The 72,089-nt window shown below is 41.8% G+C and overlaps 1 protein-coding gene across 1 annotated transcript; it reads right to left on the bottom strand.

The window, feature by feature from the left end:
- Nucleotides 1–21,185: 21,185 nt before the first annotated feature.
- Nucleotides 21,186–47,203, bottom strand: LOC311054878 (uncharacterized protein; the record flags this gene model as incomplete). The annotated part of the gene is made up of 6 exons (XM_084070874.1): nt 21,186–21,524; nt 22,540–22,761; nt 23,381–23,519; nt 44,326–44,424; nt 45,245–45,309; nt 47,101–47,203. 6 exons carry the CDS (start codon nt 47,201–47,203, stop codon nt 21,334–21,336), a joined length of 819 nt encoding a protein of 272 aa, XP_083927000.1. The 3' UTR covers nt 21,186–21,333.
- Nucleotides 47,204–72,089: the final 24,886 nt, after the last annotated feature.

Here is a 72,089-nt window from a genome sequence, read left to right as displayed (position 1 = left end):
AAAAACAAGTTATAACCACCAGGAAACCTGTAACTCTCAGCCAACAGCATAGCTCAACTGGTAGACCGTCTGTCCAATAACATGACTTGACTTGACTTGGTTCGATTCCCACTCGAGTCAAGTCTCCCCGGTAACTTGGGGCAACGGATAAATTGACTGATATCCTTAGTGATGCTTCCCTTTGCAGACTAACTTCTAGAAAAACAAGTTCATTCTAAAAAAAACAAAAACAAGTTATAACCACCAGGAAACCTGTAACTCTCAGCCAACAGCATAGCTCAACTGGTAGAGCGTCTGTCCAATAACATGACTTGACTTGACTTGACTGGGTTCGATTCCCACTCGAGTCAAGTCTCCCCGGTAACTTGGGGCAACGGATAAATTGACTGATATCCTTAGTGATGCTTCCCTTTGCAGACTAACTTCTAGAAAAACAAGTTCATTCTAAAAAAACCAAAAACAAGTTATAACCACCAGGAAACCTGTAACTCTCAGCCAACAGCATAGCTCAACTGGTAGAGCGTCTGTCCAATAACATGACTTGACTTGACTTGACTGGGTTCGATTCCCACTCGAGTCAAGTGTCCCCGGTAACTTGGGGCAACGGATAAATTGACTGATATCCTTAGTGATGCTTCCCTTTGCAGACTAACTTCTATAAAAACAAGTTAATTCTAAAAAAAAAAAAAAAAGTTATAACCACCAGGAAACCTGTAACTCTCATTCAACAGCATAGCTCAACTGGTAGAGCGTCTGTCCAATAACATGACTTGACTTGACTTGACTGGGATCGATTCCCACTCGAGTCAAGTTGACTGAGAGTTACAGGTTTCCTGGTGGTTATAACTTTTTTTTTTTTTTTTTGAATTAACTTGTTTTTCTAGAAGTTAGTCTGCAAAGGGAAGCATCACTAAGGATATCAGTCAATTTATCCGTTGCCCCAAGTTACCGGGGACACTTGATTCGAGTGGGAATCGAACCCAGTCAAGTCATGTTATTGGACAGACGCTCTACCAGTTGAGCTATGCTGTTGGCTGAGAGTTACAGGTTTCCTGGTGGTTATAACTTGTTTTGTTTTTTTTAGAATTAACTTGTTTTTCTAGAAGTTAGTCTGCAAAGGGAAGCATCACTAAGGATATCAGTCAATTTATCCGTTGCCCCAAGTTACCGGGGACACTTGACTCGAGTGGGAATCGAACCCAGTCAAGTCAAGTCAAGTCATGTTATTGGACAGACGCTCTACCAGTTGAGCTATGCTGTTGGCTGAGAGTTACAGGTTTCCTGGTGGTTATAACTTGTTGTTTTTTTTTAATTTTACTATAAGCCCTCTGCTTTATTGTCTGGAAACCACCGGGAGGAGACAGCCCTCCCGGTGCCCACTGCTCGCGCATCGATGGGTTATTTTTCAGTACCTGACACGAGGCTTGAACCAAGTACATTGTACAAGGTGCCCTGTGCCACTAGCCCTGTGACTAGTCCGCTGCGCCATTGGTACCGGCCAATCCTCACTGCTTTCCGGGCGGCTTTAGAGTAGTTCTTCTGGAACTCAGTCTTTAAAGGAAGGTTTCGGGGTAAAGTGTCAGTGGGGTTTGAACCCACAATCTCTGGAACATGTTAACAGTGTTGGCAGTGACTCAACCCACTGTGCTACCAGCTGCCTTGCTGTGATGAGGTCTTCATTCCTCCTTGCGGAACAACACACAACAATACAAAAACAAAAAAAAAAGATCTTTACAGCATATTATTTTGTCTATGGTTTGTTGTGCTGTTGCTTCTGAATGTTTAATGAACCCCAATGGAAACAAGCCTTTGGCTTTTCTGTCATTATCTAATTGGCCTTCAATCTTTAGCATGGCACAGTGGCCCACTGGATAAAGAGCCTGCCTGAGAAACAAAAGGTTAGGAGTTTGATTCTTAACCCTGACATTGTGTGAAAATAAATATATATTTACTTTTAAAGTTTTAAATATAAATCTTTTTCATGGGGGGCCCTGACACTACATCTTTTCACATTGAGGTCCACTGCCAAATACATGTTAATTTGGGGGGCCCTTGACAACAAAATGTTTTAGAACCACAGATCTAAGTAAAGCTGTAGCTGAATGGTTAGTGTGACTACCTGGTGAGCCGTAGGTTACATGTTCAAGGCTCGGCCACTGCAGTCGGCACAGTCCGTCAATTCCCTACAAGACCATAGCACTGATTAGATCAGAAAGTCAGAATATAGAGCTTCAACTTAAAGCCAACCAAAAATGATTATTTAACACCTTTCAAATAACCCATTATGCACAGAGTTGAGAATTATTCATCTGGATACAGTGTCTTCATATACATTCACATTGAAGTAATCTTTAAAGATACCTTTTTTTTTAGGTAAGTTAAAAAGTTAAAGCTCTACATTGTGATACATATTAACTTTCGTTTCGGTAGTGACACAATGGTGACATTTTTTTTACTCCACTACAAAGTACTACCAATCAATCTAAATTGCCTGAAACGTACTCCTAACAGGTTTTTGGGGGGACGATTTTGGCCTCTAAACTTAGTGATTTTTTTGGATTTAACTTTCGTTTCGGTAGTGACACAATGGTGAAAAAAAGATTACTCCACAACAAAGTACTACCAATCAACTCTAAATTGCCTGAAACGTACTCCTAACAGGTTTTTTGGGGGAAATTTTTGGCCTCCACACTTAGTGATTTTTTCCGATTTAACTTTCGTTTCGGTAGTGACACAAAAACGTTTTGGTAGTGACACAATGGTGAAGAAAAAAATGTACTCCACGACAAAGTTTTGGGGGGACGATTTTGGCCTCTACACTTAGTGATTTTTTCGGATTTAACTTTCGTTTCGATAGTGACACAAAAACGTTTCGGTAGTGACACAATGGTGATTTTTTTTTTTACTCCACTACAAAGTACTACCAATCAATCTAAATTGCCTGAAACGTACTCCTAACAGGTTTTTGGGGGGACGATTTTGGCCTCCACACTTAGTGATTTTTTCGGATTTAACTTTCGTTTCGGTAGACACAAAAACGTTTCGGTAGTGACAAACTGGTGAAAAAAAAATACTCCACTACAAAGTACTACCAATCAACTCTAAATTGCCTGAAACGTACTCCTAACAGGTTTTTGGGGGAACATTTTTTTTTTTGACACAATGGTGTCACTACCGAAACGAAAAAAAAAAATGACTAAGTCCAGAGCTCGATGAATGTTAGGGACCAAAAAAAAAGTCACTACCAATCAACTTTAAATTGCCTGAAACGTACTCCTAACAGGTTTTTGGGGGAACATTTTTTTTTTTGACACAATGGTGTCACTACCGAAACGAAAAAAAAATTACTAAGTCCAGAGCTCGATGAATGTTAGGGACCAAAAAAAAAGTCACTACCAATCAACTTTAAATTGCCTGAAACGTACTCCTAACAGGTTTTTGGGGGAACATTTTTTTTTTGACACAATGGTGTCACTACCGAAACGAAAAAAAAAATACTAAGTCCAGAGGTCGATGAATGTTAGGGACCAAAAAAAAAGTCACTACCAATCAACTTTAAATTGCCTGAAACGTACTCCTAACAGGTTTTTGGGGGAACAAATTTTTTTTTTGGCCTCCACACTTAGTGATTTTTTCGGATTTAACTTCGTTTCGGTAGTGACACAATGGTGTCACTACCGAAACGAAAAAAAATGACTAAGTCCAGAGCTCGATGAATGTTAGGGACCAAAAAAAAAGTCACTACCAATCAACTTTAAATTGCCTGAAACGTACTCCTAACAGGTTTTTGGGGGAACATTTTTTTTTTTGACACAATGGTGTCACTACCGAAACGAAAAAAAAAAATGACTAAGTCCAGAGCTCGATGAATGTTAGGGACCAAAAAAAAAGTCACTACCAATCAACTTTAAATTGCCTGAAACGTACTCCTAACAGGTTTTTGGGGGAACATTTTTTTTTTTGACACAATGGTGTCACTACCGAAACGAAAAAAAAATTACTAAGTCCAGAGCTCGATGAATGTTAGGGACCAAAAAAAAAGTCACTACCAATCAACTTTAAATTGCCTGAAACGTACTCCTAACAGGTTTTTGGGGGAACATTTTTTTTTTGACACAATGGTGTCACTACCGAAACGAAAAAAAAAATACTAAGTCCAGAGGTCGATGAATGTTAGGGACCAAAAAAAAAGTCACTACCAATCAACTTTAAATTGCCTGAAACGTACTCCTAACAGGTTTTTGGGGGAACAAATTTTTTTTTTGGCCTCCACACTTAGTGATTTTTTCGGATTTAACTTCGTTTCGGTAGTGACACAATGGTGTCACTACCGAAACGAAAAAAAATGACTAAGTCCAGAGCTCGATGAATGTTAGCGACCAAAAAAAAAGTCACTACCAATCAACTTTAAATTGCCTGAAACGTACTCCTAACAGGTTTTTGGGGGAACACATTTTTTTTGACACAATGGTGTCACTACCGAAACGAAAAAAAATGTACTAAGTCCAGAGGTCGATGAATGTTAGGGACCAAAAAAAAAGTCACTACCAATCAACTTTAAATTGCCTGAAACGTACTCCTAACAGGTTTTTGGGGGAACAAATTTTTTTTTTGGCCTCCACACTTAGTGATTTTTTCGGATTTAACTTCGTTTCGGTAGTGACACAATGGTGTCACTACCGAAACGAAAAAAAATGACTAAGTCCAGAGCTCGATGAATGTTAGGGACCAAAAAAAAAGTCACTACCAATCAACTTTAAATTGCCTGAAACGTACTCCTAACAGGTTTTTGGGGGAACAAATTTTTTTTTTGGCCTCCACACTTAGTGATTTTTTCGGATTTAACTTCGTTTCGGTAGTGACACAATGGTGTCACTACCGAAACGAAAAAAAAAGACTAAGTCCAGAGCTCGATGAATGTTAGGGACCAAAAAAAAAGTCACTACCAATCAACTTTAAATTGCCTGAAACGTACTCCTAACAGGTTTTTGGGGGAACACATTTTTTTTTGACACAATGGTGTCACTACCGAAACGAAAAAAAAAGTATTAAGTCCAGAGGTCGATGAATGTTAGGGACCAAAAAAAAAGTCACTACCAATCAACTTTAAATTGCCTGAAACGTACTCCTAACAGGTTTTTGGGGGAACAATTTTTTTTTTGGCCTCCACACTTAGTGATTTTTTCGGATTTAACTTCGTTTCGGTAGTGACACAATGGTGTCACTACCGAAACGAAAAAAAATGACTAAGTCCAGAGCTCGATGAATGTTAGGGACCAAAAAAAAGTCACTACCAATCAACTTTAAATTGCCTGAAACGTACTCCTAACAGGTTTTTGGGGGAACATTTTTTTTTTGACACAATGGTGTCACTACCGAAACGAAAAACAAAATGACTAAGTCCAGAGCTCGATGAATGTTAGGGACCAAAAAAAAAGTCACTACCAATGAACTTTAAATACCGCCACTACTTTCAGCTCATTTGCATTACAACATACCATTTGTTTATCGCAAATGAAATTGTAATCTCATAAAACTTTTAGTAACCAGGTTAAAGTTAAAAAGATGGCATTACTTGGGTGAGGTCTTTACTTAAATTTGTCAAATCTGTCCCAGCAGAGTGATTGAGGTCGCCCACATGCTGCCTCAGTGCCTGCAGTTCTGGAACTGAAACATTTCACAAATCATTAGCAGATCAAGGGTATTGAGCTCATACCATACCTATGACATGGACTGTCAGGTGCTGTCGCTCCACCCTGAGTTTGAAGTGCTGTCCGTCAAGTGTAGGCCACCTGGTTGTGCCTGAGCTCATAGGAGGGCAGGTGGGAGGCTATCAGCACCTGGGGGAGTGTCAAATAATTTGGGCATCAATTATTTTCAGTTGGTCATGAATTAATATAGCTGCTGCAGGATGCATTAAACCTTAATGCATCCTGCTAAGTCACCCCTTAATGATTAAGTGGTGACTTAACGGTTTCACATGGGGCATCTTTGTATGTGTGCTGTAGCCACATACCATTTTCATTCAGCTGAATGGCGTTGGTCGTCTTGCTGAGCTGGGTGAGCTCGGTCAGGATGGTCATCGACGAGGGTGGGATCTCGCCCACACAGCTGGTCCTAGACACGCAAGAGGACAACGTACACAGTCAAATCCCCACTGTTCATTCAATTTGTACACCAACTTGTGACCAGGAGATTATTTTTGGGAACTTGGGCGTGGGAGAATATGTAGTTGAGCTCGTTGGCCATGTCAGCTTTTTTTCTTCACGAAGTGCAAATACACACTTGAACAACACTCAACAGGTCTTCAAGTTGCCCCTTGGTTAGTCGTTTAAGTAGCCTAAGCTTCAAAATGATGATATGTGAAGGGTGGAGGATGACGGGCAGAAAAAGCGCTAGTATATCCTAGGATATACTCACTTCTGAACTGCACAATGCTCCGAGTGTACTCCTAACAGGTTTTTGGGGGGACGATTTTTTCCACACTTAGTGATTTTTTCGGATTTAACTTTCGTTTCGGTAGGGACAAACTTTCGTTTCGGTAGTGACCCAATGGTGAAAAAAGAAAATGTACTAAGTCCAGAGCTCGATGAATGTTAGGGACCAAAAGAAATGTCACTACAAAGTACTACCAATCAACTCTAAATTGCCTGAAACGTACTCCTAACAGGTTTTTGGGGGGACGATTTTGGCCTTCACACTTGGTGATTTTTTCGGATTTAACTTTCGTTTCGGTAGGGACAAACTTTCGTTTCGGTAGTGACCCAATGGTGAAAAAAGAAAATGTACTAAGTCCAGAGCTCAATGAATGTTAGGGACAAAAAAAAAAGTCACTACCAATCAACTTTAAAATGCCTGAAACGTACTCCTAACAGGTTTTTGGGGGAACATTTTTTTTTTGACACAATGGTGTCACTACCGAAACGAAAAAAAATGACTAAGTCCAGAGCTCGATGAATGTTAGGGACCAAAAAAAAAGTCACTACCAATCAACTTTAAATTGCCTGAAACGTACTCCTAACAGGTTTTTGGGGGAACATTTTTTTTTTTACACAATGGTGTCACTACCGAAACGAAAAACAAAATGACTAAGTCCAGAGCTCGATGAATGTTAGGGACCAAAAAAAAAGTCACTACCAATGAACTTTAAATACCGCCACTACTTTCAGCTCATTTGCATTACAACATACCATTTGTTTATCGCAAATGAAATTGTAATCTCATAAAACTTTTAGTAACCAGGTTAAAGTTAAAAAGATGGCATTACTTGGGTGAGGTCTTTACTTAAATTTGTCAAATCTGTCCCAGCAGAGTGATTGAGGTCGCCCACATGCTGCCTCAGTGCCTGCAGTTCTGGAACTGAAACATTTCACAAATCATTAGCAGATCAAGGGTATTGAGCTCATACCATACCTATGACATGGACTGTCAGGTGCTGTCGCTCCACCCTGAGTTTGAAGTGCTGTCCGTCAAGTGTAGGCCACCTGGTTGTGCCTGAGCTCATAGGAGGGCAGGTGGGAGGCTATCAGCACCTGGGGGAGTGTCAAATAATTTGGGCATCAATTATTTTCAGTTGGTCATGAATTAATATAGCTGCTGCAGGATGCATTAAACCTTAATGCATCCTGCTAAGTCACCCCTTAATGATTAAGCGGTGACTTAACACTGGCATGACTGAGGTTACATTATCCAACACACAGCCTGCAAAACGGTCATTTTGAACAAGAAATCAAGCTCTCCTATTCGTTACTGTCTCACCTCTGTGCTCCAGACTAGCTGACACCTTCTCACCCACACAGTGGGGGGTTCCATTGTCTTCTAAATAGCCATTAACATCTCAATTGCACTCTGCGCAGTCAGTGAGCCCACATAATGTTGTTGTTGTTGTAGGCAGACAGACACAAACATGATAAAATAGGCTAACTTGTAATGGTAACTGCAGATTCTGTATGTAAAATCTTTATTTAAAAAAAAGCGTATAAAACAGCGCGATCTGTAGCGTCACACATTAAACTCTTCAGTGAAACATGGAGCCTATATGAACCACTGAAGCCACTGTCTAATTACGTGACTCCAGGGTTAGGGTTAGGGTTAGATTACGTGATCTCCATTGTGCAAAACACATGGATATCTCTTGACAAACCAATATTATATTATATAATATTCACATTATTGTCTGAGCGTAAAGCTCTCATTCTACCAGCTGTTCACGCTGATGAGAAAGCGTCTCCTCTCCTGTCCCTCTCATCTCCTTGTCAGCGTAACAAGTGAACACATCGCTATATGTTCTACAAATGTGCTCATTCCTGCGCTAAATATCTGATCTACAAACATAAAACAATCGCTGCCTGACGAGCCTTATGCTTGTAGATCACATCTGTTGGCACAGCATTTTAAAACAGCGCGATCCAGTAGCAAACACTCTGTACACTGCAGTGAAAGGGTTGCCAAATTTTGCGAGAAAAATAAGCAGTCAGGTCTATGAAAATGTTACTGCATGCATTGTGCCCTAAGAAAACAGTGAGGCATCAAACCATTGCATTGTAAATGGGGTTTATATCCGAGGCAAATTTGCAACCCCAGTCCCTGGTTAGACCTTTCTATATAAATATTTACCTAATAAAAATTATCTACAAAAGGACATGCATGAAGCTCTAATCTAAACAAGTATGAAAATATATTTATATCTGCAAAGTAACTAGTAGCCTAACTAAAGTTTTCAAATAATTGTAGTGGAGTAAAAGTGCAAGATTTGCCTCTGAGTTGTAGTGGAGTAGAAAAGTATTACCATTATAATGTAATTATATATATCATTATAATAATAATAATAATAGAAAGACGCCCAAAGTCGCTTATAATAAGCAGACATGGCAACATAGAATAGTTGCGCAGCAGCAAGTCTGCTGTCTACGGGCCGCTCTGTGGGGGGTCTTGAGGTGTAAAGTGCTCTAGGGAGGGGGAGAGAGGGGGAGAGCGATCAATTTAGCCGAAATAAAACGGCTGGGATGGGATACATGGTATGTATTTCATATTTATAATGAGTTAAAAAAAAAAAAAAAACGGAGATGGTTTGAAACATATATTTAGGAAAAGTCATGAAAGGGGAACTTTCTCAGAGCTTCCTGAGAGAAGTTAAGCCACTTTCAATTCTCAAAATCGGTCCCATTGATTGCTTAGTCACGGAAGTGTTAACGGTTTCACATGGGGCATCTTTGTATGTGTGCTGTAGCCACATACCATTTTCATTCAGCTGAATGGCGTTGGTCGTCTTGCTGAGCTGGGTGAGCTCGGTCAGGATGGTCATCGACGAGGGTGGGATCTCGCCCACACAGCTGGTCCTAGACACGCAAGAGGACAACGTACACAGTCAAATCCCCAGTGTTCATTCAATTTGTACACCAACTTGTGACCAGGAGATTATTTTTGGGAACTTGGGCGTGGGAGAATATGTAGTTGAGCTCGTTGGCCATGTCAGCTTTTTTTCTTCACGAAGTGCAAATACACACTTGAACAACACTCAACAGGTCTTCAAGTTGCCCCTTGGTTAGTCGTTTAAGTAGCCTAAGCTTCAAAATGATGATATGTGAAAGGTGGAGGATGACGGGCAGAAAAAGCGCTAGTATATCCTAGGATATACTCACTTCTGAACTGCACAATGCTCCGAGTGTACTCCTAACAGGTTTTTGGGGGGACGATTTTTTCCACACTTAGTGATTTTTTCGGATTTAACTTTTGTTTCGGTAGGGACAAACTTTCGTTTCGGTAGTGACCCAATGGTGAAAAAAGAAAATGTACTAAGTCCAGAGCTCGATGAATGTTAGGGACCAAAAGAAATGTCACTACAAAGTACTACCAATCAACTCTAAATTAACTGAAACGTACTCCTAACAGGTTTTTGGGGGGACGATTTTGGCCTCCACACTTGGTGATTTTTTCGGATTTAACTTTCGTTTCGGTAGGGACAAACTTTCGTTTCGGTAGTGACCCAATGGTGAAAAAAGAAAATGTACTAAGTCCAGAGCTCGATGAATGTTATGGACCAAAAAAAAAGTCACTACCAATCAACTTTAAATTGCCTGAAACGTACTCCTAACAGGTTTTTGGGGGAACTTTTTTTTTTTGACACAATGGTGTCACTACCGAAACGAAAAAAAAATGACTAAGTCCAGAGCTCGATGAATGTTAGGGACAAAAAAAAAAGTCACTACCAATCAACTTTAAATTGCCTGAAACGTACTCCTAACAGGTTTTTGGGGGAACTTTTTTTTTTGACACAATGGTGTCACTACCGCCACTACTTTCAGCTCATTTGTATTACAACATACCATTTGTTTATCGCAAATTAAATTGTAATCTCATAAAACTTTTAGTAACCAGGTTAAAGTTAAAAAGATGGCATTACTTGGGTGAGGTCTTTACTTAAATTTGTCAAATCTGTCCCAGCAGAGTGATTGAGGTCGCCCACATGCTGCCTCAGTGCCCGCAGTTCTGGAACTGAAACATTTCACAAATCATTAGCAGATCAAGGGTATTGAGCTCATACCATACCTATGACATGGACTGTCAGGTGCTGTCGCTCCACCCTGAGTTTGGGGTGCTGTCCGTCAAGTGTAGGCCACCTGGTTGTGCCTGAGCTCATAGGAGGGCAGGTGGGAGGCTATCAGCACCTGGGGGAGTGTCAAATAATTTGGGCATCAATTATTTTCAGTTGGTCATGAATTAATATAGCTGCTGCAGGATGCATTAAACCTTAATGCATCCTGCTAAGTCACCCCTTAATGATTAAGTGGTGACTTAACGGTTTCACATGGGGCATCTTTGTATGTGTGCTGTAGCCACATACCATTTTCATTCAGCTGAATGGCGTTGGTCGTCTTGCTGAGCTGGGTGAGCTCGGTCAGGATGGTCATCGACGAGGGTGGGATCTCGCCCACACAGCTGGTCCTAGACACGCAAGAGGACAACGTACACAGTCAAATCCCCAGTGTTCATTCAATTTGTACACCAACTTGTGACCAGGAGATTATTTTTGGGAACTTGGGCGTGGGAGAATATGTAGTTGAGCTCGTTGGCCATGTCAGCTTTTTTTTCTTCACGAAGTGCAAATACACACTTGAACAACACTCAACAGGTCTTCAAGTTGCCCCTTGGTTAGTCGCCTAAGTAGCCTAAGCTTCAAAATGATGATATGTGAAGGGTGGAGGATGACGGGCAGAAAAAGCGCTAGTATATCCTAGGATATACTCACTTCTGAACTGCACAATGCTCCGAGTGTACTCCTAACAGGTTTTTGGGGGGACGATTTTTTCCACACTTAGTGATTTTTTCGGATTTAACTTTCGTTTCGGTAGGGACAAACTTTCGTTTCGGTAGTGACCCAATGGTGAAAAAAGAAAATGTACTAAGTCCAGAGCTCGATGAATGTTAGGGACCAAAATAAATGTCACTACAAAGTACTACCAATCAACTCTAAATTGCCTGAAACGTACTCCTAACAGGTTTTTGGGGGGACGATTTTGGCCTCCACACTTGGTGATTTTTTCGGATTTAACTTTCGTTTCGGTAGGGACAAACTTTCGTTTCGGTAGTGACCCAATGGTGAAAAAAGAAAATGTACTAAGTCCAGAGCTCGATGAATGTTAGGGAACCAAAAAAAAGGCACTACCAATCAACTTTAAATTGCCTGAAACGTACTCCTAACAGGTTTTTGGGGGAACATTTTTTTTTTTTTGACACAATGGTGTCACTACCGAAACAAAAAAAAAAAAAACTAAGTCCAGAGCTCGATGAATGTTAGGGACCAAAAAAAAAGTCACTACCAATCAACTTTAAATTGCCTGAAACGTACTCCTAACAGGTTTTTGGGGGAACACATTTTTTTTTGACACAATGGTGTCACTACCGAAACGAAAAAAAAAATACTAAGTCCAGAGCTCGATGAATGTTAGGGACCAAAAAAAAAGTCACTACCAATCAACTTTAAATTGCCTGAAACGTACTCCTAACAGGTTTTTGGGGGAACAATTTTTTTTTGACACAATGGTGTCAGTACCGAAACGAAAAAAAAATGACTAAGTCCAGAGCTCGATGAATGTTAGGGACCAAAAAAAAGGTCACTACCAATCAACTTTAAATTGCCTGAAACGTACTCCTAACAGGTTTTTGGGGGAACAATTTTCTTTTTGACACAATGGTGTCACTACCGCCACTACTTTCAGCTCATTTGCATTACAACATACCATTTGTTTATCGCAAATGCAATTGTAATCTCATAAAACTTTTAGTAACCAGGTTAAAGTTAAAAAGATGGCATTACTTGGGTGAGGTCTTTACTTAAATTCGTCAAATCTGTCCCAGCAGAGTGATTGAGGTCGCCCACATGCTGCCTCAGTGCCCGCAGTTCTGGAACTGAAACATTTCACAAATCATTAGCAGATCAAGGGTATTGAGCTCATACCATACCTATGACATGGACTGTCAGGTGCTGTCGCTCCACCCTGAGTTTGAAGTGCTGTCCGTCAAGTGTAGGCCACCTGGTTGTGCCTGAGCTCATAGGAGGGCAGGTGGGAGGCTATCAGCACCTGGGGGAGTGTCAAATAATTTGGGCATCAATTATTTTCAGTTGGTCATGAATTAATATAGCTGCTGCAGGATGCATTAAACCTTAATGCATCCTGCTAAGTCACCCCTTAATGATTGAGTGGTGACTTAACGGTTTCACATGGGGCATCTTTGTATGTGTGCTGTAGCCACATACCATTTTCATTCAGCTGAATGGCGTTGGTCGTCTTGCTGAGCTGGGTGAGCTCGGTCAGGATGGTCATCGACGAGGGTGGGATCTCGCCCACACAGCTGGTCCTAGACACGCAAGAGGACAACGTACACAGTCAAATCCCCAGTGTTCATTCAATTTGTACACCAACTTGTGACCAGGAGATTATTTTTGGGAACTTGGGCGTGGGAGAATATGTAGTTGAGCTCGTTGGCCATGTCAGCTTTTTTTTCTTCACGAAGTGCAAATACACACTTGAACAACACTCAACAGGTCTTCAAGTTGCCCCTTGGTTAGTCGCCTAAGTAGCCTAAGCTTCAAAATGATGATATGTGAAGGGTGGAGGATGACGGGCAGAAAAAGCGCTAGTATATCCTAGGATATACTCACTTCTGAACTGCACAATGCTCCGAGTGTACTCCTAACAGGTTTTTGGGGGGACGATTTTTTCCACACTTAGTGATTTTTTCGGATTTAACTTTCGTTTCGGTAGGGACAAACTTTCGTTTCGGTAGTGACCCAATGGTGAAAAAAGAAAATGTACTAAGTCCAGAGCTCGATGAATGTTAGGGACCAAAAAAAAATGTCACTACAAAGTACTACCAATCAACTCTAAATTGCCTGAAACATACTCCTAACAGGTTTTTGGGGGACGATTTTGGCCTCCACACTTGGTGATTTTTTCGGATTTAACTTTCGTTTCGGTAGGGACAAACTTTCGTTTCGGTAGTGACCCAATGGTGAAAAAAGAAAATGTACTAAGTCCAGAGCTCGATGAATGTTAGGGACCAAAAAAAAAGTCACTACCAATCAACTTTAAATTGCCTGAAACGTACTCCTAACAGGTTTTTGGGGGAACAATTTTTTTTTTGACACAATGGTGTCACTACCGAAAAAAAAAAAAAAACTAAGTCCAGAGCTCGATGAATGTTAGGGACCAAAAAAAAAGTCACTACCAATCAACTTTAAATTGCCTGAAACGTACTCCTAAAAGGTTTTTGGGGGAACAATTTTTTTTTTGACACAATGGTGTCACTACCGAAACGAAAAAAAAATGACTAAGTCCAGAGCTCGATGAATGTTAGGGACCAAAAAAAAAGTCACTACCAATCAACTTTAAATTGCCTGAAACGTACTCCTAACAGGTTTTTGGAGGACCAATTTTTTTTTTCTGGCCTCCACACTTAGTGATTTTTTCGGATTTAACTTCGTTTCGGTAGTGACACAATGGTGTCACTACCGAAACGAAAAAAAATGACTAAGTCCAGAGCTCGATGAATGTTAGGGACCAAAAAAAAAGTCACTACCAATCAACTTTAAATTGCCTGAAACGTACTCCTAACAGGTTTTTGGGGGAACAATTTTTTTTTTGACACAATGGTGTCACTACCGAAACGAAAAAAAAAATTACTAAGTCCAGAGCTCGATGAATGTTAGGGACCAAAAAAAAAGTCACTACCAATCAACTTTAAATTGCCTGAAACGTACTCCTAACAGGTTTTTGGGGGAACAATTTTTTTTTTACACAATGGTGTCACTACCTTCACTACTTTCAGCTCATTTGCATTACAACATACCATTTGTTTATCGCAAATGAAATTGTAATCTCATAAAACTTTTAGTAACCAGGTTAAAGTTAAAAAGATGGCATTACTTGGGTGAGGTCTTTACTTAAATTCGTCAAATCTGTCCCAGCAGAGTGATTGAGGTCGCCCACATGCTGCCTCAGTGCCCGCAGTTCTGGAACTGAAACATTTCACAAATCATTAGCAGATCAAGGGTATTGAGCTCATACCATACCTATGACATGGACTGTCAGGTGCTGTCGCTCCACCCTGAGTTTGAAGTGCTGTCCGTCAAGTGTAGGCCACCTGGTTGTGCCTGAGCTCATAGGAGGGCAGGTGGGAGGCTATCAGCACCTGGGGGAGTGTCAAATAATTTGGGCATCAATTATTTTCAGTTGGTCATGATGAATTAATATAGCTGCTGCAGGATGCATTAAACCTTAATGCATCCTGCTAAGTCACCCCTTAATGATTAAGTGGTGACTTAACGGTTTCACATGGGGCATCTTTGTATGTGTGCTGTAGCCACATACCATTTTCATTCAACTGAATGGCGTTGGTCGTCTTGCTGAGCTGGGTGAGCTCGGTCAGGATGGTCATCGACGAGGGTGGGATCTCGCCCACACAGCTGGTCCTAGACACGCAAGAGGACAACGTACACAGTCAAATCCCCAGTGTTCATTCAATTTGTACACCAACTTGTGACCAGGAGATTATTTTTGGGAACTTGGGCGTGGGAGAATATGTAGTTGAGCTCGTTGGCCATGTCAGCTTTTTTTTCTTCACGAAGTGCAAATACACACTTGAACAACACTCAACAGGTCTTCAAGTTGCCCCTTGGTTAGTCGCCTAAGTAGCCTAAGCTTCAAAATGATGATATGTGAAGGGTGGAGGATGACGGGCAGAAAAAGTGCTAGTATATCCTAGGATATACTCACTTCTGAACTGCACAATGCTCCGAGTGTACTCCTAACAGGTTTTTGGGGGGACGATTTTTTCCACACTTAGTGATTTTTTCGGATTTAACTTTCGTTTCGGTAGGGACAAACTTTCGTTTCGGTAGTGACCCAATGGTGAAAAAAGAAAATGTACTAAGTCCAGAGCTCGATGAATGTTAGGGACAAAAAAAAAAAGTCACTACAAAGTACTACCAATCAACTCTAAATTGCCTGAAACGTACTCCTAACAGGTTTTTGGGGGGACGATTTTGGCCTCCACACTTGGTGATTTTTTCGGATTTAACTTTCGTTTCGGTAGGGACAAACTTTCGTTTCGGTAGTGACCCAATGGTGAAAAAAGAAAATGTACTAAGTCCAGAGCTCGATGAATGTTAGGGACCAAAAAAAAAGTCACTACCAATCAACTTTAAATTGCCTGAAACGTACTCCTAACAGGTTTTTGGGGGAACATTTTTTTTTTGACACAATGGTGTCACTACCGAAACGAAAAAAAAATTACTAAGTCCAGAGCTCGATGAATGTTAGGGACCAAAAAAAAAGTCACTACCAATCAACTTTAAATTGCCTGAAACGTACAGTATCTGCTATTTGCAAACAAGTTGTAAATACTCAGAAGACATTTCACGTTTTCCTTATATTATGATGTCATGTTTTGTGAGTATAAGATTCAGCACCTATTTTCCCCAGCCTGATAATAGATATTAAATACCTTGTAATGTACTTGGGAATGTCTCACCATATAATACATGTGGAACCATTACGATACATGTCGACCTGGCTAGTAGCTGGGTTGAAGCCATACCATTTTGTATATTGTAAAATAGATACTCCCCAGCATATCAGGCACATCAATGTTACTGAATGGCGTCAATACCACAATGAAAAACTATTGTTTAGCCTACACTGTGACAGACTTGTCATCACCAGGCAGGAGTTTTGGTTAAGCTCTAATGTCTATGTAGATTGCTTCACAGTTTTACACACAGTAGAGGGATTGAAGTCCATTTTGTCCAGCAGGCAGAGATTATAGTCTGACAACACTTTCAATTACAAGCTTTGACTCTTGCATGGATCAAACCGTTAAGTGGATAAGTTGGTCAAATAAATTAAAACACCAGATTGTAGAAGGCAAAAATTATTGTCAGTTAAACAAACAACTTTTGTGTATTATGTTCAAATGTGTATGGGCTTAGGTATTAAGAGATGTTACATTCCAAAGTTTCACTTTTTGTTCAGCTTTAGTAGTGAAGAACCCTTCTGATTATTTATAGTAATTCCAAAAAAAAACACACATCTGTATTCATTGTAAATGTTAAATACATGTGACTAAATACATTACCAAACATATAGATTCACTTTTCAAACACATGGTAACAAGAATAATAAGTAGAGACAAAGCAGAGCAGATATAGTTTAAAGTATTTATTAACACAATTGTATTATTGGTACCTTTACTGTAAGCAACACCATCAATATATTTGGTATAATGTCCTATCAATTATTGTTATTATAGTTGTTGTTATTATGATTATATATGTAATAATAGTATGGTTATATTTTATGATTCTATATATAGGTTAATTATAGTTATTGGTGATAATTATACAATTATTATATATTATGGTAACTATTACAATGCCTGTAAACAGTTTATTATTGACAGATATATTGTTGATGCTATAATGATTATTATTACTACTATTACTGTTATTATCCAAAATTATATTCTAACTTTTAAGTAAATTCAATATTTTCCAGGGTGAAGCAAAAAACCCGCCTCCTATTTCAGCCAATTTAGGAGTGCACGGGGAAAAAAAATCTTGCACCGACCCATTTGTTAAAAAAGGGGATCAAGCAAGCTCCTGGTAAATATATTAATATATTATTAAACAACATGTAACATTCTGAAAAATAGGTCCAAATTGTAGGGCTGCAACTATATTGATTAAGTTAATTATCTCAAAGTGTATTTTGTAGATATCTAATTTTGTATTTATCAATGAATCAATGTGTAACATTTTCCATAATTATTTTGGGATTACATGTATTAGTTTAATTAAGAAATTAAGTCCTATTTTAATAAGTGTATATTGGCGGTTTGAATAAAATATTTTTTTTTTGTCAAAATGAATTAAAAAATAATTTAGTCCTAATAAGTGTTACAGTCTTACAGGCCTAAAAACAAATGGTGAGTTAAACATTTACAACATGCACATGTAAATATAAGGTAGTGGGTCATGAAAAGGCAGTATACAATCCAAAATAGTTTGTTATGCATTTGTTAGAATTGATTATTTCATGTGTGAGTTTGTTATTAAATTCAGGGATGGCCAATATTGTGTTATAGAAATTGGGTACTACCGGTTCACGAGCCACAACATAAATGGAATGCAATTATCTTTGAAATATGACAATTATTCACAAAGAACATTCCTGAAAAGTAGAAAAAGGTTAAAGGCAAAAAAAATGTCAGTGCTGGACGGCTTCTGAAAAACAGGGAAACAAGTGTTAGTGTTCTTTTCAAACAAATGCTTCACAATCAATAGTTAAGAAAAAAGACAAAACAATGCTACAATATGAATAAGACAAAACAATGCTATAATATGAATAAGGCAAAACAATGCTACAATATGAATAATACTGTGATTTATGCCTTGATTTCATGAATTTATTTTTGTTTTTGTGACATTCCTAAGACAATAATTTGATGACCGTGTGTATTTCCGGTAGGAGACACAAATAATCTACTTTGTGTCTCCTACCGGATACATTAGCTGGTAGGAGACGGGAATCAAATGACTGGTTTAGGAATGCGACAAAAACAAAAAATAATCCATGGATTCAAGGCTTCATAGGGTGTGCAATTGATAGAAAATAAGTAATTTTTTGGGTGAACTCCTCCTTTAAACACTGGCCCTGGAATGACCCAAAGACACGTAGGCACACAGAAGTGAGCATGTTTGTATGCCAGGTACTTATTAAAGCATACTTTCAAATGGAAACGAATATACTAAATAATACATTGCATCCACGACGTGAAAACACAGCAACTATACCAGTTAACTACACCACTGTACCAGTATGCAAACACAGTCTTACTTAAGTAGGGGTGCGACTGCTATTATACTGCTTCTGGGTGAATACAGTAACTGCCTTTAAAACTAAATTGTGATTTTGAGAGACCAATTTCATCCAATCAGGAGAGAGAACTCATACAGGACACATCCTATACAATCAAGTTGTTGATTATGGTTGGATGAAATTGCCAACACAACCTTAATTTTCTGTTTAAAAAGGACCTGCAGAGACAGGCTGTTCCCTGTTACTAAACAAACACAAAGCAATGATGGCTATCAGCATATAGCTTTCTATAAATTGGACAATAGCAAAGAAACAGTGCCAAGATCCATCTTGAAAACTGTCATATTGTGCTGAAATATTGGCCACATATGGATAACCACACCTCTAATCACCCCCCTATTATCACCTTTCAGTCAGCTGACTCGTCCACGCCTTTATCTCCTCCAGGCTGGATAACTGCAATGCACTACTCATCGGGATCCCTAACAAGAGCCTCCAAAGGCTCCAATACATCCAAAACAGCGCTGCTAGGGTCCTGATGAGAGTGCGAAAATATGACCATATCACACCCACCCTCCGCTCACTTCACTGGCTCCCCATCTCCTTCAGGACCCAATACAAGATTTCCCTTCTCACCCATCAGTGCATTTACGGCAACGCCCCCCCCCCCCCCCCCCCCACCTCAAAGAACTCCTCACCCCAAAACCTGCCACCCGAAGCCTCCGCTCCAACAACACCAACCTTCTTGTTGTCCCTGACACCAACCTCCGCACCATGGGCGACCGGGCCTTCTGCCACACAGCCCCATGTCTGTGGAATGCCCTCCCAGACCACCTGAGAGCGCCACAGTACACTGATGCTTTTAAAAATGGACTAAAAACCTACCTTTTAAAAAAAGCATTTTTCTAATTTTTCATGGACTTTGTTTGTTTTTCGTATTGAGTTTTAATTTCTAAAAGTTGGCCCTTTAGTTTAGCCTGGTTGGGTCTATTGTAATCGTTTTGTTGCCTATGCTGTTTTTATGCTCTGCTTTTAATCTGTAGCACTCTGACATCCGTGAGAATGTAAAGTGCGTTATAAATAAAATGTATTATTATTATTATTATTAGCTGACAACTATAGAAAATGTAAGCAACATATACTTGTCACCTGAATACCAGTGGTTCTCAAACTATTGTAGTGTCAAAGAGCTTCCATTTTTTAGCCTATGCATTAAACCACAGACCCCCACAACCTAGTATTTGACCCCAAGACAATGTCAATAAGCCAACATCAGATAGTTACACACCTTGCAGTAGGTCTGGGATGGTGTGTCTGTCACCTGGGTCCGCAGCAGGAGCTGTAAAAAAAAGAAATACAATATTTTAGACACAAAGCTATGAAAGTACATGCATATCAATAGACAATAGCAGATCTACAAGCTGACAAGTGTCCAACAAGCTGACAAGTGAGCTTGTAAGCCTACAAGCTCACAACATGTTGCATTGTGAGCTTGTAGATCTGCCATTTTCAAATAGCCAAAGTTTAAATGGGACTTAAACAATAACCAAAATCTACAAAGTAACTAAAGTTTTCTAACAATTGTAGTGGATTAAAAGTACAATATTTGCCTCTGAGCTGTAGTGGATAGAAGTACAAGTACAGTATTTTTCTATGCAAACTGATAGAGTAAAAATCACAGTTTTTGCTGGCAGGAGTGGCACACTATTACACTGTTCATATGGCAGTCAAAGAGTTAAGCTACAGAGTATATATATTGGCAATGCCTCCTTAAAAACGGACAATGGACTGACCACAAGAAAATGTCCATATGCTAACATTAGATAGTTAGATCTAAAAGGTTTTGATTTGCACATGTGTCACGTTATGTTAAACAAACCTTGCAGTAGTGCAGTCTGGGACGGTCCCCTCAGTCCACAGCTGTGTTGGCCAAGATATCAGATCCAGTGTACAGCCACGCCACAGCTGAAAACTTCAAGCAAAAATACTGTATTTTAGACACAAATATATATTTGTCACTATATAAATATAGTGACAATAGCAGATCTACAAGCTCACAAGTTATCTACAAGCTGACAAGTGAGCTTGTCGATCGGCTATTTAAAATAAGGCAACAAGTTTACAGTGAGCTTGTAGATCTGCTATTTTTCAAACATTAAACTCACAGTGAGCTTGTAGATATGGAGAGAAGGAGAGAAGGGGAGAGGAGAGGAGGGGAGGTTAGAAGAGGGGAGAGGAGGGGTGAGTCGGGCAGGCGTTAGTGTTAACCCCTGGGTGACTTACAAGGGATTGCACGTTTGTCAATCACAATGAAGTACTTGTGAATCACACTCTTCTGGATACCCACAGCAAGCAGATAGGGTTGAAGGCTCTCTGTGATGCTGTCCAGATGCCCCTGGACACTGGTCCCAGTCTGTGAAAAGAGAACTTTATTAGTCTTGCTATTAAAATTAGTCACCGTTTGCAAACAGTTTAGAGCCGGATCGCAATGGGATGTTTTGGTCACGATTAGGTAGCCTCCAGAATCACTTTTATTGCCACAATATGCAAGATGAACCATAAGGACATTTTCTGCTGTATAATTTATATTCTGCAAAATGTAAAGGACCCCCCAAAATGATATGAATTTGGCCGCGGACCCCCGTCTCAAAATATTTTGTTCCATGGACCCCCAGAAGCAAAGATTTGAGTTATTGTTCGCTTTAAAAGAATATATATTTTCAAAAAACAGCAGATCTACAAGCTCATAGCGCGGCACTCGGTGCCGCGCTATGAGCTTGTATATCTGCTATTTTTGAATAGTCAAAGTGTAAAATAATGCTTTTTAGCTCAAATGAAAAAGTGACACAGACGCTTCCTCAGGTCTTAGTGGGTTAATGCAAGGCAGTTGAAGAGCCACATACATACATACATACAGCCACATATACAATGGCCTCACGACACTGGGTTTCTGTGGTTAGCTGGTTTTCCTCACAGACGGGAGCTCTGTCGCCAGCATTTGGACCACCTGTAACAGTGTAGAAACCACATATACTGCTGTAGCGGCTACCGCGGCCACCGCCTGCTTCTGTTGCTGCTGCTGTTGCTGCTGGTAATATGTGGAGGCAGCAGAGTACACGGCAGCCTCGTAGCCCGAGTAAGACGTACCTATGGAGCAGGAATGGGGCAGTGATGAAGAAATGCATTTCAATCAAATATATTTTTTAAAGATAGCAATAGGCTCTATTCACAGCAGCCATATTATGAAGACATTCACAGGTGTTATCAATGATACTAATGAAAGCTCTGTTCCATTCTGGTCAAACAGAGTCAGGGTGCTGATATTGTGCATGTTGGCTCACTGGAAACACTCTGTTACACCAGTGGGTCTACAGTTGGGGTCCAGGGACCCTCATGGGCTTCCAAATTGCCCCTTGCAGGTGTGTAACTCTGAGAGTGTACAAATGTATGTAAATTTGTACACTCTCAGAGTTATGGGGGTCGTGGGAAACCACTGTGCTACACTAAATGGAACAGAGCCTTCATTAGTATCATTGGTAACACCTATGAAAGAAGTGATAATATGGCTGCTGTGCATAGAGCATATTCTAAGTCTACAAGCCACAGCATCTCAGAAAGAAATCAAATGTGTCAGTGTTTAACACTGGGAACTTTTGGCTTCCTCCTCCATTCTAAAATGTGCAGTCTAGCTAAACTGTGTTTTGAGTGACAAGATTCTGCATCTACGCCCGATGCGACAACTCGCGTACGTTGAATAATTATGTTCGACTGAAGTGAATTTTGCGCAAGCGAATACGAGCGACAGCCTATGTATGGGGAACGTTGCAAAGTAATGAACACGTTGCATCCATTCAAAATTATTCAAAAATAGCAGATGTACAAGCTCGCAGCGCGGCACGAAGTGATGACTGTGAGATTGTACATCTGCTATTTTTGAACATTTATTGAGAGATCTTTTAAGTGTTCTTAAAACGTGTTTTGCTATACAGCTAAAATCTAAAATGACAGATGCTTTCCCGGTTTTAATGGGTTATTATAACGATGGCACCCAGATCAATTAAATGTGTTTCTGCAGCTCACATTCTACTATATTGCTCGACTACGTTTGGGTTTAGCGTGTGGGTAACTTGTATGTGTGGGTGACGGCCGGGCATTTCCTTACCAGAATATGTGACAGCGTTGGTGCTGTAGGTCGGGCTCTGGGAGTACGACGGCACTACGGACGCTCCAGCAGAGGGTACGGGCTGCACGGTGGACGACACCGGGTAGATGGAGAAGGTGGAGGTGGCCTGGCTGGGCGTGGCCGGTTTGATGGCAGTCACCTGGCGCGTCTGCTGGGTCTGGGTGTACGGCGTCATACATTGCGTGTACGCTGGTTTGGGGGCTATGTGGGGAAATAGAGAATAGTACAAAATGATGACTTTTTTTTAAAGGTTGCACAAAACACAAAACATATCCATTATCCAAAAACCATGTGGGATATAAACAACACATGTTTTTGTTGTTCTCTTGTCCTTAATAAACTGGTTTGGCATCAGCAGCCATGAGTGTGCCGTGACTCTTTGATGTTTTAAGAAATAAATGTTTGTTGTGGTCGGGTCATTGTGAAACATTTTCAAAAGTAGCCGAGTATACAAGCGTTGTGAGAACCACACTTATAGATTGACCTTTTTTTGTACAAATGGAAGCAAATTGACCCTAATGCAGTGGTGGGGTCCAGGGACCCTCAGGGTTCCTTGAGGTGGTTCCAAATGGACACGTACAGGTCTGGAACTTTTGAGAGTGTACAAATGGAACCAAATGGACCCGTACGGGTCCATTTGGTTCCATTTGTACACTCTCAGAGTTATGAGGGGTCATTGAAATTAAAAAGTTTGAGCACCACTGGCCTAATGCACACCAAACTGGAGGTCATCAAAGTTTTTAAAAAGCTTTGAGAATGACAGCTCTAGGAGGACTTTTCTTCACCATGACGAGTCCAGTCAGTGGCGAGTTGAACGTACCTGTCTGATAGTAGGACTCTGCCACTGTGGGCTGGGGCTGTGCTGCGGCCACAGCTGATGTAGCGATGGGCTGCTGGTAGTGTTGCTTGGGGTCATAAGCGACAGCCGGGGCTGTAGACCGCACATACGAATATGTGTCCTGCAGAAGACAAACACCACAAGCAATGTTTATAGTATAGGCCATTTGAAAACCATACCTGCGCTGCTAGATTTCATAGCACAGTCAAACAATCAATTTATTATTATTTTCAGAACAAACAATATTGGACACAAAATCAATAGCTGAATGGCAGCTTTTCCCTTGCTGTTGATTTTATTGTTATCTTGTTCCAAGCAGCGATCCGCCTCATGACAAAAGAGAGACGGCCGTTACCATACCACTTGAGAAAGAGGTACTCTAACCCACCGTTTCCCAAACAGTGTGTCGGGACCCATATGTGGGTCGTGTTGTATGTGTGACAGGGTCAAAGCAGGGGGGTGAAACCAAATTGTAACATTTTTTATTGATGATGAAAAACCTGTATTACGCACTTAAAAACATCATTCTCTTAACTATATTTCTGCACTGCATGTTTTATGGTTGACAATGTATTTCCCCCCGGTCCCCGAGCCACTTGACATTGGACTCCCCTATAGGCTGTGTGACATTGGCCTTGTGACAGCGGACGGCCAATGTCCCCAGGTCACGCTGGTGGCAGAGCGAATGAGGGCGGAGTAGGGTGTGGCCCACCTTATTCAAAAGTGAGCGCGAGCCACTTGGACAGCAGAGAGACAGGCATACAGGGCAGTGTGGAAGTGACAGCCAGAAGGGACGGTTGTGCACAGGAGGAGCAGACATACCACGGAGCAGAGGTGGGGAATACAGTGATCGCGGCACGTACCAAGCCACCAGCAGCGGACGGTGAGCAGACGGCGCAGTAGCAGCAGAGACGGGGAGGACAGACAGACGAACCAAGGAACGGAGGAGAGGTCCAGTGGCGATAACGTTGCGCGCTTCACACCCTCAAAGCCAGACGTACAGTCTGGCGGGCGAGTAAGTGTCCTTCTATGCAACGTTACCTTTATAAACCCACGGTCCTAAACCTCATATGTGAAATATACCTGAACAGATGAACTGGTTCTAGTTTCTATGATTGCAGGCAATACGCACGAAGACAAGAAGAGACAGTGATTCCTGGCCTAAACCCCCGCTCCAGTTAAACCCCATATAAGGACATTCCCACCTTTTGCATTGAACCGTGATGAGTATATGACATATAGCAATTGAATTGGCACTTGGCACTTTACTGCTTCAGTAATAGTTGGCACTTTAACGCTAAATTCATTATTTATTTGCTATAGTTTGCACAAGCCCTGTCTGTTTTTAGTGTTTGGTGATTGTCTGTATTCCTGTATTTTAGTTAGTTAGTGGGCGCATTAGGAGGTTGAGGTTTTAGAATTAGTGTTATATTTTGTTTATGCTTTTCAATATTTTATGGCTTATAGACGCCACTGTATTAGCTTAATAAAATAGATTACCTTTTTATACAAACCTGTTTCCGTCCAGCTTTCTCCAAGGGATATGTGTTGAAGTGTTGTTCTCATTTAAAAGTATTGTACTTACCTGGGTAAACTCGAACCTGTGAATAGCCTAAGAAAGAGTGTTACAGAGGACCCTACCTCTTAAATAAAAAGGTGGCGTAGTCTTGCAGTACCTAACAAACAGTATTATTCTCACAGTAATTACGCACCCCGCACTTTACCGTGCAACTGATATTTTATTGTTGTGAGTTTAATGTGTATTGTTATTTATTTATTATTGAGACAAAGTAAAGAGTGTCAGCATTCTAAAAAGAAGTGGCAAGTTACATGTGACAACCTGGCCACCGTCACATATTTGGCGTAGCGCGGCAGGACTGGGTAGAGAACAACACAAAATCCCTAAGAGAAACTGTATTGAAATTTTGCTGTTTTGCTGCTTTTTGTTTTGTTTTGTTTGGTTGAATCAAGAAAGTAATGATGATGATGCCAGTGTATCCAGGGGCACCGTGGCTACCTAAGTTTTCGGGCATAGAAGGTGAGGAGAAATACAGGGAATGGAGAGAACAGATTAAAGGATTATTGGGCACTCAGGATTTAACAGAGGAGAAAAAAGTTGCTTTTGTAGTACAGACCCTTACTGAGGAAGCTAAGCGACAAATTAGTGTAATTGACAAGGAAGATCGCAATACAGTGGCCAAAGTCTTTAAATGTTTAGACACGTTGTATAAAACATCTGTTTCTGCTTCCCAAGCTCGTGCCTTGTTCTATGGCTGTGCGCAACGCGCAGGCGAAAGTGTGCAGGCTTATATTTTGAGGCTTAGAGAGTTGTTCTGCGGGCTGCGGCGGCTCGACCCAGACACCGCTCCCTCCGATGCCATTCTGCGAGAGCAGTTACTTGTAGGACTGTCTGAAGGCCCTCTGGGTCAAGCCTTAAGAATATATGCCCGTCGAAACCCCACAGAAGACTTCGCCGCCCTAAAAAATGAGGCCTTCCTACTAGACACTGAACATAGAAGAGAAGGGACTGCTGAAATCTTGTGCCATGCTGTTAAACCTGTCTCTATCCCAACACCCTCACAGGAATCTGAATGGAGAGAGAAACTGAAACAGGAGATTATGGAAGACGTCAAATCGCAAATGCAGGGGTTTACGCAGGAGCTCATGAAAGAGATCAGACCGCTCCTTCGACCCAACACCACCGATACACGACCTCGCGGTTCGCCTCCATCTGAACGACGCCGGGAGCCGTACCAACGCAACGAGTGGGATGAGGGAGGTAGGCCGATCTGTAGGAGCTGTAGGCAGTCTGGGCACATTGCTCGCTTTTGTAAATCTGACCCCAATCATTTAAACTAGTACGCCCTGTCGCCGAGGTCCGGGAGACAGGGGTGCAGCGCGCACTCGCCAGATCAAGGGCTAATGAAGTGTTTATTGGGGACTGTCCGACTATTGGGATCACTATGGGAGGAGTCCACTTAAGGGGGTTACTGGATACTGGGTCACAAGTCACATTAATGCAGCAAAGCTTATTTGAGGAAAAATTCTCACACCTAACGTTGGGAAATGGGCCCCTTGTTTTTAAATTACGCGCCGCTAATGGTCTTGACTTACCGTACACTGGCTATGCCATATTGGACCTAGAGCTGGAGGGAATGAAGATCCCAGGGAGAGGAGTTGTAATCGTGAAAGATGAACATTGTACTCAACCGCTGATTATTGGGATGAATGTCGTGAACACTGTATGGCATGCCCTCTTTAAATGGCCTGGGAGGCCTGTGTTTCCATGTCAGCAGGGAAGGACGCTGTGGAAGGACGCATTCGCCACCTGTAGGAGGGTGGAGGCAGTGACGAACGAAGATGGGTCCATCGGTTATGTGTGGCCGGTCGGCCGGCGGAAGATTCGAATCCCCGCGCAGAGTGAAGTGATGATCTGGGGCCGCGCTTGGAGAGGACCAAATGGAGCGGACTACGAGGCCTTGATGGAAGCCTTGCCGGATGGAAAAGATTTGGGAGTGGCCCGTGCCCTCGTCACGGTGCGCCACGGACGTGTTCCCATACGAGTGTGCAACCCACACGCATATAGTCTGGTCCTGGACCGCCACCAGAAGCTGGGGAGGCTGTACCCGGTGGAAGAAGCGGATGTCCGAGGCGGCAGGGACCTGAGCCTGTCCCTGGGGACCGACGGAGAGGTGGAAGTGGCCGTAATCAGTGTGGAAGATGATGGACCACTGAAGACCCTGCCCGAAGAGATGGAAGTGTTGACGGAGCGTGATGACCTGCCGGAGGCGCAGAAGAGAGAGTTACACGAGATGTTGTGTCGGTGGAAGAAGGTGTTCGCCATCCATGACGAGGATTTCGGACGGACGGACGTCGTGCAACACCAGATACCGACCGGAGACGCGGCACCCATACGAGAGCGACACCGGCCGTTGCCGCCCTCCATGTACCGGGAGATGAAGACCCTCCTGAATGAGATGCTGGAGAAGGGAGTCATCAAGGAGAGTTGCAGTCCGTGGGCGGCACCTATCGTACTGGTCAAGAAGAAAGATGGCAGCTGGAGGTTCTGCGTCGACTACAGGAAACTTAACGCCGTGACGCACAAGGACGCCTTCCCCCTACCCAGGATAGAAGAGACGCTCACCAGCCTGACGAAGGCGCAATGGTTCTCCACGTTAGACCTGGCCAGCGGGTATTGGCAAGTAGGAATGGATCCCCGGGACCGGGAGAAGACCGCCTTTACGACCCCGCTGGGCCTGTTCGAGTTTCAACGCATGCCGTTCGGGCTTTGTAATGCGCCCGCGACGTTCCAGAGGCTGATGCAGCAGTGTCTGAGTGGTCAGGTGACAGAATCCTTGCTGGTATATCTTGATGACATTATAGTATATTCACCTGACTTCTCCTCTCATCTACAGCACCTCGAGCTCGTCTTCCAACGCCTGTGGAGACATGGACTGAAGCTGCGGTTAGACAAATGCAAACTTCTGCGGAGGGAAGTGCAATTTCTGGGCCATGTCGTGGACAAAGAGGGAGTGCGGCCCGATCCGGAGAAAGTGGTGGCAGTGCGGGACTGGACACCACCCTCAACGGTCCGCGAGGTCCGCGCGTTTCTAGGTCTAGCGGGTTACTATAGGCGTTTCGTGTCCTCTTTTGCTGCTATAGCACGACCCTTAAACAACTTATTGATAGGAATCCCAAATGACGTAAAATCCCACCAGTGTAAAGTCGAGTGGACTTCGGAGTGCCAGCGGGCGTTTGATGCGTTAAAGAGTGCCCTCACACAAGCCCCGGTGTTAGCGTATGCGGATTATACACAGCCTTTTGTGGTTTACACTGATGCGAGTGGCCGTGGGTTGGGAGCGGTTCTAGCCCAGGTCCAAGACGGTCACGAACGTGTAATAGCTTATGCAAGCCGCAGTCTCCACCCGACCGAGCAGAATGACGCAAATTATAGCTCGTTCAAATTGGAGCTTTTGGCCCTTAAATGGGCCGTGACCGAGAAGTTTAAAGATTATCTCACTGGCGCTCGATTCACAATATTCACGGACAATAACCCTGTTGCGCATCTCCAAACGGCTAGATTGGGAGCTGTGGAACAACGGTGGGCTGCTCAACTTGCGTCGTTTACTTTCGACATCAAGTATCGACCGGGCAAAAACAACGACAACGCTGATGCCCTATCGCGGTTCCCAGTGCAGCCTGTAGATGTGGCGGCTGTACAATCGACGCCAGCAGCCCGGGAGGATGAGTGGAGAGAGACGCAGGATCGGGATCCAGATGTGCAGGTGGTGAAGAGGTGCGTGGAACGGGGGAGAGCCCCTAATATGGTGGAGAGGAAGAATTGGACTCGGGGAGCGCGGCAACTGTTACGCCAGTGGAACAAACTGATTATACGAAATCATGTGTTATATAGGAAGGTGACCGATCCTTATACCAAAGAACAATACTCACAGATCATTTGTCCAGGTTCACGCAGAGAGGAGGTATGGAGAGGAATCCACACGGCCGCGGCGCATGCTGGGTTGGAGAGGACCTTGGCCCAGCTGCGACGTCGGTTCTATTGGCCAGGCATGGAGGGAGCGGTGCGTCAGTTACAACAGGGTTGTGTCGCCTGCAGCCTGCAGAGGAACAGGTCAGAGCCTCGGGCCCCCTTACAACCCTTTGAAGTCTCATATCCACTAGAAGTAATAGCCATTGATTTCCTCACATTAGGTAGGCCTGCTGATGCGTGGCAAAACATTCTGGTAGCTACTGACTTATTCACCCGTTATAGTTGGGCTATTGCCACCCGAGACCAGACTGCGCACACCACTGTCCGTGCGTTATGGACGCATATTATCCAGCCGTTCGGCTGTCCGGCCCGGTTCCACTCAGATCGAGGCCCCAACTTCGAGTCCGAGTTAATGCACCATTTATGTCAGACTTATGGTATTGCAAAAAGTCGCACCACTCCGTACCACCCGGCTGGGAACGGTGGAGTGGAACGATTTAATCAGACATTACTGAACATGTTGCGATCACTAGACACTGATAAACAAGGAAGATGGAATGAGCACTTACCCGAGTTAGTTCATGCTTATAACAACACGATCCATAGTGCTACGGGTTATGCCCCCGCCTACTTAATGTTTGGCCGACATTTGAGGCGCCCTATAGATGTCCAGTTAGGAGTGCAGTCAGCGCAAGAGCGCATGGGAGTGGGTGGCTGGGTACAGGACCACCAACAGAGAATGGCGACAGCTTATAGGACCGCAGGGGAGAGGATGGGAGAAACGGCCAAGAGGAGAAAGCAGGTTTATGACCGTAGGGCCGGTATTAAACCCCTATTACCAGGAGAGAGAGTGTGGATTCGAAATAGGAAGAGAGATGGCCAGGGGAAATTGAGTACGTGGTGGGACCCCGAGCCTTACGCAGTGATGGAACAGGTGGGAGCTACGGGGTTGGTGTACCGAGTCAGACCCGAGAAGGGGGGGCGAGAAAAGACCATACATAGAAATGCGTTGAAAGTGTGTGTAGCCCCCAGGTCGCCCCACGAGGACCCCCCAGCTGTAGTGCAGCCCGAGCAGGTAGAAGCAACAACGCCGCAGTATTATGGGTTTCTCTCCGTCCCGAGAGCACCAGATGAGCCACGGCGCTCGGGAAGAGCAAATATAGGCCAGCCACCCCAGAGGTATGGACATGATTAGGGACAGTTGCAGGGACTGGCAACGGAAAAGTGGGGGGGGATGTGACAGGGTCAAAGCAGGGGGGTGAAACCAAATTGTAACATTTTTTATTGATGATGAAAAACCTGTATTACGCACTTAAAAACATCATTCTCTTAACTATATTTCTGCACTGCATGTTTTATGGTTGACAATGTATTTCCCCCCGGTCCCCGAGCCACTTGACATTGGACTCCCCTATAGGCTGTGTGACATTGGCCTTGTGACAGCGGACGGCCAATGTCCCCAGGTCACGCTGGTGGCAGAGCGAATGAGGGCGGAGTAGGGTGTGGCCCACCTTATTCAAAAGTGAGCGCGAGCCACTTGGACAGCAGAGAGACAGGCATACAGGGCAGTGTGGAAGTGACAGCCAGAAGGGACGGTTGTGCACAGGAGGAGCAGACATACCACGGAGCAGAGGTGGGGAATACAGTGATCGCGGCACGTACCAAGCCACCAGCAGCGGACGGTGAGCAGACGGCGCAGTAGCAGCAGAGACGGGGAGGACAGACAGACGAACCAAGGAACGGAGGAGAGGTCCAGTGGCGATAACGTTGCGCGCTTCACACCCTCAAAGCCAGACGTACAGTCTGGCGGGCGAGTAAGTGTCCTTCTATGCAACGTTACCTTTATAAACCCACGGTCCTAAACCTCATATGTGAAATATACCTGAACAGATGAACTGGTTCTAGTTTCTATGATTGCAGGCAATACGCACGAAGACAAGAAGAGACAGTGATTCCTGGCCTAAACCCCCGCTCCAGTTAAACCCCATATAAGGACATTCCCACCTTTTGCATTGAACCGTGATGAGTATATGACATATAGCAATTGAATTGGCACTTGGCACTTTACTGCTTCAGTAATAGTTGGCACTTTAACGCTAAATTCATTATTTATTTGCTATAGTTTGCACAAGCCCTGTCTGTTTTTAGTGTTTGGTGATTGTCTGTATTCCTGTATTTTAGTTAGTTAGTGGGCGCATTAGGAGGTTGAGGTTTTAGAATTAGTGTTATATTTTGTTTATGCTTTTCAATATTTTATGGCTTATAGACGCCACTGTATTAGCTTAATAAAATAGATTACCTTTTTATACAAACCTGTTTCCGTCCAGCTTTCTCCAAGGGATATGTGTTGAAGTGTTGTTCTCATTTAAAAGTATTGTACTTACCTGGGTAAACTCGAACCTGTGAATAGCCTAAGAAAGAGTGTTACAGAGGACCCTACCTCTTAAATAAAAAGGTGGCGTAGTCTTGCAGTACCTAACAAACAGTATTATTCTCACAGTAATTACGCACCCCGCACTTTACCGTGCAACTGATATTTTATTGTTGTGAGTTTAATGTGTATTGTTATTTATTTATTATTGAGACAAAGTAAAGAGTGTCAGCATTCTAAAAAGAAGTGGCAAGTTACATGTGACAACCTGGCCACCGTCACATATGGGTCAAAAAATATGTTTATTTTGTGTTTCCTAACTTCCTAATTTTTTTATTATTTCAAAAGATTATCAAAACATTCCCAACAAAAAACTTTTTTTCAAAAGCATACAAATACATTTAAAAATCCATTAATTAGAGGGGGAAAAGTACTTTTAAGAATTTGTGAAAATAGCAGATCTACAAGCTCGCAACATGTCGCATCTTTTTTTCATTCTTATTCTGAATTCATTCATTTTTTCATCATTCTTATTTTCACTAGTTTGGGTCACGGCGAGACATAAGATTTATTTTGGGTCTCGAGCTAAAAGGTTTGGGAACCACCGCTCTAACGGACATGATTTCATAGTCTGTGTGATACATGGTCACCGCTGATGAACATGGGGAATTATGCTGCTGTCCAAACAAGCAAACTCTCCTCCTCCCCCTTACAGGTGTCCAACAGACTATGGTAGCCAAAGTGCCGGTCATGTTGTGTAAACACTTAGTGTTTAAGATCGCCCTAAGGAAAGAATATTTCCATCTACCCTTCAATCTGCGACATAATATTAAATGAATAACTGTAATAAGCCTGATGCAGGGAAAAACAAATCAGGGTAGGCTATAATAGTAATAGACGAAAAGAGAAATAGCAGTATTGATTAATTTGACCAAGAAATAAATAATCGGTAATTGGATATCGGCCAAAATCGTGCATCCTTAAAATCCTTGCTAAATGAAAAAGCAAAGAATAAAGAAGAGGGGATTTATTTACGGCATTCAGCTGCTTTGTGATAACTGAAGCATCTGGACACCAGAAGGCAATTTTGACGATATAAAAAGCACAGTGTGTACTGAATCAGACAGCTTCTTTCAATCTGTCTTCTGACTGGAAAAGCACTACGTCTTAAATCAAGTCTAACACTGGCATGAAGCAACCAATAGATTACATCGTGATCCCTGCCCACTTTACACAATTCTGTCCTTCTAAGTTGGAGCAGGAAGGGACAAATATTTAGACTAAAATAAAGTCTTGATGTGGGCATAGATTTGCAAGTAAGTCAGGTCAGTGTTCTAGTTAACCAAAGTTATTCATGAATATAAATGTGAATATTAATTCCTATTCATGAACATTTTATAAAACCTATTTGCCTACAATTTTGAGGTATTTCTACTTTACTTGAGTATTTCCAATTTCCAATACTTTTACTTCTACTCCACTACATCTCAGAGGCAAATATTGTACTTTTACTCCACTACAATTATTTGAAAACTTTAGTTACTAGTTACTTTTAAGATATAAATTATTACATTATAAAACATACCTTAACCACTTTAGCCTTATTTTATACATAGTCTATTTGAAAATAGCCGATCTACAAGCTCACAACGCGTCGCAGCGCGACGCGTTGTGAGCTTGTAGATCTGCTATTTTCGACATGTGCGACAGTGAAACGTGTCTGGGCGGAAACAATTGCTTGACAGTTTGGTTCCGCATCGACAGTTTCTCCACAATTTAGAGGCAAATGTGGACATAATCATAAATATGATGATCCTAATATACAATTGAGAGTGGCGCGCATGCGCGACCGACACGGTACGACCGACCGTGTACCGTCTACTCTCATTACGGTCCTTTTCAACCCCAAAACAAGCCCCAAAAGAAGCGCGACCATCCGCTTACAATAAGCGGACATGGCAGTTGCCAGGTTCAGAGAAACAAGCAACCAGGTTAATGAAAACAACCGCAAAGCCACGGCGTCCTCTAACATTAGTCAACCCAGTACAATGCTCGGTGCAGATAAACACTTGTTGAACCAAACAGTGCGTCAAATGAATGTCTATTTACTGCTAGTAAAACAGTCAAATTACAACAGCATCTCCTTCTAGAGTTAAACTCATGTTACTCTATACTGAGTCAAAGCCACGTTGTTTGCCATTGTCTCAGTAAAGTCCACCAACATATAAAATATCATTGTTCTGTCTCCTGTACTATGTCTACTGGTCTTGTATGGTATTAATACAACCGTTTATGTATGAATAGTTATATCAGCACTTTTAACAGCCTGCTCAGGGACTACAGATGAAAGCTAGCTTCTGGCTAACTCTGGTTCATTACACGGATGTGAAAACCAACATGTTGATTAATGTGCACTGTGTCCCTGGTAAATACATAAACATGATAGCAATACTGTTGATAATGTAATCATTTACGTCACTGCCATGCGGAAGTTGTAGGCATACGTTTATAGCCGTTAGTTTTAACCCAGTTTCAGAGGCTGCTTAAAGTTAGTTTTAGCAGCTCAATTTTAACAGACAAGATATAACAAATGCAATGTTGATTAAAAGCTGCATTCTGCGTTGTATAATGAATTGTTATGGACAGGTCGGTTGTGACCAGTTTATGAAAACAAACCAACAGAGTCCTGGGGCCTGAAACAAACGTAACCTGGCGTTTGCACTTAATTCATTTAAGGCCCGTACATGTACATAAACGTTCACATTTCAAATAAAGTTCTTACCTCATGGCCACGGATGTGACAATTCTGTTCGAGCCTTCAGAAGTAACCGTATCTTCAGTATTGTTCAATAAAAAGCATTTTAATCCGATCGGTGGCCATTTTCTCAGCATGTCCGCCATGCTTTCAACTGCATTACCCATCGGTTGGTAGGTGTACTGCACTCTGATAGAGTGTGCCAGCTATGAGCAAATGGCCACCGATCGGATTAAGATGCGTTTTTATTGAACAATACGGAAGATACGGCTATTTCTGATGGCCCGTACATAATTATAACATCCGTGGCCATGGGATAAAAACTGTGTTTGAAATCTGAACGTTCATGTAGTCCAAAAAAGGCAGGAAAAAATAAAAATAAAGTAATAAAGGTGGGAAAAAAGTATATATCAAGTAATATTACTCACCTCAGACAAAATACGACGAAATGAAAGTAGATCAGTGATATATGAACCGAAATCAAGTAGAACAGTTTCCAATAGTAATCTATCATCGACCGGAGAGACCTAGTATCGAGCGACCTAGCATCCGCTGTAAACCTTGAGAACTGAGCCGAGCTCTGCAAGAGCGGCGTAGTTAAGGGGCGGGACAACACAGCAAGGGCTGTGATTGGTCTGACAAGCAGACATGCGTACATGCAAGAGGGCATCCCCGGGAATGCCCTCTCCCGTGTACGCACGCACAGCCCCCCCCCCCCGCCCACACACACACGCTGTTACACGCACGCACATGCGCACGCACCCAAACAACTCTATGACGTGCACACACAAACACGACACGAACACGACACAAGCCCCGCCCCCCTTCCCCCCACACACACCCACACCACACCCCCACCCACCCACCCACCCACACACACACACACACACACACACACACACACACACACACACACACACACACACACACACACACACACACACACACACACACACACACACACACACACACACACACACACACACACACAAGCACGAACCAAAAATAGATACATTTGTTTTCAATGCAAACGTCATTTCACTCATTTAAAAGTTAAAAAGAAGAAGTTTAGCGAAATATATAACAGCAATAATAATAATAATAATAGACATACATTGTAATATGTATTTAACAATGAATATCAATGAATCAGTTATATCAATACTGCAATTGTAGAAACACTCTGTTACAAGTACAAGTCTGGTAATGAAAATGTACTTGAGTAAAAGTACAAAAGTATCGGCATCAAAATATACTTAAAGTGTGGTAGATTGTTGATAGTATTACATTCTTCTCAGTTAGTAAAGTATGTTTACTAATGGCAGTGGATATGAATGAATATATTAATCTATTATTTGAATAGCTTGAATGCACAACATGGTACGTATGTCTATACATATGAAACACAATGTTATACATTATACCAGGGATCTTCAACAGGGGGTCCAGGACCCCTAGGGGGTCCTCAGAGTTACTACAGGGGTCCGCAAAATCTTTGTGTGATATGATTTTTCTTTTTTTATATTAACCACTTGAACCCTAGCATCCCTTTTCTGAGGAGAACTTTAGCCAAAAATAGCCGATCTACAAGCTCACAACGCCTCGCAGTGCGAGGCGTTGTGAGCTTGTAGATCGGCTATTTTTGGCAAAGAGTTATAGGTGTAGAGGGAGAAAAGAGCAGCAATGAAATGTATAATCTATTAATAGGCAACATCAAATACATCTTCAAAAATGAGAGCGAGCGACACTTTATTAGCACAACAGTCTTTTATTGATATCCTGATAGGACAGTGATTGATTGATTGATTGATGTACTTTATTTAGTAAGACATGAGAACAGTACATGACAGTACATAACAGTACAGATTCACAATACAAGGTCTACTAAACTGGAAAGCTCATTAAGCACTGAGCTTGTTTAAGATGAGATCCCCATGCACACACATCATGATGACATATAAGAGACAGACAGATATACACACTACTATACAGAATGTCATACAATCAGTTTACAGGTTACTGGTATGAAAAGTGAAAAATATGTACAAAAGAAGAAAGAGAGAGAGAGAGGGGGGGGGGGGTAGGGGGGTAGGTTAGGTTAGGACTTGGACAGGGGCCATTTTTGAATTGCAGCCTCCTGAAGGTGTATCTTTAGGGCAGTTTTGAAAGTGAGTAGGGTTTTACACTCCTTTACTCCTTTTGGTAGGGCATTCCACATTTTTGATGAATAGCATGAGAACGAGTTCATTCCCTTTGTTGAGACAAATCTGGGTTGAACATGATTTGTGGAGCTGCCTCTGGTGTTGTGATCATGGACTTCATTAACATTTTGGAAGTATTTTGACAAATACAGGGGGATCCCAATGTTGTGGTGTATCTTGAACCAGGCCCATAGCAAGTTGCTGTACTCTGTCCTCAACCCTAAGCCATCCAATCCTAGCAAAATGAGCATGGGTTAGATGGGTTTTGTGATTGAGACCAAGAAGTAGCCTTACAAGTTTGTTTTGGGATGTTTGGAGCCTTGTTTTTAAGGCATTGGAGGTGTTGTGATACCATGAAGTGCATGCATAATCATAATGACCTTGTATGAGGGCCCCTGCAAGAATCTTCAGAGTATTCTTACTGACTAGACGATCAATCCTCCACAAATAGCGTGTTGTTTGGTTGACCTTTTTGATCGTTCTTTCTGCGTTTTTGTTACCTGAGAGGTTTGCCTCCAAGATGGAACCCAGGTAGGTAATTTCCTCCTTTCTTGTGATAACATCATCACCCACTTTGATCGTGAAACTTTCAGCCTTGCTAAGGTTAGGGTTGGACCCAAAGAGGATGGATTCAGTTTCACCCTGGTGTAATGAAAGTTTGTTGTCGGAGAGCCAGATGCAGATCTTGTTGATTTCAGTGCTGAGAGTTTTCTCAACCTGCAGCCTGTCCCTGTCCGAGACCAGCAGAGCCGAGTCATCTGGGAACAGGAACAGTTTGCAGTCGCAAGATTAAAAGCCACAAGGAGATTCCTCTAGATAATAAGAATAAGAATAACTTGTAACAGAGTATTTCACTACACAATACAATACACTGCGGTATTGATACTTTTACTTGAGTAAAAAACAGTGAGTACTTCTTCCATCAGTGTATTAAAGGACATGACTGCTGTGTATTTTAATGCAGTTCACAGGTGCAGATCTCCATGATGTCCAGCAGATGGCAGTGCAAGACCACAAACCAGATGTATTAAAGCAGAATATATTTTCAATAGATCAATAGAGAGATTGATTGATTCTTTCACAGTCGATACAAAACAAAGACACAATGAATCATACATTTATTATAACTAAACACACTGACATCATTATAACTAAACACACTTAGTGACATCATTATAACTAAACACACTTAGTGACATCATTATAACTAAACACACTTAGTGACATCATTATAACTAAACACATTGACAGGAGAGATAACAGGCAAATTATGATCAAAATAACAAACACGCACAATATTTATTCATTCAGAATGAACTCATTCCGAATAGAAATGTATACCCAACTGTTTACATGGCACCTGAATAAAAGTATTCCTGTTCCTCAATCGTTTACATGAGCAAAGCATTCATTCAGGAATAGAACTCTGGTCATGCGCAGAGTGCTTCGGGCCAGGTTGGGGGCGGGGGACGTCACCGCGCTAGCCAATGACACATGCGCAAAAGAACAAATGTATACCAGTCTGATACCAGTGCGTTTACATGGGCAACGTAGCCCGATTCTATAGGTATATACCAGCCCTTCAAACCCGAATGAAATGTCATTGGGATCAGACCGGTATGGCCATACCGATGCGTTTACATGAGCATTTCTATTCTGAATGAGCATTCATTCCGAATTGAAGTGGAATAAACCTGTCCATGTAAACGCAGCCAGTGTCGTGCTATGAGCTGATATCTTTGAATAGCCAAAGTATAAGATAATGGTTATAGCTAAAATGACACAGATGTGTTCCTGGTCTTAACTTAAGATGCTCTCTACATGTTCAAAAGGTCATGGGTTCAATCTCACAAACAGCAGATCTACATTTTGAACATTCATGGTTTGTGTTTTCTGAATTATGTTTGAAAGTTTTAAACACAAATCTTTCGTTGGGGGCCCTCCTGGCACAACATCTATTCAGACGGGGGTCCAAATGCATATCAATGTAGGGGGTCCTTGACGTGAAAATGTCTGATTCATACTTTGTCTAACAATGGTGTCGCTTGTCGAAAATAGCAGATCTACAAGCTCACACAAAGCGCCACTAGTCCACGGCTTCAAGTGGGTGACGATGTCATCACACGATAAGAGGAAATAACCTACAGAAGAGCCAGATCTTTCCAGTGATAACATGGTAACAAGAGTCATCAAAAAAGTCAACCAAAGAACACGTTTTTTGTATAGGATCTCCTTTCTGGTCAGTAAGAATACTTTGAGGACTCTAGCAGGAAGACTCATCCAAGGTTACTTCGACTATGCATGCTCCTCATGGTACCACAACACCACTAAAGGCCTTAAAAACAAGGCTCCAGACCAGGGACGTGCACAGATAGACTCTAGGTGGTGCTAGAGCACCTGCCCTTTGCCCTCTTGACCAGAAGTGCCCTTTTGAAAAAAAGTTTACAGCAGGGGTCCGGGACCCCTAGGGGGTCCTCAGAGTTACTACAGGGGGTCCGCCAAATCTTTATGTGATATGATTTTTCTTTTTACCATAACCACTCGAAACTTAGCATCGCTTTTCTGAGGAGAACTTTAGCCAAAAATAGCAGATCTACAAGCTCACAACGCCTCGCGCTGCGAGGCGTTGTGAGCTTGTAGATCGGCTATTTTTGGCAAAGAGGTATAGGTGTAGAGGGGAAAAAGAGCAGACCAAGTAAACAAAAAAAAAAGTATAATTTACTTGAGCACCTGGCCCTCAAAATGTCTGTGCACGCCACTGCTCCAGACATCCCAAAACAAACTAGTAAGGCTACTCCTTGGCCTTAAACATCTACGACTCATCTAACCCCTGCTCATTTCTCTAGGGTCAGATGGCTCAGGGTTGAGGACAGAATACAGCAACTTGCAATGTGCCTGGTCTACAAGATACACTACACCACAAAGACACCCATGTACCTGTCACTCCACTGATCACGTTCAACCCAGATTTGGCAAGGGATCTCTGCTTTGCCACAAAAATGTGGAATGCCCTACCAAAAGTCGTGAAGGAGTGTGAAACATTATACTCCTTCCAAACTACTCTAAAAGAGTACCTACAGATGGCTGCAATTCAAAACTGGCCCATGTAAGAGTCAAAGCCTAATAATATTAATAACACAGAGTATTTCTACACAGCAGTATTTGTACTTTTACCTGAGTAAAAAAACTGTGAGTACTTCAATTCAATTCAATCTTCATTTCAGACCTAGGAAGATCCATATCACAATAATACAACACCACACAATAAAAACAGGAAGAAAAAAAAGAAAGAAAAAACTGCAAATATCCCACATTGTTCAGTTTCTGACATACAGACATGTGCGCCAATGGTTCCACAGTCTAGAGGTGAACCTTACAGCACTGCGTGCTGGGTTCGTTATTACAGTGATTATGTCATTTACTGACTCAGATGCTCTACACATAAACCTATACATAAGGTTACGTAGCACAGCAGAGCAGGTGGGTACCCCAACACTAACAAACATCTGGCTTGCACTGGAGCTTCTTGGAGCTCTCAGCAGCAGCCTCATGCAGTCATTATAGGCCACTGTAAGGCGTCTGATGCTGCCTTGCCTGTAGCGACTCCAAAGGTGGACAGTATACAGTGGTGTACAAAAGTAAACAGAAAGATCTTCACAGGTACTGAGCACATGCTACCAGGGCAGGAATTTCACGGCGGCCACGGCGGCCATGGCCGTCGTTGCCCCTCTCATTGGCCGTGTGCCCCTCGAATAATGACATGCCTTCACGGCCACAGTGGCCGTGGTGCCCCAGCTGCGCCCAGCAACTGATTTCACAGTTTTTCCTCTGCGCGATTTTCCTGTCAATACGTTTTTTTTTAGACACCAGTCCCTTTGGTTGAGCTGCGCAGCTACAACATGCACAGTGGTAGGTTTGATTTTGAGCCTCCTATGAACCTTCGGAATCCCGCAACACCGTGTAATAGACACAAAAGCATTACCGGGCCAAACCGGAGATAAATCTAACGCAGACTGTTGAATGGTAGGTTTGATTTCTAGCCTGAGAGAGAGAGAGAGGATTCCGTAGTCCTACAGACCGATGTGCCCCGATGTTTTTTTCAACAGCAAAATATAGATGAATACATCTAATAAAATACAGCGAAATCCCCAAATGATGAGTCTTAATATAAAGCAAGCAACAGAATAACTGCAGACAAATTAAAAGTTTAGGCTATCAATATCATACAAAAGAGTGACCTCACCGCTCTGATGGACAAGAAATATATATTCCTTTTGCAAACCACATCCATATCTGTTCGTTTGTCAACAATGTTCTAATTGGGAAGTTTATTTCAACAGCTAGAATGTGACAGTTTTAGTCCGTTTGTTGGTGCGCAACACAGCCCTCGTTAAGTGAATTACTTTCACCTGCAGCGCAGTGTGTGGAGTGTGCGCAACAGGGCATATCTCCGCCAAGCCAGGGTGACCTACCCAGGCTCATGAAATTCATATGAAGGCATAGTAGCCAAATAGAATGAAATGTGCAAAAACTGACTCATACAGAACCATATATTGGCTATATATTATGGCTGTGGGGTGGAAACTGGAAATCTTGTATGTTCCTTTTTTATTATTATTTAAAAACAATTTAAAATCGTGAAAATAGCCAATCTACAAGCTGTAATTATTAATAATTAAGAAATACTATATTTTAAAGAGTGAAAAATCAACTAAAGTCATTATTAGTGCAAGTTCAATCACATTTCATTTGAATGAAAATAACTTGTGGGGAAAAGACAAAATCTCTACCAGAGGTCTTCAACAGGGGGTCCGCGAAGGTACTGCAGGGGGTCCGCGAAGGTACTGTAGGGGGTCCGCGAAATTGTTGTTTGATTAAAAAATATTTTTGTTTTTAAAAACTTTAAAAACTTTTTTTCATTCTTTTTTTTTCCAAAAATGTAACTTTGTCTTTAAACATAACATGACATATTTTAATAGCTTAGTAATGAATGCACAATAACATGGTATGTTTATACATATTTTGTAGAGAAAGATCAGTGGTGTCAGTTCAGCAAAAGCTAAGGTATGGCAAGGTTAGGGTTGCCAACTCCCAGAGATTAAAATAAGGGACTTCTATCCTTTTTTTTAGGGGGTCAACCCCCCCAAAACCCCTGAAATGCATAGAAACTATGCATTATACCTATAACACAATGCAAACACAATGGTCTTACACCTGCATTAGGCTACTATTCATGATTTTATTTCTCTTTTTTTTTCTGGAGCCAAGGTATGGCACCTGCCATGCCTTGCCATACCCAATTGACGCCCCTGAGAAAGGTCCTTTTGCACACCTACTGGGTCAACCTGTGCGTAGGAGCAGGCAATTTTTTCATGTGTATTTATATAAAACACAATTTTATACATAAATATATGATATATATAGTAGCCTACCCCCTACCTACCCTACGAGGTAGGGGGTCCCTGCTCCATCACCCCATCAGTTTGGGGGTCCCTGGCCTGAAAAGGTTGAAGACCCCTAATCTGTGAATCTAATGTGATTCATGTGACCCCTACTTCAGTCAATGAAGTCCAGGGCTGAATGTGACATATTGAGACCTATATAACCGAATATTGGTCATTTGCCAACACATTATTTTGTGAAATAAATGGGTTATATTTCACAGATAGTTATACAATTCTTATAATATATTAAAATACAATCATCCTTAACCTTCAAGTTAAATGCATTATTTCCGTGGACTTAAAAAACTTTTTTTTTTTGGATGGCCTTCCTGCCCTGGCATTTGGCCTTTGTGCCCTCCAAAAAATTACAACACCAAAGGCCAAGTGGCCTTGCCCCTAAAATGACGAAATTCCAGGCCTGCATGCTACATTTGCGAAACATTATGTTTGCTTGGGCATACAGCTTACGCCGCTGCCTATAGATGTCCTTGTCATCTGTTAGGTCATTGGAGATAATATGTCCCAAATAAGTAATCTCACTGCACACACTAAGGGCAGTGCCAGCCAGATAGAAGTCAGGAAAGGTAGATTGTCTGTCTTCCGTACTTCGGAAAATCATGACCTTACTCTTTTTAGCGTTGTATTTTATATTAAAATCAAAGCCATACTGTGAGCATATCCTCAGTAGCTGTTGTAGCCCAGCACTATATGGACTAAAGATGACCAAATCATCCGCATACATCAGGTGTTTAATTAACGAGTCACCAACTCTACACCCTGTCCCACATGCATTTAACATCAATGATAAATCATTCATATAAACATTAAATAGGAAAGGAGAAATAATTCCACCTTGACGGACACCATTGGTCACATGAAAAGGAGCAGATATTGACTTCCCCCATTTCACTCTCATTGTCTGGTGAGCATACCAGAACACCAACATTCTGACAAGAAACTAGGGACCCCTCTTTGCGTCAGTTTTAAGAATAACTTTTCATGATTAATGCGGTCAAAGGCCCTAGAGGCATCAATAAAAGATACAAACATAGTAGAATTCTGCCTACTATATTTATCTAAAATCTCTTTAAGTGCAAAAATACACAAATCAGTCCCATGTTTCCGTTTGAATCCAAATTGGTTATCAGCAGACATGATCAACCTCTCAAGTCTACTCAGTAGAATTGTCTCTAGCACTTTGGACAAAACACAGGCCAAGGCTATTGGTCTATAGTTATCTGAGCTGTTTAACTTGCCCACTTTGTCTTTAATGACCGGCACTAACACAACAGAGAGCATGGAAACAGGTAAAAAACCATGAACAAAATAACCTGTAAAACACATAGCAACCAGAGGACACGGTTTCTTACTGGCTAGCTTAAGATGTTCAGCTGTTATCTTATCCAGACCACAGGCCTTATTATCACATAGCTTCAAAACTGCTTCATGAATTTCAGCAGGAGTAACAATCACCTCATCATTAAAATCTACATTTTCCACTACAACCAGATTACTTTTTACACAGTTGAACAGCTCAGAACATTGTTTCTGCCATAGCTGTGACATTTCATCAGAACCACTCACTCCATCTATATTTGATGGAAGAGATGTTTTACAATTGTCTATCATTTTAATTTCCTTCCAGAAATCATTCACATTATGCTTTTGTAGCTTCTTTGCCAGTGAATCTGACCTCATTACATTCTCATTTCTTTCAATAAACCTAAGGGCATATCTAAAATTAGCATTAGTGTGTTTTTTTATACTCAAACAGAGGGCCATGTCTACTTTTGCCAGACTCAGACAATCTTTTAAAAGCCATTCTAGCCTCTGCATGAAGCTCTTGGACGTGATCGTTCCACCCTGGCTTAGCATTACATGCTTTTGGCCTATGTTTGATGAGAGGCCTGCTGGAGATACAGAGTGACTCCACAATAGACTCATACAAGGTAGATAGCTCTTTACAGTGTTGAACATTTCTGCAGTTCATGTCTCGACACAATAGAGCATCTTTTGGCACCTTAATATTACCTAGCAAGGCATCAGAACTATTAACCTATTTATCAAGATCTCTCTTGTTCAGTTTAGCCCAGTCAATTGTCCCTGCACATAAGCTGTTATCCACAGGCAACAACACTGGTAAATTGCCCGTATTTAACACCACACAAAATGGTATGTGGTCAGAGGTAGCCATATCATAGACAATCTCCATTTTATCAATAGAGTCATGTGCATCTACTGTACAGAGACAATGATGAAGCCAGGAAGTAGTGTGCCAAGCCTCGCTAATATAAGTATAGCTCTTCTCAGGCAAAAGTACTTTGCTAGACAAAATCAAACCGCTGTCTACACAGAATTGCATTAAATGCTTTCCAAATAAGGAGTTAGCATCAGACACATCAGCATTCATGTCACCAACAACATATATGCAGGTGGAAGGATTATCCTGGATGAAAGACATAATAAATGCCATTCTGCTAAGATACTCATCTTCATTCTGATAGCATTCATATGGTGTGTAGACATTCAAAATGATTCACTTTTTGTCGCTACAACACAGTTCAATTCCAATTGCCCAGTCCACTCCTAATCTAATGACATTAACCAACTGCTCATATTTTTTGTTCCACAGAGTGGCAACTCCCCCTGGTATCCTCCCTCGTACCACTTTAGAACACAGGTCGGTGGTGGATTCCCCCGCCCCGTGAAAGTCCTTATGGATGGAGTTAAGACCTTCCAGGTCTTGTGTGTCCAGGAGACCTTCCTGGACACACAAGACCTGGAAGGTCTTAACAAAATGTCTCACAAAATGTCACACCTCTCTAACAGACTGTCCACAACGATACGGCGTGATTTATCAGATTCACTGTGGCCAACACGCAGCCTCGCGCATTGTAAGATACAACTGAGATGTTCGTGTTCATAGACAGTTAAGTTTCATCCTGGCTTAGTGCCTTCATTTTTACCACAATAAAGTTTAAAAGCTCGTCTTCCACTATCACCTTCCCATCCTCCGTTTTGTAAATATCAGGTTTTAAACAGGGCAAGCAGAGCCACCACCAGCCCCCCCCCGCCATCCTTCCAACCACAATGCTATGGGTACATCATTATATTGTATATAGTATTGGTCCATCTGTACCTGTAATGCACTGTGGCTGGAGGCTTGGGTCTGTTAATAGATCTATATATCATCTGTACCTGTAATGCACTGTGGCTGGAGGCTTGGGTCTGTGGAGCTCGTCACAGAGCCACCCCCCTGATAATATCACAGAGACAGTTTGTTTATTTTTGGACCACAATTCTTATATGAGACGATTCTAAGATGACACAATGTTATTCTCCATAGAGAAATTACTTTAGGACCCAGGGGATGAACGAGTGACGTCAGGACTTCTGTATTCTATAGTTTGGGAGTAGCAACACAACCTGATGTTGCAGCATATTGTTGTCAACTACCACAGGATGTCTGAACACAACATCTGCATTGTAAGTCCTACTTATGTGTCAAATAGTATTCATTGAGTTCTGTGTCCCCGTCTCTCTAAACGTTAGTGTAGTGAAAGAGTAGGGTATCATACCAGTACTTGCACTTGCTCGCTGTGGGGCCTGGAGCTGTGGTAATGGGCAGCACCAAATCCTGACATCCCAGCTGAAACACACAGTAGGAAATGCACAAGGCACTGAAGTTATTAGCATATGACACTATTGTAACCTCCCATGTAAGGAAATGTTTGATTTCAGGGGCCCCTAATTTAGCATGGGAATCAAAGATAGAGAGGCCTGCAAGGTGTGCGGCCGGATTTCTTACTTAATTTCGGCCGTTTTTTACTTAATTTCGGCCGTTTTTTTTTAACGGCCGGCCTGGTCGGCCTGGAATGGAGCGGCCTTTCTGGAATTGGCCCACATTTCCCAGTGGCCAACACGCCCATGTTTGATTTCTTTTCAGCTGATCCCTAGATGTAATGCATTGCTCTGACCCAGGGATAAAATAAAGGGATTAAAGCTAAATGCACCGTCCTAATTTACACTTTCATCAAACACGTCATAAAGATAATGTGATAAAACACACATGACACAACACAGATGTTTAAACATATAAATATATATACAGAATATTATGTTGTGTGACTGCTGACTGCTTGATAACTCACCATTATGAACTTGCTTAGGTGGTGATTACAGGTAGTTGCCATAGTAAGCAGATCTTGACGCCTTGAGAGTGAGAGCGGGTCGACACACACACACACACACACACACACACACACACACACACACACACACACACACACACAAAAATTAAAATGGAGTTTGAAGTTACAATGAGTTTGTATAGGAAAGGGGCGTGTCTGATAAAATGAATATCAAATATCAAAATACTGAAGCAAGCAACTTAAAAACTGTCCGGGGTGCTCCCAAAAGCCAGAGTAGACGATAAAATGACCCACTTTTAAAAAAAAATACTGTCCCTGGTTGTTCCAGGTACGATTCCAGGCCAAGCCAGCAATAGATCCCTGAGCAAGACTCTTAACACGTTATTGCTCCCCAAACGCCATGGAATAAATGCAGAGGACACATCGTATGTGCAAATATACAGCGACACAAGATACCCCCATAAAGAAGAGGGTTTGTAAAAACAGTATTGTCCATGAGGCTGTAAACCTTGTACTGCATGCACAAGAAAAACACAATAGAGTGTGGCGGGGTACCCTAAGCTGAAAGACAAGATTACAAAAATAAGAGTGAGGAAGAGAGAGAGAGTGTGTGTGTGTGTGTATGTCCCATACAACTTCCTGTTATTTTAGTAAGAAAATCACCCTCACTCTGTACAGTAACACAAGCTACAGTCAGCAGCCAGTTAGCTAATAGACTGGACTGGAAAGAGGAGCAAACGGCTAGCCTGGCTCTATCCAGGTAATAACATTTGCATCTGAGCGCCTCTAAAGCTCACCAATTAGGTTGTCTTTTTTTGGGTTTATTTCTTATAGCTTGTACTTTCACCATCACCTGATTCCAACCTAACCTTTTCTGTTAGATTAAGTTTTGTCATTTCATGCTTTATTCTTCAACAGGGGATTACAGAGAGACATGAAACAAGGGCAGAGAGGAGACATGCAATACATTATAGGAGTTGGATTCAAACTCTGTTCTATATGGCTCACAAAGAGCATACTTATGTTCTGAATCAAGTTCAAGTTCAAGTTCAAGTATTTATTTGCCATTTCAAAACAAGTTTGATAGGAAATTGTCTTGGTGCTTCCTCTCACATACAAGACAACACAGTAAACAACAGCACAAAGACAAGAACAAAAAGAGACACAAGAAACAGAACCAAACCAGGACCAAGCTGCAGCTTTGGCTCATGTATACAGTACAGACAGTAGAAGAAACTGCTTAGTGCAATTATGTAGCAATTTTTAAAGTGCATAATTAAAGTGCATACCGTCTAGTTTGTGTTTGTAGTGCAAGAGTGTCGTTAAGGTGCCTGACTGCTTGGAGGTATGTGCTGTCTCTAAAACGGGAGGTTCTACTCCCAATGCTGCCATATCTCCTACCTGATGGGAGGAGATTGAAAAGGTAATGGGCTGGATGGGAATGGTCGGCTATGATTTTTTTAGCCCTCTTCACCAATCTAGTGGGATAGAGTGATGACAGCGATGGAAGGCTCGAACCAATTATCCTAGCTGCCTGACGTGTAACCCTCTCCAACCGTGTCTTGTCCTGTGCGGTTGTATTGCCGTACCAGACAAGCATGGAAAAGGTGAGCACGCTCTCAATGACTGACCTATAGAAATGTATCATAGCTGTTTTACTGACCTTGAACTTTCTAAGCTGCCGCAAGAAGTAGAGACGCTGGTGGGATTTACTGACCTTAAGGCTGGTGTTGAGTTCCCATGATAGGGATTCGTGGATGGTGGTTCCGAGGAACCGGAACGAGGAGACCCTCTCAACCTCTACTCCATTTATGGAGAGAGGAGGAAGGAATCACCATCAGTCACACCTCACTCCCTAAACTTAAGCTATTAAGTAGTTTACAGGGGAGGAAACTCACCAAACATGCAGTCTTGTATTGCTGTTTCCTTGAATGGCTTCTTGCTGCTGCAACGCTTGTCTTTCTTTCCAGCCCAGTTGTAGTGACAGGCCAAGGCGTTAGTCAGAGCAGTTTCCAGCATCCGTCTGATCAGGTTCTCTGAATTGGTGCCTCCTACCAGAGCCAGGCCAGCAATCTAAATCAGACGAGAGAAAAAAAAAGTGCCACTGCTTTAACTGTTGTATTGAGCTACGTTCTGTGGGACATACGTTAGAAACAGCATAACAGCAACTCTTATTTCATACACAGAGACTAACTTTGTCTTTACACACTTGATACATTGATATTCCAGCCCATGGTATTCAGTCAAGTTCATGCCAGTCGTTACGTTTAACCACTTTAACCCTGATGTCACAATTTTGGTCATGTCAATATAAATGTAAAAAATATATTTGAACAATTTGAAAACTTTTCCATAAATAGCAGATCTACAAGCTCACTACATGCACCGTGACATGTTTTGAACTTGTAGACTAGAATTATATGTGGTTGAGTAGCTAAAGGGCCATAACTAACCACATTTTTTCCCTGAGGAAATGTGATATTATCCACATTTCATAAATGAATGCTGTTCAGTCTGTCAAATAAATGACCATCTTTTGACGGACTGATTCATTCTTCAGCAATGATTCAGCCTCATTGAAGTGGTCTTCATTGGTGATTGGCAGCTGGATGGGGAACATATGGGTTGTGGCTGACCTCTGGTCCCTGACTACCAGCCGGGGTCATGTTGCCCTCTGCCAACTCATTCTTCATGAACATCACATCTCTGGACAGGTCCTTTACCACCACAAGTACTTCAGAGAGCATTGAAGTCATCTTCTGGATGGCAATGTCTTAAGAAAAATGAAATTGAAAAGTGTTAAGTGAGAATTGAAGATAACCTGCAAATGACTCATGAGGAATTACACTAAGTCTAATAGACTTGCCTTTCAAAAGCAGCCTGGTGTCATCACCGTGCATCTGTGTGGTTCCATCTGTAAAACACAAACATTCATGAGACTTAATCACTGTGTGTGTGTGCGTGTGTGTGTGTGTGTGTGTGTGTGTGTGTGTGTGTGTGTGTGTGTGTGTGTGTGTGTGTGTGTGTGTGTGTGTGTGTGTGTGTGTGTGTGTGTGTGTGTGTGTGTGTGTGTGTGTGTGTGTGTGTGTGTGTGTGTGTATGTGTGCGTGTGCGCGAGTGAGTGAGTGAGTGAGTGAGTGAGTGAGTGAGTGAGTGAGTGAGTGTGTGTGTGTGTGTGTGTGTGTGTGTGTGTGTGTGTGTGTGTGTGTGTGTGCGTGCGTGTATGCGTGTGTGTGTGTGTGTGTGTGTGTGTGTGTGTGTGTGTGTGTGTGAATATATTCTGATAGTCATTGTGATCAAGTGTTTAGTCAGTAACAGGGTCTCCCCTTCCCTACAGCTCTTTAGTAAACAGAAAAGGCAGTTTCAGTATCCTATCAGGAGAGAGAACTCATACAGATGAATTGAATACACAGGACCACAATGGAAACAAGCCCTCAGGGCTTTTTGTTACCCTTGGCTTTTAGCATTATTGTATAACTGTGCCCCTGTACTTTGTTCAAACTGTTGATAAAGTATTCAATCAAAGAGGGCAGATGAACAAAGAAGAGAGCAATCGTCTTGTTCTCTTACCATTGCAACCATGATCAGGCACTGACTGCATGGGGTCAAACTGGGGGCACTAAAGAAGTCTAGAGATGCTGTAACATTTACACATAAAAACACGACTAATGCGATTTGATTTGTCTACAAAGATGTTACTTTACATTTTCGTAGTACATTGGGTTCATTAGTGAGTTCTGTGTCCCCGTCTCTCAAAACGTTAGTGTAGTGAAAGAGTAAAGGTATCATACCAGTACTTGTACTTGCTCGCTGTGGGGCCTGGAGCTGGTGGTAATGGGCAGCACCACATCCTGACATCCCAGCTGAAACACACAGTAGGAAATGCACAAGGCACTGAAGTTATTATATGTAAGGAAATGTTTGATTTTCTTTCAGCTGATCCCTAGATTAATGCATTGCTCTGACCCAGGGATAAAATAAAGGGATTTAAGCTAAATGCACCGTCCTAATTTACACTTTCATCAAAAACGTCATAAAGATAAAGTGATAAAACACACATGACACAACACAGATGTTTAAACATATATATACAGAATATTATTATTATCAAGCTGCTTGACAACAACAAGGCTTGTGGACTGGACTGTATTACTGCAGAACACCTAAAGTATGCCAGCTCTAGGCTCTGTCCCCTGCTTGCTATGTGTTTCACAGGCCTCATGGTTCATGGTGTTCTTCCTGAATCTATTATGTCTGTTCTGCTGGTGCCTGTCTTGAAAGACAAGGCTGGGAAACTAAATAGCATGGACAATTATAGACCTATTGCCCTTGCCACTATCTTGTCTAAAATATTAGAAAGAATTCTCCTAACTAGGCTGGAGATGTTTGTTCTCACTACTGATAATCAGTTTGGGTTCAAAATAAAACATAGCACTGATTTATACATACAGTATATGCCTTAAAGGAGATAGTTGACAAATACAGAATCCAGAATTCTACTGTATTTTTATGCTTTATTGATGCCTCTAGAGCTTTTGATAGAATTAACCATGCAAAGTTATTTATGAAATTGATTGATAGAGGTGTTCCAAGATATTTAGTTAGAATACTGGTCTTTTGGTATGCCCGTCAGATGTTTCAGGTAAAATGGGGCAATTGCATTTCTGAACCATTTCATGTCAGTAATGGCGTACGCCAAGGAGGGATTTTATCCCCCGTATTGTTTAATGTTTATATGGATGACCTATCAATACAGCTAAATGGGTGCAACACTGGCTGTCTTGTGGGTGACACTGTTTTCAATCATCTCATGTATGCAGATGATTTGGTTTTATGTAGTCCATACAGTGCTGGCCTTCAACAATTATTGAGGATCTGCACACAGTATGGTAAAGACTTTGACATCAAATATAATGCTAAAAAAAGTAACATCATGATCGTGAGAAGCAGAGAGGACAGGAAAGAATCCTTCCCTGCTTTTCAATTGTGTGAGAGTCCTCTTTTAGTATGTAAGGACATTAAATACCTTGGTCATGTCCTCACTGATGATTGGATGGACGACAGAGATATCTATAGACAATGTAGAAAAACCTATGGACAGGCCAATATGCTGCTACGGAAATGTTCTATGTGTTCTGTTGATGTTAAGTGTTCACTGTTCAGAGCCTATGTCACACCTCTGTATACGGCTCATCTCTGGTACTCTTACAGGGTGAGGAGTTTGCAGAGGCTCAGAGTGGCGTATAATGATGCCATGAGGTTGTTACTTCACACTAGACCATACCCGGTGAAGGGCGCAGGCGAAAGTAGTTGCAAAGTTGGGGTTAATGCACGTCCTGTCGCGCGGTTTCTCCCCCGCGCGCGCCCCGTCGTGGCGCCCCCCTATTTTGGGGTACCAAAAGCGTGGGACAAAAAAATCCAAAAGTGAAAAAGAAAAAAGAAAAAAATGCAACATTTCTTTTTTATTTTCCTGGGGGTCCCCGCGCACCCCTGTGGAACATGGCGGACCCCTTCGCCTGTTTTTTTAATATTATAGGAGGGTGTTGTGATGTATTTCATATAAATGTAATTTCAGTAATGCATTGAAGCTGGTATTGAGGCGGTACTAAAAGAGGCGGTACTAAAAGAGTATTTGTAGTAGTAGTATTTACTCATTTGAAGTACTCTTAAGTATTGTTACTCAATGTATTTTCTTGAAAGTGTTTTTAATGACTTTATTAGCTTTAAAGTTTTTTTTACAGATTTTTAAGTATTTTTACTGTTCTTATCAACTTTTAGGTATGTGTAGTGTATTCATCAATCTTTAAGTGTTTTTACTCTTTTTTTCAACTTTTCAGTACTTTTAAGTATTTGTACTCATGTTGAGTACTCTGAAGTATTTTTACTCAAGGTATTTGAGTATTCTCTCCGTCCCTCTCTCTCTCTCTCCCCATCTCCCTATTTTCACAACGCATCGCGAGGCGTTGTGAGCTTGTAGATCAGCTATTTTCACAACGCATGGCGACGCGTTGTGAGTTGATGATGCAACCTTTATTGTGAAGGAACGACTGGAAGAACGTTCATACAGGTTGTTGATAAGATGTTTAACGTAGCTGTTAGCCGTAGCATGCTAATTGCTAACGCTACCCAGTTGCAAATTTGGGGTTAATGCACGTCCTGTCGCGCGGTTTCTCCGCCGCGCACGTCCCCGCGCGTCCCCCCCCCGGCCCGCGGTCACCCCTCCCCACGGGCGTATATATATATATATATATCAGCACGGAGAATGGCGTAGGCATGTTACTCGCCCGGCCCGGGCCGTCTGGTCATGTGTTTACTTTCCACAGAAAGAATTGTAGACGTAGTCAGAGAGTGGGCGGGGTCTGGGTGTTGCCATGTCGGCGTACTGTAAGCGCTGTAGGGCCAATGTTGGTGGTATAGGGTTCGTTTGGTTTGGCCTCGTTTTCATAGATCTTGCTGCTTGTTTCTCTCGCGAAACCTGGCAACGAAACCTGGCAACGAAACCTGGCAACGACGCATGCGCAGTTTGATCAAGAGTCCACCCTACCACCAACCACCACCGTGAGCTTACTAGAATTATAATAGGATACCTAGATGGCAGTGAATCTGACATCATTACATTCTCATTTATTTTAATAAACCTAAGGGCATATCTAAAATTAGCATTAGTGTGTTTTTTTATACTCAAACAGAGGGCCATGTCTACTTTTGCCAGACTCAGCCCATCTTTTAAAAGCCATTCTAGCCTCTGCATGAAGCTCTTGGACGTGATCATTCCACCCTGGCTTAGCATTACATGCTTTTGGCCTATGTTTGATGAGAGGCCTGCTGGAGATACAGAGTGACTCCACAATAGACTCATACAAGGTAGATAGCTCTTTACAGTGTTGAACATTTCTGCAGTTCATGTCTCGACACAATAGAGCATCTTTTGGCACCTTAATATTACCTAGCAAGGCATCAGAACTATTAACATATTTATCAAGATCTCTCTTGGTCAGTTTAGCCCAGTCAATTATCCCTGCACTTAAGCTGTTATCCACAGGCAACAACACTGGTAAATTGCCCGTATTTACCACCACACAAAATGGTATGTGGTCGGAGGTAGCCATATCATAGACAATCTCCATTTTATCAATAGAGTCATGTGCATCTACTGTACAGAGACAATGATCAAGCCAGGAAGTAGTGTGCCAAGCCTCGCTAATATAAGTATAGCTCTTCTCAGGCAAAAGTACTTTGCTAGACAAAATCAAACCGCTGTCTACACAGAATTGCATTAAATGCTTTCCAAATAAGGAGTTAGCATCAGACACATCAGCATTCATGTCACCAACAACATATATGCAGGTGGATGGATTATCCTGGATGAAAGACATAATAAATGCCATTCTGCTAAGATACTCATCTTCATTCTGATAGCATTCATATGGTGTATAGACATTCAAAATGATCAACTTTTTGTCGCTACAACACAGTTCAATTCCAATAGCCCAGTCCACTCCTAATCTAATGACATTAACCAACTGCTCATATGTTTTGTTCCACAGAGTGGTAACTCCCCCTGGTATCCTCCCTCGTACCACTTTAGAACACAGGTCGGTGGTGGATTCCCCCGCCCCGTGAAAGTCCTTATGGATGGAGTTAAGACCTTCCAGGTCTTGTGTGTCCAGGAGACCTTCCTGGACACACAAGACCTGGAAGGTCTTAACAAAATGTCTCACAAAATGTCACATCTCTCTAACAGACTGTCCACAACGATACGGCGTGATTCATCAGATTCACTGTGGCCAACACGCAGCCCTCGCGCATTGTAAGATACAACTGAGATGTTCGTGTTCATAGACAGTTAAGTTTCATCCTGGCTTAGTGCCTTCATTTTTACCACAATAAAGTTTAAAAGCTCGTCTTCCACTATCACCTTCCCATCCTCCGTTTTGTAAATATCAGGTTTTAAACGAGGGCAAGCAGAGCCACCACCAGCACGCACCCCCCCCCGCCATCCTTCCAACCACAATGCTATGGGTACATCATTATATTGTATATAGTATTGGTCCATCTGTACCTGTAATGCACTGTGGCTGGAGGCTTGGGTCTGTTAATAGATCTATATATCATCTGTACCTGTAATGCACTGTGGCTGAAGGCTTGGGTCTGTTAATAGATCTATATATCATCTGTACCTGTAATGCACTGTGGCTGGAGGCTTGGATCTGTGGAGCTCGTCACAGAGCCACCCCCCTGATAATATCACAGAGACAGTTTGTTTATTTTTGGACCACAATTCTTATATGAGACGATTCTAAGATGACCCAATGTTATTCTCCATAGAGAAATTACTTTAGGACCCAGGGGATGAACGAGTGACGTCAGGACTTGTGTATTCTATAGTTTGGGAGTAGCAACACAACCTGATGTCGCAGCATATTGTTGTCAACTACCACAGGATGTCTGAACACAACATCTGCATTGTAAGTCCTACTTATATGTCAAATAGTATTCATTGAGTTCTGTGTCCCCGTCTCTCTAAACGTTAGTGTAGTGAAAGAGTAGGTACTTGTACTTGCTCGCTGTGGGGCCTGGAGCTGTGGTAATGGGCAGCACCACATCCTGACATCCCAGCTGAAACACACAGTAGGAAATGCACAAGGCACTGAAGTTATTAGCATATGACACTATTGTAACCTCTCATGTACGGAAATGTTTGATTTCAGGGGCCCCTAATTTAGCATGGGAATCAAAGATAGAGAGGCCTGCAAGGTGCGCGGCCGGATTTCTTACTTCATTTCGGCCGTTTTTTACTTAATTTCGGCCTTTTTTTTTTAACGGCCGGCCTGGTCGGCCTGGAATGGAGCGGCCTTTCTGGAATTGGCCCACATTTCCCAGTGGCCAACACGCCCATGTTTGATTTCTTTTCAGCTGATCCCCAGATGTAATGCATTGCTCTGACCCAGGGATAAAATAAAGGGATTAAAGCTAAATGCACCGTCCTAATTTACACTTTCATCAAACACGTCATAAAGATAATGTGATAAAACACACATGACACAACACAGATGTTTAAACATATACATGTATATATACAGAATATTATGTTATGTGACTGCTGACTGCTTGATAACTCACCATTATGAACTTGCTCAGGTGGGGATTACAGGTAGTTGCCATAGTAGGCAGATCTTGACGCCTTGAGAGTGAGAGCGGGTCGACACACACACGCACACACACACACACACACTTTACAAACAAATTATAAAAAATAAATGAAAAAAGTAATTGAAAAAACACGGTCTCCTCACGTATTAGGAGGACAATGTCAGTCACCAGAACCCAGGACGGGTGTTTCTGATGAATCTAACATGGTTAAAATGGAGTTTGAAGTTACAATGGGTTTGTATAGGAAAGGGGCGTGTCTGATAAAATGAATATCAAATATCTAAATACTGAAGCAAGCACCTTAAAAACTGTCCGGGGTGCTCCCAAAAGCCAGAGTAGACGATAAAATGACCCAATTTATTTTTTTAAATACTGTCCCTGGTTGTTCCAGGTACGATTCCAGGCCATGCCAACAATGCGTCCCTGAGCAAGACTCTTAACACGTTATTGCTCCCCAAAGGCCATGGAATAAATGCAGAGGACACATCGTATGTGCAAATATACAGCGACACAAGATACCCCCCATAAAAAAGAGGGTTTGTAAGAACAGCCTGAAGATTCAAGTCTTCCATGAATCTGTAAACATTTGACTCCTTTTTGACTGTAAGAACAACAGTCTATTGTCAATGAAAGAACAGTATTGTCCATGAGGCTGTAAACCTTGTACTGTACGCACAAGAAAAACACAATAGAGTGTGGCGGGGTACCCTAAGCTGAAAGACAAGATTACAAAAATAAGAGTGAGGAAGAGAGAGAGAGAGTGTGTGTGTATGTCCCATACAACTTCCTGTTATATTAATAAGAAAATCCCCCTCACTCTGTACAGTAACACAAGCTACAGTCAGCAGCCAGTTAGCTAATAGACTGGACTGGAAAGAGGAGCAAACGGCTAGCCTGGCTCTATCCAGGTAATAACATTTGCATCTGAGCGCCTCTAAAGCTCACCAATTAGGTTGTCTTTTTTTGCTTTATTTCTTAGCTTGTACTTTGACCATCACCTGATTCCAACCTAACCTTTTCTGTTAGATTAAGTTTTGTCATTTCATGCTTTATTCTTCAACAGGGGATTACAGAGAGACATGAAACAAGGGCAGAGAGGAGACATGCAATACATTATAGGAGTTGGATTCAATCTCGGTACTATATGGCTCACAAAGAGCATAATTATGTTCTGAATCACCATCAGTCACACCTCACTCCCTAAACTTCAGCTATTAAGTAGTTTACAGGAGAGGAAACTCACCAAACATGCAGTCTTGTATTGCTGTTTCCTTGAATGGCTTCTTGCTGCTGCAACGCTTGTCTTTCTTTCCAGCCCAGTTGTAGTGACAGGCCAAGGCGTTAGTCAGAGCAGTTTCCAGCATCCGTCTGATCAGGTTCTCTGAATTGGTGCCTCCTACCAGAGCCAGGCCAGCAATCTAAATCAGACGAGAGAAAAAAAAAGTGCCACTGCTTTAACTGTTGTATTGAGCTACGTTCTGTGGGACATACGTTACAAACAGCATAACAGCAACTCTTATTTCATCCACAGAGACCAACTTTGTCTTTACACACTTGATACACTGATATTCCAGCCCATGGTATTGAGTCAAGTTCATGCCAGTCGTTACGTTTAACCACTTTAACCCTGATGTCACAATTTTGGTCATGTCAATATAAATGTAAAAAATATATTTGAACAATTTGAAAACTTTTCCATAAATAGCAGATCTACAACCTCACTACATGCACCGTGACATGTTTTGAACTTGTAGACTAGAATTATATGTGGTTGAGTAGCAAAGACTATAATTATTTGTGGTCGAGTAGCTAGAGGGCAATAACTAACCACATTATTTCCCCTGAGGAAATGTGATATTATCCACATTTCATAAATGAATGCTGTTCAGTCTGTCAAATAAATGACCATCTTTTGACGGACTGATTCATTCTTCAGCAATGATTCAGCCTCATTGAAGTGGTCTTCATTGGTGATTGGCAGCTGGATGGGGAACATATGGGTTGTGGCTGACCCCTGGTCCCTGACTACCAGCCGGGGTCATGTTGCCCTCTGCCAACTCATTCTTGATGAACATCACATCTCTGGACAGGTCCTTTACCACCACAAGTACTTCAGAGAGCATTGAAGTCATCTTCTGGATGGCAATGTCTTAAGAAAAATGAAATTGAAAAGTGTTAAGTGAGAATTGAAGATAACCTGCAAATGACTCATGAGGAATTACACTAAGTCTAATAGACTTGCCTTTCAAAAGCAGCCTGGTGTCATCACCGTGCATCTGTGTGGTTCCATCTGTAAAACACAAACATTCATGAGACTTAATCACTGTGTGTGTGTGTGTGTGTGTGTGTGTGTGTGTGTGTGTGTGTGTGTGTGTGTGTGTGTGTGTGTGTGTGTGTGTGTGTGTGTGTGTGTGTGTGTGTGTGTGTGCGTGTGCGTGGATATATTCTGATAGTCATTGTGATCAAGTGTTTAGTCAGTAACAGGGTCTCCCCTTCCCTACAGCTCTTTAGTAAACAGAAAAGGCAGTTTCAGTATCCTATCAGGAGAGAGAACTCATACAGATGAATTGAATACTATTAACCATTCCAGAACCACGACTGGAGCGGTGTACAACACAGATAGGAGGTCCCCTTCACTCAGGGACCTTTTAAACAAGCAACACACAGAAGTGGAGAAAACTGTATATTTACTTGTGGCGACGCGAGAACTACCTTTTCTCCGCCATGGTGAACTCAGAGCAAACTCGACCGTGTTAGCAGGCCTGTGGCCTCCGGGGAAATAGCGGCTAAATTTTGATCTAAGTCTGGTCACCATCCGTAAGCTCTTAACTAGATCCACTACCGCAATACCCAGTCCCCGACTTAAGACAAACCTGTGGATATGAGGATAACTGTGTTATAAGAAAGACAGGGGCCAGAGGGGCCCCGTACACTTACTGGCCAGCTTCAACAGAACATCAACTTGACCTTCACTCAGTCAAAAGACACTATTGAAACAACCTATCCTACTCCTCTGACTAGAGAAATGCACTGAAACTCATGCACATCGTCATAGCACACGGTCCTCGCAAAACACCTAAATGCTCGCAATTCATTGCATACAAAACATTGCACTCCTAAAACATTTGCTCAATACATCACTCCGCCCAGCTTTGCATCAAACGTTGGCATCTGTAATTAGCTTCAATTACAAATCTCCACCTGTATGGGGTGTGTATTGAATGTGTATGTATGTTGCCGTAGTGTGGAGTTCTCATACTCACCGAGGGCTTGGTGGTGTCCTTCAGAAGAAACCCCTAGTCTGATTATCTTTATAACACTAACTCAGAAAATGAGGCTTTTTGAAATATTAAAAGCTTCCCTTTATTTGCTCAGTTCATAGTGGGATTACAGATGTGTATTTAACAATACAAAAAACAAATACAAAATACCAATAGAAATTAAATCAATAATGTTTCATGTCTGTCTGGTTTCCAAATGCCTTAATTTAGGCTTGTCCTAAACTAATTTATAATTTAGATTTAAAAGAGGAGGTTCCATTTAGATCTCATTCAGCCTGAAATACAGGCTAGTCTAAATTTGGTAATTCCAAAAATGTCCTTAAAGTAGCACTAAATAGGTTTAATCTCAAAATAGAGACATTTTACCCTTTTTGGTTTAATTCATTATTTAAGTAATATTTTACCTTCTTAATTTAATTAATTCTTTACCTTCTTAATTTATTTAATTCTTTACCTTCCTCCATGTGGAGCCAAGACTGCTTAACATCTGAGCAAGGTGCAAGAGAAGAAGCCCCAAAAACCTAAGAGCCCAAGGGGCCCAAAGGGCCCCCAACAGCCGTCCAAAACCTCCCAAGTCTCCCTCAGCCTCTGTCTCCCCAGCCTCTCCAAAAAATCCGCTTGATGCTCTCGTGAGCGCCCCTTTATACGATAGTACGGTCTAAAGGAAGTTCTCCAGACATCAGTGTGTGTATGTGAGTGCACGTAAGTGTGCACGAGGGTGACTTTTCGAAAGTTAAGAAAGTCAGTGTGTGTGTATTTGCGTGCACATAGGCTTGCACGCCTTATTCTTAGAAGTCAGACGCTATAGGTGATTCTCAGAAGTCAGTGTGTCTGCATGTGGGTGTATGTGTGACTTGTCCAACAGCTACAGTACCCACACACACAAAAAACGCTTACTTTGCACCTTGCACGACATCATCAGCTTGGCCATATATGGGCATACTGAGGGGTTAAATGTCCCCCAAAATGTGTCTTATACCTGAGCATAATTCAGTAAATGCAATTATACTGCATATTATCAGCAATTATATATGAGTAAATTAAATCATTAATCAGAAAATCAAATGATTCACACTTACATGTGTGCATGTAACATTTGGTTAAAACTATCAGATCTTGGGTACTCGTTGACCCCACTGATCAGCCATAGATGCAGGCTGTATGTCACGTACGCCGCGAGTGCAGCTCACATACAGGAAATGCACATAAAGGAAATGGAGGCCTCTGCCTGCTGCAAGCCTTCCAGTGCACCTCAGCAGTCATTTCAACCAGTCAATATCATATTCTTTCTTTAGGCAAATCAAGTGATAACATAATTTAAAGCCTATATCCTAAAGTGAGCTGTTCAACATAAATTAAGTTCTAATACATCTCCAGATGTTCAACACCCTCTCTCGTACATTTATGTTGAAAAAACCTAAAAGAACTTGAACAAGACAACACCCCAAAAAGTACAAATTAAAAGAAACCAATTATATAAAATATATCTGAAGTATAACCAAACAGGTAACAAGAGCTCTTCAAATTGTTTAACAAAAATTCACCACCATTACAGACATAGTAGCAAACAAAAGATAAACATCAGATAATATAAAACAAAAACAAATATCAACCCTTTACGTTTTTTTTTAGTTTTTTTTCATGGAACACACATCAAAACAAAATGAAGTGACCCTCATCCAGACCCCCAGAGCAGTATAATCATTGTCCGTCTTAATCCAAACCAGCCCATATCAGCCGCTTCAGTTAAGCCCAGGCAAAAGTCTCTTTTCCATCTTCTCTTGTCCACTGTCCATATCAATCACAACAAAAGATCCATGCCTATACACCACACTAGTGATGACATGGGTCCAGGTCTCACAGCGCTTTCCCAGGCCACATCATGTGACCTTGCACTAATAACCAGTCACCCCCTTCTTTGGGAGCAAATTCATGAGTTCAGTTTCATGGTCAGTAACCGGAAGTTTCCCGGTCACCCTCTCTCGATCTTCAGCAGCAAGGTCAGCGCTAACGGCGCCCCCAGCCACCAGACTCTGCGCAGTCTGTCGAAATCCAGTCTTCTCCTTTTCCCAGTGTGTTGGCTAGACTAGGCACCACGGGAAGTACCATACAGACATGTAGGAGGACCAGGACTAACAGTAGGGATATTTTCCTTTGCCAAAGGACCCTTGCTGTAAGGTACTACCTCTTTACAGCCTGCGGTTGCAGTTTACTGTCATGCCCAAGACACTGTTTCTCACGTAGTAGATCAGCAGATCTTCATCGGACGTTTCTGAAAACACAATGGGTCGGATAGGAAGAGTTCATCACCAGCGGGCAGCAGCCGGGCAGCAGTCTTCGGGCAGAACCCCTCACATCGATTGAGAGGAAGGAGTGTTCACATTCGGTGGACTGTCCCAGGAACATAGTCATTCGGGATCTGGCCTTGGACCTGCTCCTTGGGTCTTGGCGGGTCAGGTTCAGTCTGTAAAGTTGTGTCAATGCTCAAAGTAATAACCAAAAATGATTACATTCATAAGGGGTTGTCCAAGAAAAAGAAAATATTTCTAATTAAAAGAAAACAGGAAAAAGGACATGAAAATAATTAGCAAACAAAAATTCTAACTATAGTTCATGTCATGCCTGTGTTGTCAATCTACAAGACTAAACTTTTCTCTTTTCTTTTTTAATACAAAACAAAATGGGGTGTTCAAGATAAAAACAACTGCTTCTGTAGCAGCAGTGTTCCTGCTACAACTCAGACATACAGTAATCAACTCACACAGAGATATCATACAATTTTGTATACGCTTATGGCAGGTATTTTCAGAAAAGCATATTGCTTTAAGGCTCCAGAGGTCATATATTTTCTGAAACCGTTATTCAGAGTCTGAATATGCAGTCTCAGAAATTAAGCATCTGGAAATAAAGAGTATGAAACTCACGTAGAGGATTTATTTGAGGATAGTCAACTGTCAATATAAGACCAAAAAATATTTTTGCTTAACAAATCTTACTAAACTACTTTGTAAGTTAATTAATGAGATATATGTATACTATATACTATATATGTTGTCCTGGCATTATACTGAAGGACCTAGATGTTCAACTTCAGATTTCTATGAATCTATTAAACTCAGTAATGGATAAACCTGCCCTTGGCCAAAAGGTTAGCTGTCAGAACAGTTAGGGCAGATATACATTTTTTTTTTTAAATGATCAAATAACTGACACATTTAATAATGTGTATATTTCAGAATAGAATATAGTGGAAATAGCCGATCCACAAGATTGTAAGCTTGTAGATTTGCCATTTTCACCACTCCTCCCGAAAAGCAAAAATGTTATCAGGGGAAAAAATGTATGCATATTATGCAAAACAATGGCGATTAGCTCAGTTAGTAATTGTGACAGGCTCAGCTCCAATAGGCTATTCCATGTTTCTAATCTGAGCCGTAAGGTCAATTCCTGCCCAAACAATTTGGAAAAAGTAAAAGTGATTTCACTGCCCAGCAAGCCTAAGAGTGCCTTTACTGGCTCCAATAATAGCCCTATAAACAGGCCTTTTCTTAATACATTCTTAGAAAAACTGTTGATTCAAAATGGAGCCACTAGGCTCCCCCATCAATGGTCATATACAACCAGTGTCAGAGAGATGCATGTCAGGTTCTCCTAGACGACAGTCACGGAGAGGCCAACATCATCACTTCCTGTCCCCTTAACAAAATTTGTTGACATTTAATGTCAAGACATACCACAAAAGCAAATTTTCTAGTCCCTAAATTTAGAACACAGTTCAATGCAAGGTACAATGCTGTATCAGACCATGATTGCATGGAATGCACTGTCAGAACTGATGGTAAAATGTTAAACAAAATCAAACTATAAGATAACATGAGTGACGTTGTCTTAAGCATCTACATTTATCTCTCCCTCTCTTGCTCATATGAAGCCAGCTTACAGGGTCAGATTACACCATTGTTTTTTTGTTTTTTAAAAATAGTTTCTTACTATTTCTCTGCTTGCATCCTACTGAGGCATCTAGCCTCTCCCTATTTTTGTCCCCCGGAAAGTAAAAAAGAATCCACACGGCTTTGTGAGGTATGTAAATAGTGTTCACAAGTGTCAGCTTTAATTTTCCTAGAGTGTGTGCCCCCAAAACAGAGGGTGTTGGTCCAAAAAATGAGAATTTTTGTGGTCCAAAATTCCCATTTTTATTTATCCATTTAATTCACACTTTACCTTTTATGTATTTTTAACAAATTCAATGTAATTTGTTTTAGTGGTTCATCCCAACATGGGAGCATTTAACAATTGTAATGTCTGCACTAAACTTAAAGTGCTTTCCCACTTGTGCCTTTGCACAGTATTCTGAATTATTCAGAAAAGGTTATTATTAAACCCATCCCCCCATCATACACATGCTGACATCCTGATCCCACTGGTGTTGTAAGTGTGTTCTAAGTGTAGGTATTAGGACCTGACCATCCGCCAAAAACCTGCGGATCTTCTCATGTCCCACACTACCTAAACCTTTGTGCACCTTGGTGACCACTAGATCGGCTTGCCCTAGGGGCACCTTGGTGAGTGCATTTTGTCCCGTCAATATTCAGGTAGGAATACCCGGGAGAACTTTGCCATACTAGGCCTGGCAGGGGCCATAACATACTTCTATATACATAGAACATTCTATACACACTGTTCTATGTCATTATATACACCTTAATCTAGTCACAGTACTTATAACAGCTTCAAGCTTCTCTTTATCTTGAAGGTCTGATTTCTCTACTTGCTCCTTAATTAGGGGCTTTATTACTTTCAATAGTAAGAGTAATCACAAGTAGTTTATTTTTCACTGACTCTTTAGGGTGAGAGTGATGCTGTGCCTGCTTGTGGCTTCCTGAGTGTCGCTAGTCTCTCTCTCTGCAGGAGCACATGTCCTGATATTTTACCAGTCTCAGAGAAATAATTAATCTTTCTCATTTCTATTCCCCTCATAAGGAGGTGGTTTTGAATTTGCATCTATAAAAATATATAAATATTAATAATATAATTAAATTTGTATTTAATTTTCCATTTTTCACATAACGGTACAGTATGACATAAGTGTATTCACATTTTGAATGTTCTAATCTACATGGAAGCCTACGTCCATGTAGATGGGTAACTCCCGACATTGGGAGAAAGCTAGTTTTCAACCTCCCTCATCCCTCTCTACTGGAAGAGCACGGGGGTGCATCTCTGTCTATTTCCACTTACTTAAGCGGGCACCTCCCTATAACGGGAGAAAGCCTGCTCCCACTCTCCCGAGCTCCTTGCTCCCTGAGGGGCATTGGGAGAGGGCCGTCTTCTTCTTCTATGGAGCCAAATTCGGTCTCTACCTCCTCGGCCCCATCATAGGTTTCCCCGTCAGCCATGTGAACGGTTCTTCCTTATTCTATATATATATATATATATATATATAGGGTTTTCTATACACACATATAAATCCTCTTAATACACGTACATTGTATGGTTACGCATACATATACTCCATGCATTTATTTTCCCTATAAATACATGTCTTAGGTTTCCCCGTCAACCATGTTCACGGTTCTTCCTAAATATATATGTGTATATATAGACAGAGGCGGTCTGCCCACATACACACATATATCTGCAAAAATAACAAACCTTTTTGTCAGGGTTTATGCCTTTCATGCAAACAGTATGCAATCGTCCTGTGGTCCCTAGATCTAATCTCGTTGAGGGATCAGTTCAACTCGATCGTCACCTTGTTCCAGATCACGGAGCGGATACAGTGGTGCAGGACGGGGGAGCTAGCCACAATTAAACTCTTAGGGCTATACTCACCAAGCTTTTATTTCAACAACCTAGGTATCTGACACACCTATGGGCAATAACACATTTAATTTTCACTATTTCTACTCAAACGCAAAACCTCGTTTTGAGTATGATTTTCGGTCCAATTGGTCCAGATTTAAACCCTACCAACTATGTTTTCCTCCCGTTTTAAACAGGCAATTTCCTCTCCAATAAGAGGAGTGGGTGGATTTTTAGGGGAGTTCTAGCCTTAGTTGTTTGTAGGTACTGTTCCTGACAATTGAACTGAGCAAAAATTGCAGCATTTCTCAATTTAAGCCACTGTCATCTCCGCGGATGATTGTAAAATCACATAACAATGTGCTACTCCTTTTGGCAAATTTCAATGTGTTACCTCAGCTTGAATTTCGCTGGTTACTCTTGACACTTCTTTCACTACTTCTTCCCATCTCAACGGGGGTTCGAAGTTTAACAGGATAAGCAGCCTATCTGATACAACACTATAGAACAATAAAATGTTTAGTGGTTAGACTCGGCAGTACTCTTTCCTGCCACCACGCTGGGCGCCATATTAACCATTCCAGAACCACGACTGGAGCGGTGTACAACACAGATAGGAGGTCCCCTTCACTCAGGGACCTTTTAAAACAAGCAACACACAGAAGTGTAGAAAACTGTATATTTACTTGTGGCGACGCGAGAACTACCTTTTCTCCGCCATGGTGAACTCAGAGCAAACTCGACCGTGTTAGCAGGCCTGTGGCCTCCGGGGAAATAGCGGCTAAATTTTGATCTAAGTCTGGTCACCATCCGTAAGCTCTTAACTAGATCCACTACCACAATACCCCGTCCCCGACTTAAGACAAACCTGTGGATATGCGGATAACTGTGTTATAAGAAAGACAGGGGGCAGAGGGGCCCCCTAAACTTACTGGCCAGCTTCAACAGAACATCAACTTGACCTTCACTCAGTCAAAAGACACTATTGAAACAACCTATCCTACTCCTCTGACTAGAGAAATGCACTGAAACTCATGCGTTACACCAACCCACCATCCCCATGGCCTGCTACCCAGACCCTCACTCACTCTTAAGTAGTCACACACAGGGATAATGAGTCAACACATGCAAACCATCTCACTCTTTAAGCCACCTTGCCAACTCTCAGCACATCGTCATAGCACACGGTCCTCGCAACACACCTAAATGCTTACAATTCATCGCATACAAAACATTGCACTCCTAAAACATTTGCTCAATACATCACTCCGCCCAGCTTTGTATCAAACGTTGGCATCAACTTTAGCATCAGTTACAAATCTCTACCTGTATGGGGTGTGTATAGAATGTGTATGTATGTTGCCGTAGTGTGGAGTTCTCATACTCACCGAGGGCTTGGTGGTGTCCTTCAGAAGAAACCCCTAGTCTGATTATCTTTATAACACTAACTCAGAAAATGAGGCTTTTTGAAATATTAAAAGCTTCCCTTTATTTGCTCAGTTCATAGTGGGATTACAGATGTGTATTTAACAATACAAAAAACAAATACAAAATACCAATAGAAATTAAATCAATAATGTTTCATGTCTGTCTGGTTTCCAAATGCCTTAATTTAGGCTTGTCCTAAACTAATTTATAATTTAGATTTAAAAGAGGAGGTTCCATTTAGATCTCATTCAGCCTGAAATACAGGCTAGTCTAAATTTGGTAATTCCAAAAATGTCCTTAAAGTAGCACTAAATAGGTTTAATCTCAAAATAGAGACATTTTACCCTTTTTGGTTTAATTCATTATTTAAGTAATATTTTACCTTCTTAATTTAATTAATTCTTTACCTTCTTAATTTATTTAATTCTTTACCTTCCTCCATGTGGAGCCAAGACTGCTTAACATCTGAGCAAGGTGCAAGAGAAGAAGCCCCAAAAACCTAAGAGCCCAAGGGGCCCAAAGGGCCCCCAACAGCCGTCCAAAACCTCCCAAGTCTCCCTCAGCCTCTGTCTCCCCAGCCTCTCCAAAAAATCCGCTTGATGCTCTCGTGAGCGCCCCTTTATACGATAGTACGGTCTAAAGGAAGTTCTCCAGACATCAGTGTGTGTATGTGAGTGCACGTAAGTGTGCACGAGGGTGACTTTTCGAAAGTTAAGAAAGTCAGTGTGTGTGTATTTGCGTGCACATAGGCTTGCACGCCTTATTCTTAGAAGTCAGACGCTATAGGTGATTCTCAGAAGTCAGTGTGTCTGCATGTGGGTGTATGTGTGACTTGTCCAACAGCTACCCACACACACACAAAAAACGCTTACTTTGCACCTTGCACGACATCATCAGCTTGGCCATATATGGCATACTGAGGGGTTAAATGTCCCCCAAAATGTGTCTTATACCTGAGCATAATTCAGTAAATGCAATTATACTGCATATTATCAGCAATTATATATGAGTAAATTAAATCATTAATCAGAAAATCAAATGATTCACACTTGCATGTGTGCATGTAACATTTGGTTAAAACTATCAGATCTTGGGTACTCGTTGACCCCACTGATCAGCCATAGATGCAGGCTGTATGTCACGTACGCCGCGAGTGCAGCTCACATACAGGAAATGCACATAAAGGAAATGGAGGCCTCTGCCTGCTGCAAGCCTTCCAGTGCACCTCAGCAGTCATTTCAACCAGTCAATATCATATTCTTTCTTTAGGCAAATCAAGTGATAACATCATTTAAAGCCTATATCCTAAAGTGAGCTGTTCAACATAAATTACGTTCTAATACATCTCCAGATGTTCAACAATAGCCAAAGTATAAGATAATGGTTATAGCTAAAATGACACAGATGTGTTCCTGGTCTTAACTTAAGATGCTCTCTACATGTTCAAAAGGTCATGGGTTCAATCTCACAAACAGCAGATCTACATTTTGAACATTCATGGTTTGTGTTTTCTGAATTATGTTTGAAAGTTTTAAACACAAATCTTTCGTTGGGGGCCCTCCTGGCACAACATCTATTCAGACGGGGGTCCAAATGCATATCAATGTAGGGGGTCCTTGACGTGAAAATGTCTGATTTATACTTTGTCTAACAATGGTGTCGCTTGTCAAAAATAGCAGATCTACAAGCTCACACAAAGCGCCACCACTAGCCCACGGCTTCAAGTGGGTGACGATGTCATCACACGATAAGAGGAAATAACCTACAGAAGAGACAAATCTTTCCAGTGATAACATGGTAACAAGAGTCATCAAAAAAGTCAACCCAAGAACACGTTTTTTTGTATAGGATCTCCTTTCTGGTCAGTAAGAATACTTTGAGGACTCTAGCAGGAAGACTCATCCAAGGTTACTTCGACTATGCATGCTCCTCATGGTACCACAACACCACTAAAGGCCTTAAAAACAAGGCTCCAGACCAGGGACGTGCACAGATAGACTCTAAGTTGTGCTAGAGCACCTGCCCTTTGCCCTCTTGACCAGAAGTGCCCTTTTGAAAAAAAGTTTACAGCAGGGGTCTTCAACAGGGGGTCCGGGACCTCTAGGGGGTCCTCAGAATTACTACAGGGGGTCCGCCAAATCTTTATGTGATATGATTTTTCTTTTTACCATAACCACTCGAAACTTAGCATCCCTTTTCTGAGGAGAACTTTAGCCAAAAATAGCCGATCTACAAGCTCACAACGCTGCGAGGCGTTGTGGGCTTGTAGATCGGCTATTTTTGGCAAAGAGGTATAGGTGTAGAGGGAAAAAAGAGCAGTAAACAAAAAAAAGTATAATTTACTTGAGCACCTGCCCCTCAAAATGTCTGTGCACGCCACTGCTCCAGACATCCCAAAACAAACTAGTAAGGCTACTCCTTGGCCTTATACATCTACGACTCATCTAACCCCTGCTCATTTCTCTAGGGTCAGATGGCTCAGGGTTGAGGACAGAGTACAGCAACTTGCAATGGGCCTGGTCTACAAGATACACTACACCACAAAGACACCCATGTACCTGTCACTCCACTGATCACGTTCAACCCAGATTTGGCACTAACAAGGGATCTCTGCTTTGCCACAAAAATGTGGAATGCCCTACGAAAAGTCGTGAAGGAGTGTGAAACATTATACTCCTTCCAAACTACTCTAAAAGAGTACCTACAGATGGCTGCAATTCGAAACTGGCCCATGTAAGAGTCAAAGGCTAATAATAATAATAACACAGAGTATTTCTACACAGCAGTATTTGTACTTTTACCTGAGTAAAAAAACTGTGAGTACTTCAATTCAATTCAATCTTTATTTCAGACCTAGGAAGATCCATATCACAATAATACAACACCATACAATAAAAAAAGAAAAAGAAAAAAAAAAGAAAAAAAAATGCAAATATCCCACATTGTTCAGTTTCTGACATACAGACATGTGCGCCAATGGTTCCACAGTCTAGAGGTGAACCTGACAGCACTGCGTGTTGGGTCCGTTATTACAGTGATTATGTCATTTACTGACTCAGATGCTCTAAACATAAACCTATACATAAGGTTACGTAGCACAGCAGAGCAGGTGGGTACCCCAACACTAACAAACATCTGGCTTGCACTGGAGCTTCTTGGAGCTCTCAGCAGCAGCCTCATGCAGTCATTATAGGCCACTGTAAGGCGTCTGATGCTGCCTTGCCTGTAGCGACTCCAAAGGTGGGCAGTATACAGTGGTGTACAAAAGGATCTAAACAGAGAGATCTTCACAGGTACTGAGCACATGCTAAATTTGCGACACAGCATGTTTGCTTGGGCATACAGCTTACGCCGCTGCCTATAGATGTCCTTGTCATCTGATAGGTCATTGGAGATAATATGTCCCAAATAAGTAATCTCACTGCACACACTAAGGGCAGTGCCAGCCAGATAGAAGTCAGGAAAGGTAGATTGTCTGTCTTCCGTACTTCGGACAATCATGACCTTACTCTTTTTAGCGTTGTATTTTATATTAAAATCAAAGCCATACTGTGAGCATATCCTCAGTAGCTGTTGTAGCCCAGCACTATATGGACTAAAGATGACCAAATCATCCGCATACATCAGGTGTTTAATTAACGAGTCACCAACTCTACACCCTGTCCCACATGCATTTAACATCAATGATAAATCATTCATATAAACATTAAAAAGGAAAGGAGAAATAATTCCACCTTGACGGACACCATTGGTCACATGAAAAGGAGCAGATATTGACTTCCCCCATTTTACTCTCATTGTCTGGTGAGCATACCAGAACACCAACATTCTGACAAGAAGCTAGGGACCCCTCTTTGCGTCAGTTTTAAGAATAACTTTTCATGATTAATGCGGTCAAAGGCCCTAGAGGCATCAATAAAAGATACAAACATAGTGGAATTCTGCCTACTATATTTATCTAAAATCTCTTTAAGTGCAAAAATACACAAATCAGTGCCATGTTTACGTTTGAATCCAAATTGGTTATCAGCAGACATGATCAACCTCTCAAGTCTACTCAGTAGAATTGTCTCTAGCACTTTGGACAAAACGCTGGCCAAGGCTATTGGTCTATAGTTATCTGAGCTGTTTAACTTGCCCACTTTGTCTTTAATGACCGGCACTAACACAACAGAGAGCATGGAAACAGGTAAAAAACCATGAACAAAATAACCTGTAAAACACATAGCAACCAGAGGACACGGTTTCTTACTGGCTAGCTTAAGATGTTCAGCTGTTATCTTATCCAGACCACAGGCCTTATTATCATGAATTTCAGCAGGAGTAACAATCACCTCATCATTAAAATCTACATTTTCCACTACAACCAGATTACTTTTTACACAGTTGAACAGCTCAGAATATTGTTTCTGCCATAGCTGTGACATTTCATCAGAACCACTCACTCCATCTATATTTGATGGAAGAGATGTTTTACAATTGTCTATCATTTTAATTTCCTTCCAGAAATCATTCACATTATGCTTTTGTAGCTTCTTTGCCAGTGAATCTGACCTCATTACATTCTCATTTCTTTTAATAAACCTAAGGGCATATCTAAAATTAGCATTAGTGTGTTTTTTTATACTCAAACAGAGGGCCATGTCTACTTTTGCCAGACTCAGACCATCTTTTAAAAGCCATTCTAGCCTCTGCATGAAGCTCTTGGACGTGATCATTCCACCCTGGCTTAGCATTACATGCTTTTGGCCTATGTTTGATGAGAGGCCTGCTGGAGATACAGAGTGACTCCACAATAGACTCATACAAGGTAGATAGCTCTTTACAGTGTTGAACATTTCTGCAGTTCATGTCTCGACACAATAGAGCATCTTTTGGCACCTTAATATTACCTAGCAAGGCATCAGAACTATCAACATATTTATCAAGATCTCTCTTGTTCAGTTTAGCCCAGTCAATTTTCCCTGCACTTAAGCTGTTATCCACAGGCAACAACACTGGTAAATTGCCCGTATTTACCACCACACAAAATGGTATGTGGTCGGAGGTAGCAATATCATAGACAATCTCCATTTTATCAATAGAGTCATGTGCATCTACTGTACAGAGACAATGATCAAGCCAGGAAGTAGTGTGCCAAGCCTCGCTAATATAAGTATAGCTCTTCTCAGGCAAAAGTACTTGACAAAATCAAACCGCTGTCTACACAGAATTGCATTAAACGCTTTCCAAATAAGGAGTTAGCATCAGACACATCAGCATTCATGTCACCAACAACATATATGCAGGTGGAAGGATTATCCTGGATGAAAGACATAATAAATGCCATTCTGCTAAGATACTCATCTTCATTCTGATAGCATTCATATGGTGTATAGACATTCAAAAGGATTAACTTTTTGTCGGTACAACACAGTTCAATTCCAATAGCCCAGTCCACTCCTAATCTAATGACGTTAACCAACTGCTCATATGTTTTGTTCCACAGAGCGGCAACTCCCCCTGGTATCCTCCCTCGTACCACTTTTGAACACAGGTCGGTGGTGGATTCCCCCGCCCCGTGAAAGTCCTTATGGATGGAGTTAAGACCTTCCAGGTCTTGTGTGTCCAGGAGACCTTCCTGGACACACAAGACCTGGAAGGTCTTAACAAAATGTCACACCTCTCTAACAGACTGTCCACAACGATACGGCGTGATTCATCAGATTCACTGTGGCCAACACGCAGCCCTCGCGCATTGTAAGATACAACTGAGATGTTTGTGTTCATAGACAGTTAAGTTTCATCCTGGCTTCATTTTTACCACAATAAAGTTTAAAAGCTCATCTTCCACTATCACCTTCCCATCCTCCGTTTTGTAAATATCAGGTTTTAAACGAGGGCAAGCAGAGCCACCACCAGCAAGCACCCCCCCCCGCCATCCTTCCAACCACAATGCTATGGGTACATCATTATATTGTATATAGTATTGGTCCATCTGTACCTGTAATGCACTGTGGCTGGAGGCTTGGGTCTGTTAATAGATCTATAGCTCATCTGTACCTATAATAGACTGTGGCTGGAGGCTTGGGTCTGTTAATAGATCTATATATCATCTGTACCTGTAATGCACTGTGGCTGGAGGCTTGGATCTGTTAATAGATCTATATATCATCTGTACCTGTAATGCACTGTGGCTGGAGGCTTGGGTCTGTTAATAGATCTATAGATCATCTGTACCTGTAATGCACTGTGGCTGGAGGCTTGGATCTGTGGAGCTCGTCACAGAGCCACCCCCCTGATAATATCACAGAGACAGTTTGTTTATTTTTGGACCACAATTCTTATATGAGACGATTCTAAGATGACCCAATGTTATTCACCATAGAGAAATTACTTTAGGACCCAGGGGATGAACGAGTGACGTCAGGACTTCTGTACTCTATAGTTTGGGAGTAGCAACACAACCTGATGTTGCAGCATATTGTTGTCAACTACCACAGGATGTCTGAACACAACATCTGCATTGTAAGTCCTACTTATATGTCAAATAGTATTCATTGAGTTCTGTGTCCCCGTCTCTCTAAACGTTAGTGTAGTGAAAGAGTAGGGTATCATACCAGTACTTGTACTTG

The sequence above is a fragment of the Gymnoscopelus microlampas genome (assembly GCF_963454915.1).
Source record: "Gymnoscopelus microlampas genome assembly, chromosome: 11".
In the NCBI taxonomy this organism is placed as follows: domain Eukaryota; kingdom Metazoa; phylum Chordata; class Actinopteri; order Myctophiformes; family Myctophidae; genus Gymnoscopelus; species Gymnoscopelus microlampas.
The sequence above is the reverse complement of the archived record's forward strand: the minus strand, read 5'-3'. Positions and strand labels throughout refer to the sequence as shown.